This window comes from Staurois parvus, unplaced genomic scaffold (assembly GCF_062004578.1).
Source record: "Staurois parvus isolate SC_StPar_1 unplaced genomic scaffold, SC_StPar_1.0 ptg000108l, whole genome shotgun sequence".
Classification (NCBI taxonomy): Eukaryota; Metazoa; Chordata; class Amphibia; order Anura; family Ranidae; genus Staurois; species Staurois parvus.
Genome location: NW_028317904.1, coordinates 2962664 through 3034752, shown reverse-complemented (window position 1 = coordinate 3034752; position 72089 = coordinate 2962664).

The following is a 72089-nucleotide window of genomic DNA, read 5'->3' as shown; positions in this document are numbered from 1 at the left end:
GTTTGGCGATGGTAGTGGGACAGAGGTCTTGGAATAGCTCGTAAGCGTGACCCTGGAACGTGAGGGATTCTGCGTTATGGGCTGCTTGTAAAAGTTGTTCTTTAGTGCGAAAGAAGTGGAGCTTGGCTATGATATCTCGTGGTGGGCCGTCGGTGCATTTTGGAGCCAGTGCCCTGTGAACCCTATCCATTTCTAGGCGTTCTATGGGAATAGCAGGGGCGAGCTCTTGAAATAACGCCGTGACAGTGGATTGGATATCAATAATCGACTCAGGAAGGCCACGATTTCGTCAAAGTCCTCTGAGCGCATTTGTAGTGTAGCGTTTTCCTCACGCAAAAGGTCGAGTTCATCTGCTTGTGTTTGAAATGAGGCGTCAAGGTCATCCACCCTCTGTTCCAGGTCAGCAGTGTGTTGCCCTAGTTCGCAGATTTCTCTGGACAGCTTGTCTGTGATGTGGTCAGAGGTCTGTTTCAGGGCTTTGTGTAGCATTTTTTCAAAACGTGTGAGAAGGTCAGGAGTAGTAAGATCAGGTGTTGAAGCATGTATGGGGGTCTCTGTCTCAGCATCAGACTCACTCTCAGAAGTGCAGGGATTGCTTGGCTGCTCCGTGTGCAGGGCTATATACTTCAAAGCTGCTGGCTTGCTGCTGTGAGAGGGTGCGGCAGCCATCTTGGAGGAGGCACGAGCAAGGGCCTCTTTGATTGGTTTGCCGGGTGGTGGAGCCTGGTCCCGGGATGCTCCCCTGACCATATTAGCATGTGGCAGGGGGGTCGCTATGGCAACCGGGGCTGTTTATATGATGGCGCGGGCCGGGATCGCTAGTCGGGGTGGTTGTTTTCCCTGCGGTGCGGAGCAGCCTCAGGGAGACATGTCCGTCACCGCTGGCCGCGCCTGCGCACTCCGGGTGATATGTTTCTATATATATACAGAAGTACTGTTTTTTCTTTAGGGCTCTGGGTGTAGATCAAAGAAGCAGGGGGTGAAAGAGATAAGAGAATGAGGTAGGTAGCTATAGAATGTCTATTGTTCTGCTACTTTGCTTAGGCAAGTTATAATATATGAATAGCCAAAATGTTTTTTAGTTTTATGTAGAATACAGTTAAAAGAGAAGTGTGGGATTGCTTTTTTTTAAATCATACTTGCCTAGGCGGGTGCAAAATGCAGCATGATTGCTGAGTTCTCACGTCTGCTGTGAGCAGAGAGCGGTGATTGTCCATCACTGGTGTGTGCTCTGACCCTCACTGGAGCGTTGGGCTGTGGAGGGGGAGGGAGTGGTTGACTCAGGCTCTCAGCGGATTGCTGACAGGCTTAGCCAGTTGCCACTAGAAGCTCTGGGGTGGATCTTTCCCCAATCTTGACCGGCTGGGTAACGTCAGCAGAAGCAGAACGGACTGCACTCCTGTGATCCACAGGAGAAGTACAGCCAAAAAAGATTTGGCTGTACTTCTCCTTTACAGTGGCAAAGTCTGGGTTTCTGTGTAATTAAACGTGCCAGACACGCAACAACGCAGGACAAGAGAACTTCCATTCCTTTTATGGGGCCCATTCACATATGTAAGATGCAGTGCATTGCAGAAAATGCTACAGGTGCTTTTTTGGTGCATTAATACATATTTTTGGCCCCATAGAATTCAATGGCAGCACATAAAAAAAGTGCAAAAACAAAATGCAAATCCAATGATTTTGAACGTAACTTTGAGTGCTTTAATGTAGAAATATGACTATTTGTATGCAAAAAAGTATTTGTTTCTTTTATTCCCCTTAGTATTTAAGACTTTATTCACATGGGTGATGGGGGGGGGGGGCAGAAAGTTAGCTGCATTTGGAGGCGGCTAAACATCACCTTTTGAATGCACCTGCACTCTTTGCTTTGGCAGCACACAAAGTTAGCTGTGGCCAGTTGGTGTACTGCCAGAAACTTCACAGAAACTGTCTGTGTCCATGGTCACTCAGAGGCTCTGTTTGCTTTTAACCACTGAGATGATCAATTACATGGAAAGAGTGGCAATGCAGGCATCTGTGTACATGTATTCTTAAACAGTTTAGTTAGATTTTTCTTGCTAACTTAACGACCTTAAGTATTGTTTTAAACATTGCCCTGTCCATGTGCACCTTTCCTTCTTTGCTACTTTCAAACTGATCAAAGCTTCTTCCATTGTTGTTTTTTACAACAGAAATAACTTTGCTTGGTTTTGAAACAGGAAGAAGGGATATAAAAGTTTCAGTAGGGAGATCTTACCATTGGATTTCTCCAGTGAGGTTTAAGAATGTACTGGGTTATCAAACATCCTCCTAAAACTTATGTACCAATTTTGGGTGGTCTTAAAATCAAACATTCTCTATAAAAAAAACAATTAGCAATTTAGTCATACATATAAACATTTTTACAAGGGCCAGTGGAAACTGCAGTCTCTCTTTTTATCTGGAAAATTGATGTTAATTTGTGTAACGTATTTCACCTTATTGATGCACATTGTTTTTTATTCAGTAATTGCAAGAAATGTATAACTGGTTGTGCACACTTTTTTTCATATGCAAGTTACCATATCGATTGCATAAATGGTTCGTATCATGACTAGTCTACGTGCCCCTCTGAGGACCCAAACACGCCTTTGTGCTTTTTCCCCCATTAATTTTCTGTTGAAATAAATGGAAATGCATCAAAAAGTATATCAATGTGCTTTACATTGCACGACAACACACGTTACAAGGTATTGCAACATGCTGTCCACACCTGATTGAATATGTCATTGTAATAAATGTAACACTCTAACTTATCTGCCCAATAGCAGGTATTAAAGTGCTTGCATGTACCGCTACTAGAGGCTGCACGGCTGAAAAAACATGTTTCATTTCGGATTCATTCTTTAGGTAAATCATTTAATTTTGTCATATTCGTTATGTTAGAATGATTCATTTTGAGAATTTATTTCTTATATTCAGATTGGTTGGTTTTGATATTTGTTGTTCTGAATCGATTTGTATTTTCTGAAGTTATTTCAGGAGATCGGCTATATTCGCTTTAACCACTTGAGCTCTTGAGGATTTACCCCCTCTTAATGACCAGGCCTTTTTTTGCTGTTTGGCGCTGCACTAATTCAAATGATAATTGCGCGGTCATGCAATGCTGTACCCAAACGAAATTTACGTCCTTTTTTTCACACAAATAGAGCTTTCTTTTGATGGTATTTTATCATCTGTGTGCTTTTTATTTTTTGCGCTATAAACAAAAAAAAACACAAACATTTTGAAAAAAAAACAATATTTTCTACTTTCAGCTATAAAAAATATATCATAAACTCAAAGTTAGTCATAAATTTAAGCCAAAATGTATTCTGCTACATGTTTTTGGTAAAAAAAAATCCTGTGCATTAGCGGGCAAACTGGCGCTATATGGGAGGGGAGCTAACACTATCATAAGTCACCAGTAACACTAATACAGTGATCAGTAAAAATCTGTTCACTGTAATCAATGACACTGGTGACAGGGCAGTGAAGGGGTTAAGTGGGGGGGGGGCGATCAAGGGGTTAAATGGGATTACTGGTGTACTGGCGGGCAAACTGGCGCTATCTGGGAGGGGCGCTAACACTATCGGAAATCGCCAGCTACACTGATACAGTGATCAGTAAAAATCGGTTCACTGATCAGTGACACTGGTGACAGGGCAGTGAAGGGGTTAACTCGGGGGGGGGGTGGTCAAGGGGTTAGACGGGATTACTGGTGTATTAGCGGGAAATCTGGCGCTATCTGGGAGGGGTGCTAACACTATCGAAAGTCGCCAGCGACACTGATACAGTGATCAGTAAAAATCGGTTCACTGATCAGTGACACTGGTGACAGGGCAGTGAAGGGTTTAACTGGGGGGGGGAGATTAAGGGGTTAAATGAGATTACTGGTGTACTAGCGGACAAACTGGCGCTATCTGGGAGGGGCGCTAACTCTATCGGAAGTCGCCAGCGACACTAATACAGTGATCAGTAAAAATTGGTTCACTGATCAGTGACACTGGTGACAGGGCAGTGAAGGGGTTAACTGGGGGGGAGGTTAAGGGGTTAAACGGGATTACTTGTGTACTGGCGCGCAATCTGGCGCTATCTGGGAGGGGCGCTAACACTATCGGAAGTCGCCAGCAACAGTGATACAGTGATCAGTAAAAATCGGTTCACTGATCAGTGACACTGGTGACGGGGCAGTGAAGGGGTTAACTGGGGGGGGGGGGGCGATCAGGGGGTTAAATGTGACCTAGGTGTGTTCTAACTGTAAATGTGTAGTGTTTTACTCACGTTTACTGTGTCTTCTTCTCTGTCTGGAATGGAATGTATCCAGGCAGAGAAGAATGACATCATATCCTGTCCTGTGTAAATGTCAACACAGGACAGAATAGGACAGGGTCCGATCATCTGATTTCAGCCAGACATCACTGGCTGAAATCTAATGATTGATCCCTCCGGGATCGAATGGTGTCACCCGCGGGTCGGCGGGAGCGCATGCGCGCCCCATGCCGGCGAAAACGTCAGGAGCGCGGAACCCGTTTTAAAACATGGTTTTGCGCCCCAGTGCCGCCCTGCACACGTATATATACAGTGGCAGGGCGGCAAGTGGTTAATGTGCTATTTTGTTATTCTGGGAAATTACTTATGCACTCTAAGTCATCCCTGCTATTTCATCCCACAAAGAGAAATTAAATGAGCTGATTGGATGATATCGACTGGAGTTGCATGCATCTGAAAGTAATGAATGGACACATTTTGGATTCCTTTGTTATGTTATGTTTCTGAGATTCTGACAGATCCACCTCCATCCAACCCAAATACAATAAGTAGGAATCATCATTTTATTTCACTTTTATACCTTACTGTAGGGGTAGGCAACCTCGGCACTTCAGCTGTTGTAGAACTACAGGTCCCATTAAGGCATTTCAAGGCTGTCAGCATGATGGGATTTGTAATCTCGCCACAGCTGGAGTGCCAAGGTTGCTGGCCCCTATTTATTGGAATATATTTCCATTTCATATGTAGGTTATCTTTTATAACAGGCATCACTAAATGGCGGACCGTAGCCTGGATCCAGACTGAGCCACTGTTTCATCTGGACCCGCAGTCACGCCATTTAGGAACTACTTCTTTCCACCAGCCTCTGCTGTTGGTATTTATAACAGTAAAATGGAGAGCGGGTGATAGGACACTTCTGGACTGGAGTGTGGAAGTCACAGCACAGTCTTGAATGGAGTGTGGGAGTGGGAGCTGCCAGGGTTAACTTTCTAAGTTAATCAGCAGCTGATTGGATGCAGGGCGGTCCCAGCAGCCAACCACCTGCTGGTATTACAAAAAGTCAAAAAGATAACCCCATCAGCTCCTGCTGCTGCACTTCTTTCAATGCTGTGCTGTGACTCCCACACTCGGTCTAGACATGTTTTATTCTGCACTGCGCTCTGTTGGTAGGAGTTTGAAGGGGGGCAGAGGACATTACTCTGGCTGTGGGGGGGGGGGGGATTTATATACAGGATTTGTATTACCCCAATAGTTTTCTCATAGCTTTACAATATAAAGGGAGACAATACATCAACAATACAGTTCAATACAAAAGGGTTAGGAGGGCCTTGCCCTTGGAGATTACAATCTAAGAGGGAGGGGCTGGTGGTACAAAAGGTAATAATTGTGGAGGATGGACAGGTAGGAGGAATAGAAGATTCCGTTATTAGCTGAAGGAAGGATAGGTGTCAGGAATGGACTCAGCACTGGTGGTGGGACTCACCTGCTGTGTGGGCTGCAGTACCAGGGCTGACCAGCGGGTGCTCTCAGCAGCCAGAAGCTCACTCCTGCAATCAGCCAACACCTGGGGCTGATTGCAGGTGGTGTATTTAAGGAATGGCCAGACCTGCAGTCAGTGCCTTGGTGTATGTTTCCCATGAGCCCCTGTACCTGGTATCCTGTGTTCCTGCCTAGTTGCTGACCCTGTTTTGATCCTGACCTCTGCTTACCATCTCTTGTTGAACCCCTGGCTTGCCTGACCATCCTTCTGCCTGATCCTCTGTACCGCGCTGCCCGTGAGTTACTGAACCCGGCTTGTGACCCTGACTATTCTCTACCTGCTCCTCCGGTACCTCACTGCCCGCATGTTGCTGACCTGGCCTGCCTGACTACGGCTGACGCTACCCAGACGATCCATCCATCCCGCACGGATCCAGTCACTACTGTCCAAACCTGCCAGCCCCTTCACATCAGGCTTTCCCCCGGTACATACCCTCGGCGGACCCCTCTACCACAGTTGGGTGCACTCAGGGGCCGCGACCTGGTCTCAGTCCTGCGCCAAGTCCATCCCAACCATCAGGGGCTCTGGTGAAAAGGCATACTGGGGCTTAGACTCTGCGCCCTGGGGAATCCTGTTCTGTGGGTCACTAGAGATCCCGCCGGGCAGTGCCTGACAGTACCTTACGGCCCGCCTGACCATTCCACCTCTCCGGCCCTGACTACGCCTGTGTTCCTGAAGCCTGCTACTTCCCTGTGTCAGTCCACACATTTCTGGTCACACCCCGATCCCTGACAATAGGCTTCCCTGAAAAGAGAGGTTTTCAAAGATCGCCAAAAAGTGGGCAGAGTGGGCGATAGACTGATAGATTGGGGTAGAGAGTTCCAGAGGATGGGGAAGGCTCTAGAGAAGTCCTGGAGATGAGCATGGGAGGAGGAGACAAGGAAGCTAGAGAGCAGGAGGTCGTGGGAGGAGCGGAAAGAATGGTTTTGGTGATTTGGAGACAAGATTGGGGATGTAATTGGGGCCAGAGCTATAAATGGTTTTATATGTTATTGTTAATCTTTACAATTTTATTTGCTGGGCAATGGGAAGCCAGTGGAGGGATTGGCAGAGAGGGATGGCAGATATGGAACGGTTAGTAAGGTACATGAGTCTGGTAGCAGCATTCATGATAGACTGAAGAGGGGATAGCCTGCGATGAGGTAGGCCATTGAGGAGGGAGTTACAATAGTCAAGGTGAGAGATAACCAGGGAGTGAATAAGTTGCTTAGTGGTTTCAGAGGTTAAGAACGGGCATATCTTGGAGATGTTGCAGAGGTGAAGTCTACAAGATTTGGACAGTGATTGGATTTGGGGCTGAAAGGACAGATGGGAGTCTAGGATTACACCTAGTACCCTGGCATGAGGGGAGGGACTGATGGTTGTATTATTGATCTTGATGGAGAAGTTGGGGGAGGGGCACAGGCTGGAGGGAATAGTATGAGCTCAGTTTTTGAAAGATTGAGTTTAAGGAAGTGGAGTGACATCCATGCTGATATGTCACTTAGTAGGTTAGTAATACAAGAGGAGACTGAAGGAGTGAGGTGAGGAGTAGAAAGATAGATTTGTGTGTCATTAGCATAGAGATGGTACTTAAAGCCATGGGAGTTTATCAAGTGACCAAGGGAGGAGGTGTAGATGGAGAAGAGAAGGAGTCTAAGGACAGAGCCTTGAGGGACCCCTACAGAAAGAGGAAGTGGAGAAGAGGAGACAGAGTTATAGGTAACGCTGAAGGAGGACTGCGATAGGTAGGAGGAAAACCAGGCGAGAACAGAGTCTCAGAGGCCAAAAGAGTGGAGTTTTTTTGAGGAGATGGGGATGGTCAACAGTACCAAAAGAGAGGTCAAGTAGTAAGAGTGGGGAGTAGTGGCCATCGGTTTTAGCAGTTAGTAAATCATTAGTGACTTTTAGTATGGCAGTTTCAGTGGAGTGTAGCGAGCGAAAGCCAGACTGTAAAGGGTCAAGAAGGTTGTTGTCAGTGAGGTAGGAGCTCAGGCGATTGTAGACTAAGCATTCTAAGAGTTTAGAGGTAAACGGGAGCAGGGAGATGGGTCTTAAGTTGTTCAGGTTGGTGGGGTCCAGCAAGGGTTTTTTAAGTATGGGAGTGATGTGTGTATGCTTTAGAGGGGTGGGGAAGACACCCTTAGAGAGGGAGAGATTAACGATGTGAGTGAGGGAGCATAGGATAGAAGAAGAGGGTGACCGTAGTAGTTGTGAGGGGACAGGATCCAGGGGGAAGGTGGTGAGACGGGCTTCTGAACAAACTTTAGTGACCTCTTCAGTTGTAGCAAGGTTAAAGAGGAAAGTGTTGAGGGAGGTTTAGTATAAGGTATGCTAAGTGGGATAGATGTCTGTGCAGTGGAGATGCCCCTATGAATTGCATCAATCTTGTTTTTTAAATGATTTTCAATCTCGTAAGCAGTGAGTGAGGTACTGGGTGGAGGTAGAAAAAGTAGAGTTAAAAGTAGAGAAGAGACAATGAGGACTGAGTGTGTGATGTAAAGGGGGTGGGTAGCAGTGCTGTGGGGGCATGTAAAATGTGAAGAGTGGCAGTGCTCTGTGCGTGTGGAGGGGGCAGTGCTGGGGGGGGGGGGTGATGTAGAGAAAAGCAGTGCTGTGGGGAGGGGGGGGGTAAAATGTGAAGAGGGGCAGTGCTGTGTGTGTGTGTGTGTAGGGGGGGGGGGCGATGTAAAGCGGAGGCAGTGCTGGGTGTGTGTGTGTGGGGGGGGGGTGTTGTAAAGAGGGACAATGCTATGGGGGAGATGTGGAGAGGGGTTGATGTGAGGAGGGCAGAGCACACTACTGTGTGTGTGTGTGGGGGGGGGTTGTGATGCGAGAGAGGGCAGTGCTTTGGGGGGGGGGGTGAAGGAGGCAGTGCTGTTGAGTGGGTGTTTGATGTGAAGAGGGCAGAGCACACTACTGTTGGGGAGTTTTATGATGTGAGAGGGGGGTGATGCTGTGGGGGGAGATGTAAAGGAGGGGAGCAGTGCTGTGGGGGAGTATAAAAGGGGGCAGTGTTGTAGGGCAGGATGTGAAGGAGGCACAGATCTGCTGGGGGGTGATGTGAAGGGTCAGAGGACAGTACTGTGGGAGAGGAATGTGAAGTCAGCAGAGGACAGTACTGTGGGGCGGGGGGGGGGGGTGATTTGAAGGGGGGGGGGTTGAGGACTGCTGTGAAAAAACGGGTGTGTGATGTGAAGGGGGCTCAGTACACTATTGTAAATGGGGTGGGGGTGAGGTTGATGTGCAGGGGCCTGCAAATACTAGTGTGAAGGGGAAACTGTTGTGTGGGGGGAACTGAGGACATTGATGTAAGGGATTGTGACATAGGAGAAGGCTAAAAAAACATGCGGTTCGGACCTCTGCTGGATGAAAATGTTACTGGTCGGGCTTCTGTGAATTTTAATTCAATACCCCTGTTTACTTTCAATCATTTTTGTTATTAATAATGAGAAGTACATTCAGAGATAACATTGTAGATATTACATCAGCCAGAGCCCATATGTTCATAGGCAACGAAGAGCTAATAAAAAGAGAAGCTCAGGGGAGCGAAATTAAATATAATCAAGAGCAATCTATGTCTCCCCAAAACAGTGACTAGACAGAACATCAAAGTTCTGGTAGCAAAAGTAACACTAGGTCATAAATGCTAAACCTGCGTGGGTTAGCACCTCCACCTAGCAGCACTAGGGTTGTTGGTTCAAATCCCAACCATGGCACTACCTGCCTGGAGTCTGCATGTTCTAACTGTACCTGCGTGGGTTTCCTCTGGGTACTCCAGTTTCCTGCCACATTTCAAAGACCTGCTGGTGGGTTAATTGGCTCCTGTCTAATCTGGCCCTAATGTGTGCATGTATGAATGTGAATTAGGGACCTTAGATTATACACTCCTTGAGGGTTAGGGGCTGATGTGAAATTGCTGCGTGAATTGATAGCGCTATATATTTATCTGTAAAAATAATAAATAAAACAAATTTCAAACAGAGCTAGTAAAACAACATATTTTTCAGCCTTATTGAGCTACAGGGCTTCTCCCTGGAAACAACAAACAGAAAAACAGAAGGAAGAAAAGAAGAGGAAAAGTGGAGAGAAAAGAAAGGGAAACCCAGGAGCAGGTGCGGACTGACAACTCATGGGGCCCCGGGCAATAGGGGCCCCTGTGTCCTTGCCCAAACTTAAAAAAGCCTATGAAAAAGGTAGCAGGGGCATCTCATGGGGCCCCCTACTGACCCTGGGCCCTCGGGCAGTGCCCGAGTTTCCAAATGGTCAGTCCGCCCCTGCTCAGGGGGGAGAGGAGATTTGGAAAGCCTCCCATGACTCGTGTCTAATGAATACAACACCTGTACAACTCAACATGGATGTAGATGGCCCAGGGTTCCCAAATAGCCTCAAATCATTTGGTTATGTAATTGATCACACTAGTGATTCATTCAATGAGCATAATCCAAGAAACCTTATGCCTATACAAAGACATATATACATATATATACCATAGCCCGGAGTGGGCTATGGTGAGTTTAAGAGCATAAAAAAGATTTGCTTTTGTTTGGGACAAGCTGGGTCCTCTACTGGCAATGCAAGGCTGTTAAGGAACCGGAATCACTGAAACCTTTTGTATCAAGACAAACACCCTGTTCCAGAAGCTCCACAGCTTCGGACATTCCCAATATGTGTCATACAAAGTGCCAAGTAATTGACAGTCCCAAAAACAAAGGGGCAAGGAAGTCGGGAACAGCCTTGATAGACAGGAGGGGACCATGTACCGTCTTGTCATAACCTTTACATTCGCTTCCACTAGAGAAATATTTAGTAAGCCTTTGTATGCTGAGTGGAAGGAAGAATGCCAATGTTCTACATCCTTCTCAGACGCTACGTCGCACGCCCACATACAAGGAAAGTTGTCATCAGAGGCAAGCAGCAACTTGTAGATAACAGATATCCCTCTCCTATGCCCTGCTTCTTGGGTACTCCATGACTCATAAGAGGTGACTTTGGGGTCCTTAGTAACTGCTCAGCATAGAGAAATCAAAATATGGGAAATTTGATTAAACTGAAATGTTTCGGAGGGATGCATTTTCAATTTCAATTGGCAGTGTGCTAAAGTAAAAGGCATTAAAAAATGGCCGATCCTGTATAGGCCTTTATTCAACCAGCGTCAAAATGCCTCTGGGTCTTGACCCGGGGGGGAGTGGGATTGTTGAAAAGATGAGATAATGAGTGAACAGATGAGAATGGCTTACAATTGTTTCGCACTCGATCCCAGACAGCTAGGGAATTGGATAAAGTGGAGGCTAGATTAGCGCCCTTTGACTTGCAGGTTGCAATCGGGACCATACTGGCTGCCCTCCATTCCATAGAAAGCTAATCTAGTTTCTCTGAGCGGTAGTAAACTACTGATAATTGAGTGACCTGAGCGGCTTGGTATTCTCGTGCTTGGTGGCGGATGACTAAACCTCTAGCCATTTCATGAGCGAAAATGACTTGTTTTGAGAATCTTTGACCCTTCCTGCCTCACACAAAATGAAGAATTTTAGACTGAAATTTGGAAAGGTCCGAATGGACAATTGCTATCGGCAGGGAGCAGAAGTAGTACAAAATACAGGAAAGCATTTTGACAGAGAGGATTTTACCCAGCCAGGATAGATAATGGATCACCCACCCCGAAGGTCCTCCTCCAACTTCTTGAATAAAGGAGGATAATTTGCTCTGTATAAGGAGGATAAGCAGGGTGTCAAATAAATCTCAAAATATGAGACAAAGTCCATCCTTCAGGTGAAGGAAAATGCCTCCTGTAGTTGAGATACTGAAGACAAAGGAAGTTTGATGTTCATTGCGACGATTTATGTTTATTCACCTAGAGGCCCGAGACCTGTCCAGAGGTGAGTAAAAGGTTGGTCAGGTTAGGAAGACAAAACAGGAGTGAGGTAAAAAGAAGTAAATCATCTGCAAACAGTGCACATTTTTGGGTCTGGCCTCCACAATCCACTCCATGAATGTTTGGGTCCAACCTGATCGCAATCGCTAATTTTTTAATCGCTACGGTGAATAAAGGGGAGAGAGGGGGAACCCCAGCCTAGTGCCTCGCATCTGGATAGGTTTAGAGTGATATCCTTATAGCTGCACCTTGGCTATTGGCGTTTCCTAAAGCATCTGCAAAAGAGCAAGGAAATGGGTCAATGGGTCCCAAAACCCCATGCTTTTAGAAGATCAAAGCAAGATCAATGGACAGTAACATACCCATCCCACCCTGATTGCATTAAAGAAATAAGGTTAAAAGCACATCTAACTTGGTCAGGACTCTGTCTACCAGGGATGAAATGCACCTGGTCCTTTTGGACATAAATGTTGATGAAGGAGGCTAGTCTATTAGCTAAAATTTCAATAATTTTAGATTGTTGTTAATCAGGGAAATCGGCCTATAGTTTTCAACTTCACCAGGATCCTTACTTAGTTTGGGGATCACTGAAATAAATGCAGTATTTATTTAATTTGCGCCGCTGTTCTAGCAAGGCACTGTTCCAGTAGCTCAGAAAATTTATTTAAAAGCCCTTGGTGTTCCAGATCCACTAAAAGGAAAAGATTAGGGGATATGGGTGCCATGTCTGGGCTGAGAATCCAATGAAGTCATCAAATGTGAGTGCCAACAAGTATTCTGAGGAGGATGTGGACTCCCTTGGGGTAGAGGGCAGTGGCTGGGGGAGAATGCAATATACAGCTGTCCAGGAGGGGAACACTATCGCCATCAGGAGCTGGGCTAGATCCTTCTTGCTTTCCCCCGTGTGCTGCAGCAGTCATGTTGGGCTCAGGCTACAGAGAGAAGCTTGCTGGCCGGGACTGGGCTTGTTGTCCCGCTCCGTCAGCCATAAATGGAGTGGAAGGGTCTCGGGGGCTGTGTAACCCAGCTTGGGAGTGAGGACAGCCCACTGGGTATGCTGAGTCAGGTGGTGTTGGTAGACATGGCATGGAGCTACTCGGCTAGGCAGCCATCTTGCACATGCGCCCACCCCCTGCACATTCTATTAGCTGGATGGCTAAATTTAGCTTATTGACAGGCTCTCTTTAAATTTATCACAATGGCTTAATGGCTAGCATTATTGCCTTGCAGCACTTGCAGGGTCCTTGGTTTAAGTCCTGGCCAGGACATCATCTACATGGAGTTTGCGTGTTCTCAATGTACTTGCTAATGTTTCTTCTAAGTACTCCAGTTTACTCCTACACTTCAGAGATATTTTGGTAGCTAAATTGGCCCAAGCATGATATTTTACCACGTGCACACAAAATGGCTGCCTTGCCATCAACCCCAAGAGCAGACAAAGCACTTTTAAGTCCCCAGGGAAAAACACTATAGAAATATTAATTAATAAAAATAAATCTAACCATAATTGACATTCTTTATATCAGTTATAAAGTTTGCAACTAGTGTCATTATATGACACGGACATAGATATCTCTTAATCCCCCCCCAATCTTTAGCAAATTAGATAGCCTTTATTTAGGAAAATCTGTTTGACAGCCATACAAAGCAGCTATTTATACACCTTCATCTTAGAGGGGAAGACCTATCACTCTTACAAATGACATCTGCTACATCAAAAATTCCAATACATTTCAAATAGTGAACTTCTGCTTTCCAAAAACCCTGGGAATTCAGAGTATTCTACAGAGTGTGGCTCCCGACCAGCTGGTCCATAAGAACCTTCAATTCATTAGATTCTGCTCCCTGTTTTGACAGCAGACGTTAGGCTTTGTATTGATGGTGGAAGCAATTGGAAAAATGAGGGGAAGATACAAGCTGGCCCAGTTTGATGTCCTATTGGTGACAGCTAGAAGAAGGCATGGAATGTAGATCTTTTTGTCTTGGTACTTGCCAGCATTGTTTCATGACCCCTCTTTTGATTCATTGTCCATGAGAGATTCACAGGAGGGGGTTTTCATTAACAAAACCCTCAGGCCTTCCCTATGTCTTTTCATAAGATATGTTATTGCAGAGGAGGGGGGCAGTGCAGAGGGTTGGGATGAATTGCTGCCTAATTGCCCATTTGTAGATGAATAGGAAAACAGATAGATAGCAGAGGGATAGCTTAAGGTACTGTCTGGAGAAGACCTTTTTTTTTTCTATTGAGAGGGCAATACAGGGTTAGTCAGCCTCCTAGGAGTTCAGATTAGCCTCTTAGCAGTTCAGGAATTAATGTTATCTTCTGCTTAGCCCATGCATAGTGAAACTGTTTTACGGAAATGTCAGCCTTCTCTTTATCGCTGCTTACCCTTGCTTTCATGTACTGCTTCATCATTCTTATCACTACTGGGATTAAAGAGAAAAACCCTGTGCAAGCTCCATGTTTATCCGGTTACAATTTAAGCCTAGTACACACGATCAGAAAATCGGAAGAAAAATACTGCTTTCAAAGCAATTGTACAATAATCTGGTCGTTGGTACACAGCTTTCATCTGTAATCACAAACAGGACAAACACAAACATTTTTTAGTATGATACCAGATCATATGATTTTTGCTTACATAATTTGTGTAAAAAAATAAGAAGAGCAAGACCACGCATGCTCAGAAACAAAATAATACATTACAATACAATACATCACTTCTGAAGTTGAATTCTGTCATATGAGAATTTTCATAACTTTAGCAACTTCATTTTTTATATGGGACTAGCATGCAAAAAAAACTGGACGATCATTCATCTGATATTTTCATTGTGTGAACCAGGCTTTAGGCAAAGCCAAGGATCCTCTCATATGATAATGTTGGGGCCTGGTGATTTGAAGCCCCTGGATCCAGGGCTACATTGAGAATAGAAGGAAAGGAGTCACATGATCCCCTGTACTCTGAAGTACCAGATATGTCACTTTGCTCATACAGGCAAGCAGAACAGGGGTAGTGAAGGAAAAGGTGGGTATCTGCAGCATGGGATTGGGAAATTTTATTAAAGTCCATGCGTTTTTGAACTTTCGGATGCTGAAATTTTTAGGTGGATGGCCCCATCTCCTATAGGTCAAGCAAATACTTCTCAGCAGCACCTTTGCTTAGTTATTATTACACAGGTTTGTGACAGGTTCATTTTAAATGAGGTCACTAATATACTGAATTTAAAGTGAATGCATTAAAGTCATTATATTAGTGATCTCCGATAAAGTAAACCTGTCTTAACTCTGGGCAATGATTTAAAAAAAAAAAACATAAGCATAGATCACCTTCACAAAAAAAGCACAGGAGAGAACAAACAGTATCACCAGTGATATACACTCACTAGCAACTTTATTAGGTACACCTTGCTAGTGCCAAGAAGATATCCCCCACACCATTATACCACCACCACCAGCCTGAACCGTTGATACAATGCAGGACAGATCCATGCTTTCATGATGTTTACACCAAATTCTGACCCTACCGTCTGAATGTCGCAGTTAAACTAGTCTGTCCATTGTCCTCTGACATCAGCATGGCATTTTCGTCCACACATCTTCCGCTCACTGGATATTTTCTCTTTTTCGGACCATTCTCTGTAAACCTTAGAGATGGTTGTGCTTGAAAATCCCTGTAGATCAGCAGTTTTTGAAATACTAAGACCAGCCTGTCTGGCACCAACAACTATGCCAAGTCCAAAGTCATTTAAATCTCCTTGCTTCCCCATTATGATGTTTGAACTTCAGCAAGTTGTCTTCATCACGTCTACATGCTTAAATGCATTGAGTTGCTGTCATGTGATTGGCTGATTAGCAATTTGTGTTGTCAAACAATTGAACAGATGTACCTAATAAAGTGGCCGGTACATGTAGATTAGAGGTCACCAAACTGAGGCCTGTGTTCTGGATGTGGCACTTTGCTTGCCCCTGGGGCACTATTCCATCCACTAACACCAATGGTGGTGTACCAATGATGGGGCACTATTCTTCCCTCTGACACAAATGATAGGGAACCATTCCTCCTACAGACACCAATGATGGAGCACTTTTCCTCCCACTGACACCAGTTGCAGGGCACCATTCTTAGCACACTCACCAGTGATGGGACACTAAATCTCCCACTAACACCAACAATGGTCAACTGTGAACATTCTGTCCACTTCTTTTTTAACTTGGAGGAATGTCTGCAGAATGACCAATACCAATTCTAAAATGTAATGTGCTGCATTGGCTACTCTATTAGTGACAAATCTTTATTATGCTGCCTTGATTGTACCAGCTAACTACTACATTCCAAAAATATACAACATTGTGATAACCACACAGTGGATCCTTTAAATTGCATTTAAATTGAATCTCAGTACTGGGATCCTGGATAGCTGTAAACAACTGTAGAAATCTTTTTGGGATGTGCTAATTAGAAAGAAGAGGGAGCCAATGACACAGCAAACCAGGCTAATTAGCTAGGCTAGCTGCACTGACCTGTGAATTCTCCATATACAGTATTAATATTGAGAATTCACTAGAGCAGATGTGATCAGCCTCCTTTATATTGGGGCCTGAGAAAATTTTCAATTTCAACCAGATCTCTTCAAGCTAAATCATTACCTTGCAACTGTCCTGCATGCTGTATTCTGGGTTCATTGATTTCCATTTTACCAACTTAGGGGCCTTTAAAGTGAAGCTGACCTGGCCTAACACATGCTAAAGTTGAATAGAAGTTGAGCCTGGGCTTAAAGAAGAACTTCAGTCCCCCATAACTGGCCTTGCCCCCTCCATGCCATCAGCTTTAAAAATCCTGCATGTGTGCAGACCCCCTGAGACCTGGGACCTCATACTTGTGTCGTCTTATGCTCATGCATAGTAAATCTTCCGCATGTGCCCAGATGTGCTGCAGGCCTCCTGAAACCCTGCAGCATACAGTATTTGCTCATCTGCAAAGTCTGATAGCATTCAAGTCTGGGAAGCCTGAGAAAGAAGGAAGTGCTATGCTGCAGCACACAAAGGGGTTGATTTACTGAGAGTGGAGAGTGCAAAATCTGGTGCAGCTCTGCATAGAAACCAATCAACTTCCATTTTTTTTTATTTTATTTAATTGAACAAGCTGAAGTTAGAAGCTGATTGGCTGCACCACACACAGCTGCACTAGATTTTGCACTCTCTAGTTTTAGTAAATCAACCCCAAGTGTCAGCAACACACATTTTTTCTAACCTAATTTTGGAAGATGGAGGGGGCTTAATCAAATTGGGTGGAGGTATTCTTTAAAATTGTAATTGCTCCTTGCCGACAATGGGATAGGTTAGAAAAAGTGTCTATGCTTTAGCACTGTTCTTACTTAAAAAGTTTTAGGCAAAGTCGGGTTCAGTTTTAAGTTGTTGAGGGATACAGTGCATAGCTAAAAGGATACGTTCACCATTGGAACATGTAACATGTTCCAGTATCTGACTCTTCTCCCCCCAATCCCCCCCTACCTGTGACAGGGGGTGGAGGATATTCTGAATTTACCTCTTTAATACCAGCCGCAGTATATACACTGCGGCAGGGTGGCACCACTGTGCTAGAGCATGTTAAAAAATGGTGTCTAGCAAAACAGGTAGGGGCGTGCCCGCCCTACCCGTCCCGCAGATCGTGACAGCAGGAGTCCATCACCAGATCCCGGCGAGTCATTAGCCGCTGAGTCCCGGCGATTACCGGTAAACACTGACAGATAGCAAGGCTGCAATATTTACATTGCAGCTCTGCTATCTGTCAGTTCAGAGCACGCTGAACCTGAGAGAAGACTTTTTCTCTCGGGATCAGCATGTTCCTGTGAAGTACACAACCCCTGCCCACTAGTAAAACACTCCCCTCACACAGTTAATCCTTTCATTCAATAAAAATTTTAACCCCTTCCTCCCCAGTGCCATTAGTACAGTGTCAGTGTTTTTTTTTTCACTGATCACTGTATTGGTGTCACTGGGGATGTCAGTGACCCCAAGTCAGTTCCCCCCCAGTGTCAAAATGTCCGCCGCAGTCCTGCGTAAGTCGCTAATCACTGTCATAAATCGCTGATCACCGCCATAAGTCGCTGATTGCCGCAATTATTATAAAAAAAAAATCCCAGTATCTTTCCAGCCATTTGTAGATGCTATAACTTTCACGTAAACCAATTAATTTAAACGGATTGGGATTTTTTTTTAGCAAAGACATGTCGCAGAATACATTCTGGCCGAAATTTATGCCAAAATTTGATTTTTAAATTTTTTTTACTGGACATGATTTATAGCAAAAAGTCCAGAATATTGTTTTTTTTTCTCAAAATTGCCAGCTTTTTTTTTTATAGCGCACAAAATTAAAAACACACAGGCGATCAAATACCACCGAAAAAAGCTCAATTTATGTGAAAAAAGGCCGTAAATTTAATTTGGGTGCAGTGTTGCATGACCGTGCAATTGTCAGTTAAAGTAACGCAGCGATGTAACACAAAACCACTTCTGTAACCGCTTCCTGACCACCCTATGGCAGAAATACTACTACAGGGCGGCATGGGTGCGCAAAATCACATATATACAGTATATACGTGATTCTCGCTCCCGTGGTTTTCACGCCCCTCCCAGATGAAATCAGATTTCACGTCAGTACACCAGTCATCACATTTAACCCCTTGATTGCCAGCAACACGCTAATACACAATAAATCTCCATTGCTAGTATAGTGTCTGAACGGATCAATATCTTTGATCAGATCAGCACTATACCAGCGTTCACATTAGTATAGCGTCCTCAAAAACACAGCGTTAACGGGATCAGCCCCGACACCTGCCAGCACCTGCGTTTAGCCCCTACGCTTACAGCCCCTTCTCCCCCAGCAAGTGCAGTGTCAGTAGGTCCCTGTCACTTGATATATTACACACAAAACCGCAGTGTTCGCAGAATCAGGCCTAATCACTGTTAGCACTTGCCAGTAAATTTTGATGACTCTCATATGCAGCCTCTTAGATTGTAAGCTCCCAGGATCAGGCCCTGCTAACCCTCTTGTATTGAACTGTATTGTTGCTGTATTGTCTCCCGTTATATTGTAGCGCTGAGCAAACTGTTGACGCTATATAAATCCTGTATAATAATATTAATAATAATACCAGCACTGCAGTATCACTTGGTGATGTGGCGAGTCCTATAAGTGTAGTACAAGCCGGTGAGGTGGCGAGCACAAGTATTGTTCCGCAGCCACTAAGAATTCGCACACAGGCCCGTAGAGCCCCTAATATCCTTCCGGATGTGCTTGCAAATCCTGATTGGCAGTCCACATATTTTGCAGCACTTGTACTTCCCCGGTTCACTGCCCAACCCGGAATTCAGGTGGAAATATCAAATTTAACTACTCCCCTTGATTTTTGGAGCTGTTTTTCACGGAATATCTGTATGCGTTGATTGTGGATCAAAGCAATTTATATGCACAACAATTTATCGCCGCCAACCCAAATTCAAACCTTGCCAGACCATTCGCATGGAAACCCATTACGGTTTCCGAATTTACTTTTTTTGTGGGCCTAACCCTCAATATGGGCATTACTAAAAGAAATTAATTCCAGTTGTATTGGTCCGCAGACCATTCATCATATACCGTGTTCTCTGCTGCCATGTCCAGGCATAGATATGAGAGTATAATGTGTTTTATGCATTTCAACGACAATACTCTCTGTCATCCTCGGGGTGACCCTGAATTTGACCGGCTACACAAAATTCAGTCCCTTGAAATCACCTTAATCAAAAATTTGCAGATGTCTATACTCCCTAGCAAAAAAACTGCTTTGATGAGTCCCTAATTAATTTTTCTGTCCGCCTTGCATTCAAACAATTTCTCCCCAGCAAGCGTGCCAGATATTGGGTCAAGATGTAGAAGACCTGTGAGAGGACAACAGGCTATACTTATAAGTTTCAGATTTACGAGGGAAAAGATAGTCACGTGGAGCCCCCGAATGCCCAGACTACATGGGGAGCAGTGGCAAGATAGTTTGAGACTTTTTCTTTTTCCATATGGGGTACCACTTATACGTGGACAATTTTTATTCAAGAGTTCCACTATTTAGACATTTGTACAATCTTGGAACTGGCGCTTGTGGCAAAGTGTGACCTAATGTGTGTCCACCATTAGAAGTGCTTGGATGCAGGGCAGTATATTTTAATGGTGGGCATACCACACACTTTTTTTTGGCAGAGATTTCTTCTCTTTTTTTCATTCAGTCCACAGGCTGCATAAAAAAACCCCAGAAAAACGTAGCATATATACCCAACAAGGACCAGCGACGTACTGGTACATCACTGGATTTGAGTGGTTATACCAGGATAATGCCTACAGCTGCAGGCATCATCCTGGTATCATTTTTTTTCAGCTGGCGATCAGCTTTCATGTAAAAGCAATCCTAGTGGCTAATTAACTTCAGGACTGCTTTTACAAGCAGCGAGAGACAATACCCACCTCCCCCGCAGCCTTCCACGGCCTTCTCGCGCAGTCCTGAGTATAGGGGGAACCTGAGAATGCAGCCAGTGTTTCTGCCAGCTGACCATAGAGCTGATTGGAGACCAGAATGGTGCCAATCATCTCTATAGCCTAAGAATTTGGAAACTACGAGCATTTCATCACTTCAGTTTTGCAGGATATAAACAGCACCATTTGTAAATTGGGAAAGCATTTGATCACACCAATTTGGGTTTGATTAGATAATGTAAGGGCAGATGAGAGATCTAGAGTCTGTTAGACCCCAGATTTCTCAAAAAAGAATATATGACAATGCCCATTGAAGTTATAGGGGATATTTGCATTCCCTGTGATAGCATTAAAAGTGATGAAAAAAAAAAAATTAAAAGGACAGTGTAAAAATAATTAAAAAAATCAAAATAACTTAAAAAAAAAGTATCCTCGCCCCCCGCGCATGCACGCACCTGCGTTCATGAGCGTTGACCCTGTGCCAGTATGGAAACAGAAGTTGTACCATGCATGTGAGGTATCGCCACGAACTTCAGATCAAGGGCAGTAATTCTAACACTAGACCTCCTCTGTAAATCTAAAATGGTAACTTGTAAAGGCTTTTAAACATTGCCTATGGATATTAAAAACGTATGCAGTTTGTCGCCATTGTACAGGGCATGCACAGTTTTAAAGCATGTTATGTTTGGTATCTATTTACTCGGCATACTATAATCTTTTATATTTTACCAAATAATTGGGCAATATATTGTGTTTTTGTGCATTAAAAGTAAAAAAAGTGTATTTTTAAAAAAAAATTGCTTTTGAAAAAAATCGAGTACTATGTGCCATAAAAAATTGTAGTACCCATCATTTTATTCACTATGGTGTTTGCTTTAAAAAAAAATATAATGTTTGGGGTTTAAATTAATTTTTTTAGCAAAAAAGACAGATTTTTGTCATGTGAACAAAAAGTGTCAGAAAACGCTTGGTCTTCAGGTGGTTAGAAGAGTGAGTGATGTGTGGCATAAACTTCTAATGCTGGGCATAAAACAACCCCACCCCCCAAAACGACCCCTTTTTAGAAAGTAGACACCCCAAACTATTTGCTGAAAGGCATGTTGAATCAATAGAAGAATTTATTTTTTTACCACAAGTTTTTGGAAAATGACAAACAAAAAAATTGTTTTTTTTTACTCAAAATTGTCACTTGATTTCCTGCTCACACATGCCATGGGCATATGTGGAATTACTCCCCAAAATACATTCTTCTACTTCTCCCGAGTATGGGGGTACCACATGTGAGAGACGTTTTGGCAGTCTAGCCAAGTACAGGACCTCAAAATCCAATAAGCATCTTCGGGCTTTTAAAGGGCTTTATTTCCTCATTACTAGAGATGAGCGAATTTCTCAAAAATTCGATTCGGCTGATTCGGCGAATTCCAGTGTGAAATTCGATTCGATGCGAATTTCTTCGCTACGAAGATGACTTATAAAAAGGGTTTCTAGGCTTCAGAGAGCCTTTAAATTAGTGCAGAACACTGTACCTTTAATTTAAATGCCCTTGGAGATGAGGAAAGAGAAGGAGAAGGAGAAGGATGAGAAGAAGGAGAAGGATGAGAAGAAGGAGAAGGAGAAGGATGAGAAGAAGGAGAAGGAGAAGGATGAGAAGAAGGAGAAGGAGAAGGATGAGAAGAAGGAGAAGGAGAAGAAGGATGAGAAGAAGGAGAAGGAGAAGGATGAGAAGAAGGAGAAGGATGAGAAGAAAGAGAAGGATGAGAAGGAGAAGGATGAGAAGAAGGAGAAGGAGAAGGATGAGAAGAAGGAGAAGGAGAAGGATGAGAAGAAGGATGAGAAGAAGGAGAAGGATGAGAAGAAGGAGAAGGATGAGAAGAAGGATGAGAAGAAGGAGAAGGATGAGAAGAAGGAGAAGGAGAAGGATGAGAAGGAGAAGGATGAGAAGAAGGAGAAGGATGAGAAGAAGGAGAAGGAGAAGGATGAGAAGAAGGAGAAGGATGAGAAGAAGGAGAAGGATGAGAAGAAGGATGAGAAGAAGGAGAAGGATGAGAAGAAGGAGAAGGATGAGAAGAAGGAGAAGGATGAGAAGAAGGATGAGAAGAAGGAGAAGGATGAGAAGAAGGAGAAGGATGAGAAGGAGAAGGATGAGAAGACGGAGAAGGAGAAGGAGAAGCAGAAGGAGAAGGATGAGAAGAAGGAAAAGGAGAAGGATGAGAAGATGGAGAAGGAGAAGGATGAGAAGATGGAGAAGGAGAAGGATGAGAAGAAGGAGAAGGAGAAGGATGAGAAGAAGGAGAAGGATGAGAAGAAGGATGAGAAGAAGGAGAAGGAGAAGGATGAGAAGAAGGAGAAGGAGAAGGATGAGAAGAAGGAGAAGGAGAAGGATGAGGAGAAGGAGAAGGATGAGAAGAAGGAGAAGGATGAGAAGAAGGAGAAGGAGAAGGATGAGGAGAAGGAGAAGGATGAGGAGAAGGAGAAGGATGAGAAGAAGGAGAAGGATGAGAAGAAGGAGAAGGATGAGAAGAAGGAGAAGGAGAAGGATGAGAAGAAGGAGAAGGAGAAGGATGAGAAGATGGAGAAGGAGAAGGATGAGAAGAAGGAGAAGGAGAAGGATGAGAAGAAGGAGAAGGAGAAGGATGAGAAGAAGGAGAAGGATGAGGAGAAGGATGAGAAGAAGGAGAAGGATGAGAAGAAGGAGAAGGATGAGAAGAAGGAGAAGGATGAGAAGAAGGAGAAGGAGAAGGATGAGAAGAAGGAGAAGGATGAGAAGAAGGAGAAGGATGAGAAGAAGGAGAAGGAGAAGGAGAAGCAGAAGGAGAAGGATGAGAAGAAGGAAAAGGAGAAGGATGAGAAGATGGAGAAGGAGAAGGATGAGAAGAAGGAGAAGGAGAAGGATGAGAAGAAGGAGAAGGAGAAGGATGAGAAGATGGAGAAGGAGAAGGATGAGAAGAAGGAGAAGGATGAGAAGAAGGAGAAGGAGAAGGATGAGAAGAAGGAGAAGGAGAAGGATGAGAAGAAGGAGAAGGAGAAGGATGAGAAGAAGGAGAAGGAGAAGGATGAGAAGAAGGAGAAGGATGAGAAGAAGGAGAAGGAGAAGGATGAGAAGAAGGAGAAGGATGAGAAGAAGAAGGATGAGAAGAAGGATGAGAAGAAGGATGAGAAGAAGGATGAGAAGAAGGAGAAGGATGAGAAGAAGGACAGTTCTGTGACAGTTTCTGTCTATTTCTGACAGTTCTGGGACATTCACTCCATACAGCTGTTTCAACCGCTGTATGGAGGGAATGTCATGGAACTGTCAGAAATAGACTATTAATGACAGTTCTGGGACTGTCCTTCCATGCAGCGGTTGAAACATTGTATGTATTTGTTTCCATAAATGGATCCATTTATGGAAACAAATACATACAATGTTTCAACCGCTGTATGGAAGGACAGTCCCAGAACTGTCATTAATAGTCTATTTCTGACAGTTCTATGACATTCCCTCCATACAGCGGTTGAAACAGCTGTATGGAGTGAATGTCCCAGAACTGTCAGAAATAGACTATTTATGACAGTTCTGGGACTGTCCTTCCATACAGCGGTTGAAACATTGTATGTATTTGTTTCCATAAATGGATCCATTTATGGAAACAAATACATACAATGTTTCAACCGCTGTATGGAAGGACAGTCCCAGAACTGTCATAAATAGTCTATTTCTGACAGTTCTGGGACATTCACTCCATACAGCTGTTTCAACCGCTGTATGGAGGGAATGTCATAGAACTGTCAGAAATAGACTATTAATGACAGTTCTGGGACTGTCCTTCCATACAGCGGTTGAAACATTGTATGGAGTGAATGTCAGAAATAGTCTATTTCTGACAGTTCTGGGACATTCACTCCATACAGCTGTTTCAACCGCTGTATGGAGGGAATGTCATGGAACTGTCAGAAATAGACTATTAATGACAGTTCTGGGACTGTCCTTCCATACAGCGGTTGAAACATTGTATGTATTTGTTTCCATAAATGGATCCATTTATGGAAACAAATACATACAATGTTTCAACCGCTGTATGGAAGGACAGTCCCAGAACTGTCATTAATAGTCTATTTCTGACAGTTCTATGACATTCCCTCCATACAGCGGTTGAAACAGCTGTATGGAGTGAATGTCCCAGAACTGTCAGAAATAGACTATTTATGACAGTTCTGGGACTGTCCTTCCATACAGCGGTTGAAACATTGTATCTATTTTTTTCCATAAATGACATTCTGCAAATACACTTAGAGGAGCGCTGCAGATACACTTTTTGCCGGCTTGGAATTAATCTTATTTTCATCCTACTTCTTCTTCTTCATCCTCATCCTCATAAGAAGAAAAAGAAGAAGTAGGATGAAAATAAGAATAATTCCAAGCCGGCAAAAAGTGTATCTGCAGCGCTCCTCTAAGTGTATCTGCAGAATGTCATTTATGGAAAAAAATAGATACAATGTTTCAACCGCTGTATGGAGTGAATGTCCCAGAACTGTCATAAATAGTCTATTTCTGACAGTTCTGGGACATTCACTCCATACAGCTGTTTCAACCGCTGTATGGAGGGAATGTCATAGAACTGTCAGAAATAGACTATTTATGACAGTTCTTGGACTGTCCTTCCATACAGCGGTTGAAACATTGTATGTATTTGTTTCCATAAATGGATCCATTTATGGAAACAAATACATACAATGTTTCAACCGCTGTATGGAAGGACAGTCCCAGAACTGTCATTAATAGTCTATTTCTGACAGTTCCATGACATTCCCTCCATACAGCGGTTGAAACAGCTGTATGGAGTGATTGTCCCAGAACTGTCAGAAATAGTCTATTTCTGACAGTTCTGGGACATTCACTCCATACAGCTGTTTCAACCGCTGTATGGAGGGAATGTCATGGAACTGTCAGAAATAGACTATTAATGACAGTTCTGGGACTGTCCTTCCATACAGCGGTTGAAACATTGTATGTATTTGTTTCCATAAATGGATCCATTTATGGAAACAAATACATACAATGTTTCAACCGCTGTATGGAAGTTCTGGGACTGTCCTTCCATACAGCGGTTGAAACATTGTATGTATTTGTTTCCATAAATGGATCCATTTATGGAAACAAATACATACAATGTTTCAACCGCTGTATGGAAGGACAGTCCCAGAACTGTCATTAATAGTCTATTTCTGACAGTTCTATGACATTCCCTCCATACAGCGGTTGAAACAGCTGTATGGAGTGAATGTCCCAGAACTGTCAGAAATAGACTATTCCATACAGCGGTTGAAACATTGTATCTATTTTTTTCCATAAATGACATTCTGCAAATACACTTAGAGGAGCGCTGCAGATACACTTTTTGCCGCCGGCTTGGAATTAATCTTATTTTCATCCTACTTCTTCTTCTTCATCCTCATCCTCATAAGAAGAAAAAGAAGAAGTAGGATGAAAATAAGAATAATTCCAAGCCGGCAAAAAGTGTATCTGCAGCGCTCCTCTAAGTGTATCTGCAGAATGTCATTTATGGAAAAAAATAGATACAATGTTTCAACCGCTGTATGGAGTGAATGTCCCAGAACTGTCATAAATAGTCTATTTCTGACAGTTCTGGGACATTCACTCCATACAGCTGTTTCAACCGCTGTATGGAGGGAATGTCATAGAACTGTCAGAAATAGACTATTAATGACAGTTCTGGGACTGTCCTTCCATACAGCAGTTGAAACATTGTATCTATTTGTTTCCGAAAATGGATCCATTTATGGAAACAAATAGATACAATGTTTCAACCGCTGTATGGAAGGACAGTCCCAGAACTGTCATTAATAGTCTATTTCTGACAGTTCTATGACATTCCCTCCATACAGCGGTTGAAACAGCTGTATGGAGTGAATGTCCCAGAACTGTCAGAAATAGACTATTTATGACAGTTCTGGGACATTCCCTCCATACAGCGGTTTCCGGCAAAAAGTGTATGTGCAGAGTTCCTCTATTCTGCAGATACACTTAGAGGAGCTCTGCAGATACACTTAGAGGAGCTCTGCACATACACTTTTTGCCGGCTTGGAATTATTCTTATTTTCATCCTACTTCTTCTTCTTCTTCTTCTTCTTCATCCTCATCCTCATCCTCTTCTTCTTCTTCTGAGGATGAGGATGAGGATGAAGAAGAAGAAGAAGAAGAAGTAGGATGAAAATAAGATTAATTCCAAGCCGGCAAAAAGTGTATGTGCAGAGCTCCTCTAAGTGTATCTGCAGAGCTCCTCTAAGTGTATCTGCAGAATAGAGGAACTCTGCACATACACTTTTTGCCGGCTTGCAATTATTCTTATTTTCATCCTACTTCTTCTTCTTCTTCTTCTTCATCCTCTTCTTCTTCTTCTGAGGATGAGGATAAAGAAGAAGAAGAAGAAGAAGAAGTAGGATGAAAATAAGATTAATTCCAAACAGGCAAAAAGTGTATGTGCAGAGCTCCTCTAAGTGTATCTGCAGAATAGAGGAACTCTGCACATACACTTTTTGCCGGCTTGGAATTATTCTTATTTTCATCCTACTGCTTCTTCTTCTTCTTCATCCTCATCCTCATCCTCAGAAGAAGAGGATGAGGATGAAGAAGAAGAAGAAGAAGAAGAAGTAGGATGAAAAGAAGAATAATTCCAAGCCGGCAAAAAGTGTATGTGCAGAGTTCCTCTATTTCTGACAGTTCTCTCACAGCTTCTTCACATGTACAGCGGTTGAAACATCTGTATCCTAAATGGAAACTAATAGATACAATTTGTATCTATTAGTTTCCATTTAGGATACAGATGTTTCAACCGCTGTACATGTGAAGAAGCTGTGAGAGAACTGTCAGAAATAGAGGAACTCTGCACATACACTTTTTGCCGGCTTGGAATTATTCTTCTTTTCATCCTACTTCTTCTTCTTCTTCTTCTTCTTCATCCTCATCCTCATCCTCTTCTTCTGAGGATGAGGATGAGGATGAAGAAGAAGAAGAAGCAGTAGGATGAAAATAAGAATAATTCCAAGCCGGCAAAAAGTGTATCTGCAGCGCTCCTCTAAGTGTATCTGCAGAATGTCATTTATGGAAAAAAATAGATACAATGTTTCAACCGCTGTATGGAGTGAATGTCCCAGAACTGTCATAAATAGTCTATTTCTGACAGTTCTGGGACATTCACTCCATACAGCTGTTTCAACCGCTGTATGGAGGGAATGTCATAGAACTGTCAGAAATAGACTATTTATGACAGTTCTTGGACTGTCCTTCCATACAGCGGTTGAAACATTGTATGTATTTGTTTCCATAAATGGATCCATTTATGGAAACAAATACATACAATGTTTCAACCGCTGTATGGAAGGACAGTCCCAGAACTGTCATTAATAGTCTATTTCTGACAGTTCTATGACATTCCCTCCATACAGCGGTTGAAACAGCTGTATGGAGTGAATGTCCCAGAACTGTCAGAAATAGACTATTTATGACAGTTCTGGGACATTCCCTCCATACAGCGGTTTCCGGCAAAAAGTGTATGTGCAGAGTTCCTCTATTCTGCAGATACACTTAGAGGAGCTCTGCAGATACACTTAGAGGAGCTCTGCACATACACTTTTTGCCGGCTTGGAATTATTCTTATTTTCATCCTACTTCTTCTTCTTCTTCATCCTCATCCTCTTCTTCTTCTTCTGAGGATGAGGATGAGGATGAAGAAGAAGAAGAAGAAGAAGAAGTAGGATGAAAATAAGATTAATTCCAAGCCGGCAAAAAGTGTATGTGCAGAGCTCCTCTAAGTGTATCTGCAGAGCTCCTCTAAGTGTATCTGCAGAATAGAGGAACTCTGCACATACACTTTTTGCCGGCTTGCAATTATTCTTATTTTCATCCTACTTCTTCTTCTTCTTCTTCTTCTTCATCCTCTTCTTCTTCTTCTGAGGATGAGGATAAAGAAGAAGAAGAAGAAGAAGAAGTAGGATGAAAATAAGATTAATTCCAAACAGGCAAAAAGTGTATGTGCAGAGCTCCTCTAAGTGTATCTGCAGAATAGAGGAACTCTGCACATACACTTTTTGCCGGCTTGGAATTATTCTTATTTTCATCCTACTGCTTCTTCTTCTTCTTCATCCTCATCCTCATCCTCAGAAGAAGAGGATGAGGATGAGGATGAAGAAGAAGAAGAAGAAGAAGAAGTAGGATGAAAAGAAGAATAATTCCAAGCCGGCAAAAAGTGTATGTGCAGAGTTCCTCTATTTCTGACAGTTCTCTCACAGCTTCTTCACATGTACAGCGGTTGAAACATCTGTATCCTAAATGGAAACTAATAGATACAAATTGTATCTATTAGTTTCCATTTAGGATACAGATGTTTCAACCGCTGTACATGTGAAGAAGCTGTGAGAGAACTGTCAGAAATAGAGGAACTCTGCACATACACTTTTTGCCGGCTTGGAATTATTCTTCTTTTCATCCTACTTCTTCTTCTTCTTCTTCATCCTCATCCTCTTCTTCTGAGGATGAAGATGAAGAAGAAGAAGAAGTAGGATGAAAAGAAGAATAATTCCAAGCCGGCAAAAAGTGTATGTGCAGAGTTCCTCTATTTCTGACAGTTCTCTCACAGCTTCTTCACATGAACAGTGGTTGAAACATCTGTATCCTAAATGTAAACTAATAGATACAATGTTTCAACCGCTAAACATGTGTTCCTTCTGTCAGAGAACTGTCAGAAATAGCGGAGCTCACTGCAGGGACACTTTTGCCGGCTGATCGGGAAATGTTCGATTCGCGCACCCGAAGTAGGCAAAATTTCGGTTTCGCCGCGAATCGAATATTTCCTGAAATTCGACTCGAATTCCGGTTCGCCTGGTTCGATTCGCTCATCTCTACTCATTACACTTCCTGACTACCTATCACAGTTTCGGGGGCCCTGAAATGCCAGAATAGCACCTAACCCCCCCAAATGACCCCTTTTTGGAAAGTAGGCACCCCAAGGAATTTGATAAGAAGCATGGTAAGTATTTTGCAGATTTCATTTGTTGCCACAAGTTTTTGGAAAATGAAGAAAAAACAAACAAAAACATTTTTTTCTATTCTTTTTTTATATTTCAAAACCTTGTTAGAAAAAAATGAGATCTGCAAAATACTCATCATGCCTCTTTTTAAATTCCTTGGGGTGTCTACTTTCCAGAAAGGGGTCATTTGGGGGGGATTTTGATGCTATTCTGGCATGTTTGGGCCTTCAAATCTTTGATAGGTATTGAGGAAATGAAATGAGGAAGTTACGCACTTTCAGGCTTTCAAAGTGGTCATTGGATTTCAGGCTCCTGTATGTGGCTAGGCTCCCAAAAACTCTCACACGTGTGGTATCCTCATACTCGGTAGAAGTAGCAGAATGTATTTTGGGGTATAATTCCACATATTCCCATAGCTTATGCGAGAAATAAATCATTTAAATGACAACTTTGTGTAAAAAAAAATGTTTTTGTCATTTTCCAGAAACTTGTGGAAAAAAAAAAATCTTCCATGGACACAATATGCCTTTCAGCAGATAGCTTAGGGTGTCTACTTTATGAAAAGGGGTCATTTGAGGGTGTTTGTACTATCCTGGCATTTAGCACCTCATGAAATGTGATGGGCAGTCAGAAAGTAATGCTGTGTAAATTCCATTATCTATACCATAGTTTGTAGATGCTATAATTTTCACACAAAGGAATAAATATACACTTACTGGGATTTTTTTTTAACCAAAAACATGTAGCAGAATACATTTTGGCCTAAATTTATGACGAAATTTTAGTTTTTATGGATATTTTTTATGACTGAAATGTGAAAATATAAAAAAAAAAATGTTTTTCTTCAAAAATTGTTTATTGCATATCATATATAGCATAATTAAATATCTGTATGGTTCCAGATGTGTAAGTATACTCACAATGTGAGAGAATCAAAACATGAATCAGTTTTCAATCATAAAAACTCCAAAGTCATCAGCATCTCCTGACCAGGGCGCCTGTGGGCTACAGGCATCCGAGAGTCCCACCCAGACAGAACACAGGGACCAACCCAGATCACTACAAAAGGGGGATTTACATGGTAACCCATATCTACATGTGTGACTACATAATAGAAGGAAAAAACGGCCATAATATAGTTAGGCAGAGACACCCACCATTATATTTATGGGGGATCTCAGTGTTCTCAAAATGAATATATTGACATCCACATACTGTAGGTGAGTCATAGGTCGAATGTATATGTCTCCACAACTTTATCTCCAAACATACCATATGCCCCTTTTGGAACAACACAAATAAATAAATAAAAATGCCGATAAGTAGGTATCTTTGAGAACTAAATAGGGGGCATACAGATAAGCCCTCCAGCTTCCACAAAGTCACATAAAATTATTATTAAATATAGGAGTCTGTATAATGCTTACCATCGCAAATATTGGCATGTCATCATCATGAGAGGTCCAAGCTGGCACCTCTAGGTCAAGAGCATCGTTTGTGGAGAAGAAAGCCTCCAATATATGGGGCCCAAAATGGGAAGTCCTCAAATGATACCTGCCCCCGAGGAGGGAAGATGGCGCTCAAACGGCAAACTTGTGTCGGCTCCATGAGGGTCATTTTTAGGCTCCGCCCCCAGCTCATTGGTGCACGGCGTCACCACACCACAACATGCGGAGTGACGTCACACATCAGCCGCGGCAGCCAGGATCAGTATTGCAACAAATATACAAAACATAATACAGACTATAGAGCCACAAATTACATAAAACAGCAGTGAAATAGATACTTCACGATAGGGCATAATGAAGTACCGTATAGCATACTGTAGAAACCTACACTCCCAGACCTCCAGATCGATAATATGGGGAGGCCTTTATTTTTCCATCCCTCCGGACACAAACCCCTGTGAAAAGGGCCTAAAGTTGACCGACTCATTCCGGCCGGGGGGGAAGTGGCATGCAGATGGAATATCCATCTGAGTTCAAGCTGCAAAAACAGCTTATTCCAATCTGAGGAGATTGTCTCTATGGCCTGGGTGTACTCGGTCAAGAATAAGAAATTTGATCTTTGGAAATTGACCATTGTGTACCGCAAGGACATGTCGTCCTAATCATAATTCAGGATCACCTGTGCGCATGCTTTTTATGTGTCTATATGCATGTCACCAAAATTCTAACTAAGTCTTTTCCACGTAGAAACAGCCACATTCACATAGAAGTAGATATATCACCCCTACAGTTCGACAGTTGGTAAATGTTTTGGTTTGAAAAGAACCCCATTGGATAGTCTTGGTTGTATCTCTGTATGCACGTACTTGCAATAATTACATGCCCCACAGCAAAAAGTACCCCTTAATTTACAGGGATCTCTAGATCTATCTCCCTTATATTCACTTTGTATAATACGATCCTTGACAGATGTAGCTCTCCTAAATATAATCAGTGGGGTGGGAGGTACAAATCTCCCTATCATGGGGTCTACAGTTAATATATGCCAGTATTTCCAAATAATATTTCTAACTTGATTGTGTTGATTTGAAAATTTCATAATAATTCTGGCTTGATCCTCTGATGTTTTTTAATTGTTATTTTTGGGATTTTTATAAAGGAGGTGACTTCTTGCATTTCTACAGGCACGTTTAAAGGCTTTCTGTAGGCGTGACTTGGTATAGCCTCTCTCTAGTAGTCATTGATTGTTACAGGAAGCTATTGATTTCAGTTATTTTTGCCAAGGGGTGTGCTACCAAATATTAAATTGAGGGTACCAATAATTTTGTCCAGTCCATTTTTGGATTTTTGGGTGGAATGTGTCAGATTTGACTCTTTTTTTCTCAACTTTTTTGTGTCATACCAATACAAACAAAAGAAGTATACATGAGAATGCCTAAACATTTATAATTGCATCCATTTTCTAAGCAAATTGGTGCATTATCTGACAGAAATATACGGATGCCAATATTTTTGGCTGTGATGAGGAAAAACTACAAAAATTAAACTCATTCTCCCTAAAGAGGAGCTTAAGAGGGGAATTGATTGAGATATGCAAATTTTTAAATGCTGACTTAAGCTTTGGCTGAAAACTATATAACCTAAGGAATCTAAAGGAGACAAGTGGTTACAAAATGGAATTAGATGAGAGGTAGTTCAATCTTATGCAGGCCATAGACGGGCCAAATTGTCGGCCAATAAACGAAAAATTGGTCGTTGCCGTTGCTTCCACCAATGTCCACGAAAAACGTCCGTTTTAAAAATGTGTGATTTTCCAGCATGACCGATAAAAATAAATGAGAAGATCCGTGAAAAACGGCCAATGGGCTGGCCCCACTAACAGCGTGAATATCGGCCGATTTTTCGTGCGGACGAAGTTTTGGCCGATAAACGACCCGTCTATGGCCTGCATTAGTCTGCGTAAGGGATTCTTTACTGTTAGAGCAGTAAAGATGTGGAACTCCTGTCCACAGTTGGTGGTTTCAGTGGGGAGTGTAAATAAATGTTATAAACCTTTAGATCTGTTTCCTAGAGAATGCAAAGTTAGGCATGTAGGAAATGGTAATGACATAAACACACACTCACACATTCAAGTTAAACTAGATGGACTGGTGTCTTTATTTACCCTTACCAAGTATGTAACCAAGATGACACTGTACCAATGCCTTTTCACTGTGTATGTGTTTTACACTTAAACACTTGCATAGTCTTTTCAGAAGAACATCAAAGTTTATACAGGCATCACAGATATCATAAAACAATAAAGTTAAAGGGGAAGACATTAATTTAGAATTGGTTAACACCAGAATAATGTTTACATAGCATTGTTCCGAGAAACCATTACACAGATAATATCTCTCCTAAACCAAATTTACTTAGCTTGGCTTAGTTAAAGCTCCATAGAGCACAAATTATTACATAGCAGTTAAAACCTTCAATCTGCGGAACATACGGTTCACCTCCCCACATTCCACCAAGAACATATGTCTGGGAGACCCCGAAACTCCAGAGATGTATGACCTAGTCAACTCCTCGCAGCTGGGCACACTTCAGTGCTCTCATTGTTTGGCCCCCATCTTAATAATTACTAGTATTCATGAGCACCATTTAGTAAAAGGTCCTTTTACTTAAACTGTCATTGTGTCATACTACAGAGAAGGGTAGATGGGTGAAGGCCAGAGAGGTGGGCGGAGAAGTCCACCAGCCATGAATACTGAGCAGTTCAGCCTTGCCTGGACCTTGTGCTGCCCTCTCCCATTCACTCATTATTTCAGCCTAGTGAACTTGAAGTAAGGGGACCCATGGAGAGCTGTCAGTGGGGGCTCACGTTTTCAGCCTTGCCTCAATGCAGATTAATAAAAGAGCAACATGTTTATTTGGTGGAAGGCGGACCATTCCTTACACATTCTTTCTTGTAGTAGCACAGACTGTTAAATTGAAAACAAAAACAAGCCAGCCACTAGCCCTTTCTGTGGTGTCTATGAAGGCTCAGAGTTTGGCGTGCAGCTGCCAGGCATAGGGTGGCACTGTGCAGGATGAGACAGGGATCTCCGAAGTGAACAAGCGGAATATGGACAAATGCAGCAGGTGGTATCATTGTTCATCTCCTGACAATTATCATTTTTCATTGTCAAGTTTTCACTGTTTTGTACTCTTCTTTGACTACTCTCAAGAAGCTCTAATGGGGGAATAAAGACTCTCACATTCAGCACTTGAAAGTAGTTTATGGAGATTGGTCCCCAGATGGCACTTAGCATCGTATTACTTACTTTTCCTGCATTACACCCATTCAGCTATAGAATCACATTCACTTCCAGGATAAGTGTAAGGCAAAAAATTTAAAGCTGTGCCATTCTTTGATACTTGTATTTTTTATTTGGACAAGCAGTAAACTTCAAGGACAAAAGAAGAGTTTCAAAGGGGAAAATTCTTTAGAAAATTGGTGACAACATAGATGTAGTTTTTATATAAATAAAAAAAAAAGTCATAACACTATACTATAGTGCCCAACTTTTACCCAATAATAGGCAATATGACTGACCTAATACAGGAATGGACTTTCCATTAGACAACTGCAGGACTCACAAAATGGTTGGGACCCACAAGAAAAAAAAATATAATCATTTGCAGCTACTTCTACTTATTATTATACAGAATATGGCTAACAGTCTGCACAGTGCTTTTTCTTTGAAAATATTTATTTATCACAGGTATTTCTATAATGCTGACAATTTACACAGCACTTTATGTATCCACTTCTGGGACCAGCAACGTACCTGTGTGTTGCCGGACTTTCGGTGGTTATACCGGAGTAATGCCTGAAGCTGCAGGCATCACCCCAGTACCATTTGTTAGAGCCAGCGGTCTGATCTCTTGTGCAAGCATACAGAGCTTGTATACAGATGATATATTATTATTTTTCTGAAATACCCAACTTTCTTTAACATCTGTCATGCATCATATTAAAGAGCTTGAGAAGTTTTCTAGAATACATATAAATTGGGATAAATCCATGCTCCTACCTTTTAGATCCACTTTCCATTACTTTAGTAAGAAAATAGTATGGATGCCCCAACTCCTTTATTTTTTGCATAATTCCCCAATATGAATGCACCAAAATTCTTTAAAATAATTAATTCTATCTATAGAGATTTGCTTTGGAAAAAGATGTCCCCTGGGACTAAACTTGATTTATTGCAAAACCCTAAGAGTGCAGGAGGCAGCTAAGCCTTAATTGCTGGGTATATTTTATTGCTGCCCAGCTACAACATTTTGTCAGATGGGACTGTGCGGACTGCTCAAATTCATAATTGAGGTTACTTACCTTTTTTGTTTCAAGGTAGGCATGCCCTTCATGCACTTGAGATACTGATTGGCAAAAGGGGTGTCTTCTTTTACAAGGTATACTCCAATTTGGCACAATTGCCTGTTTCTATAAATGTGTAAACTGCAGGGCTTTCAGAGATGGGAAAAAGCTGTCCACAGACAGCTATCCATCTCATGTGGCGATGTTCTAAGCTGAAGAGATATTGGGCTGAGGTTGTAGGTACTTTGAATGGTTCACTGGGGGTCAATATTCCAGCGGAACCTCTTATGTGCCTGTTAGGCCCCAATGATTCCCTGTCTATGGACCGTGATTTGGTGCTTACTACGGTATCTCTAGAGCTTTTTTTATTGCTTATAGGCAAATTGGACTCAAATGGACCTCGCCTCGCCCACCAACTCTTTCTTAGTGAATAACGGATCTAAACAGATATATTTCTTATGAAGAGCAATCTCTTCTTAATTTTTTTACAACCTTGAATTTTAATACGTTGAATATTAAATTAACTTTTAATTACAGTAAGGCTAGTATTAACTTTTTAGACTTGATTCTTATCAATCTAGAAGGTAGGATTATAACAGAAACTTACTTTAAACCTACAGACAGGAATAGCTATATTCCAACCGATAGTTGCCACCACCCCATCTGGTTACGGAATATTCCTAAAGGTCAATTCTCCAGAATTAGACGCAACTACACCACCATGACTGCTTATCAGAAACAAGCGTCAACGATTAAAGTTAAATTTTTAGAAAAGGGATATGAGGAAACAGCATTAGATCAAGTTATTAGCGATATAGGCAGATCCAATAGAGACACTATGCTTGCTAATGACACTATACAAAGAACCAGTCGAGTTTGCCCTTTTGTCACAGGATATTCGATACAACATAAAGCTGTAGTGCGAATTATTAAAAAGAACTGGAAAATATTGAAATTGGATCCTGTGTTAAATCGTTTACTACCTGAGAAACCAGAAATTACCTTTAGAAAGGCCGCTTCATTTAGAAATATTATATCTTCTAATATTATAGACCCTCCTAAAAATATTACACTGTTTTCTGACCTTAAGGGTTTCTTTCCCTGTAAAAAATGCATTATTTGCAGATGTAGCAAGTTTACTAAGAGAAGTCAGTCTTTTAGTTCCACTACAAAAGGGACCACATATTGTATAGATGATTTTATTACATGCTCCTGTAAAAACGTTGTCTACCTCCTTCAATGTCCATGCAAATTACAGTACGTAGGACGCACCATCAGATGTTTAAAAGATAGATTTAGAGAGCATGTATCTAATATAAAAAAGGGGTTTAAGGAACATTCCCTTTCACATCACTTCAAAAAACGACACAATAATGACCCATCTTTACTGAGCTTTATGGGTATTGGAGTTGTTAATACCCATTGGAGGGGATCAAATAATAAGAGAACGGTGTCACAGTTGGAGTCAAAATGGATATATGAACTTGGCTCCCTGCACCCCAATGGGCTCAATGTCGACTTTGACTTGAACTGTTTCATAGAGAATAGTTGATATATTATCTAGTCCAGTTTTAATCTAACTATATAAATATACCTTTGATATATACTATTAGTTTTTAGATCATATTCCAGATTATGTGCCTTTTATTGGTTATAATCTAATATATATATGAACTTTTGACAAACACCCCTTCACATATACTCTTAGTAATTTAACATTATATTGATATACATTGTTATATAACTTTATATTGATATACATTGCTATTTGTTCCGAGAGTTATATCCCTCGGACTTATTGTGTATTTTTACTAGTAACCATTTATGTATCTTAGCCTTGTCTGCCTTTTTTCTTCTATATCACTACTGGCCTCTAATTTACTGTAATCTGCTTTTATTATGCTATCATAAATCCCATTCTATATCTTTTTTCAGGTCATTCGATTTTTATGCCATTTGACCTCATTATGTCATTGCAATTCTTATGCATTTTTATTGTTTATTTTTTATTCATTACACATGTTTACATATTGATATTGTGTATGAGAAATCCTCTGTATTAATTGGATGTCATATGTATTTAATTATGTTTTTATTGATTTTATGTATCTGACCATTTACTATTCAGGATAGTCCTATTGTGATACGATATTTTATCTATATTTTACTAATCGCCTCTATATTTTTTATATACTAATAATGTTTTAATGTGGTTATGCTGAATCCCATTATATATCTTTTTTCAGGTCATTCGATTTTTATGCCATTTGACCTCATTATGTCATTGCAATTCTTATGCATTTTTATTTTTTATTTTTATTGTTTATTTTTTATTCATTACACATGTTCACATATTGATATTGTGTATGAGAAATCCTCTGTATTAATTGGATGTCATATGTATTTAATTATGTTTTTATTGATTTTATGTATCTGACCATTTACTATTCAGGATAGTCCTATTGTGATACAATGTTTTATCTATATTTTACTAATCGCCTCTATATTTTTTATATACTAATAATGTTTTAATGTGGTTATGCCAAGTCCGCTGTAGAGCCTCTTTATCTCAAGAAAGCTTTGAGTTTGGTCTTCCACTAAATATAGGCAGAATCTGTCCTCTTTAGATAATCTTGTTTTATTGATTCACACTGCTTGTCTGCGTCTGAATACTACTAATAAAATGGCGCCGACCTATAGAGGACATCTTTGTAAGCTGCAGTGTAATACACACTGACTTACACTAATTGTTTGCGTCTGAATACTGCCAACAAAATCGCGCTGAGCTACAGAGGACACTATCGTAAGCCGGATATCTTTGACAAAATGGCGCGGACGCACTGCGCATGCGCCGATAGCCGGGAAAATGGCGCCCGCGATAATCGCTGGCGCCTTTCCCACATGAAGTTCACCTATATAAAGCAGCTTTTTGACGTCCCTGCCTGTAAGCCCAGCACCCTTTGATAATGTGCATCGCACGAAATGCGTCAGAGGGGGCTACAGTATCCGGACGTCTGACCACCGCTGGTGGCCATCCTGAACAGTATCTGAGTCCCCACTTGCAGAACCTGTTCAAAAAGGAGACCCCAGATGGTGACACGTTTGAGACACGTTTAGGAATCTTGGAGTACCTACCCCGAGTTGCGATTGGAAGGTGTATGACCCTGACCTTATCTTGGCAGTAGATGACTGCTACCTGATGTAACAGGATAAATCTCACATGCGTATTTTTGACGCACTTCTGGTGAGTGCGCATTTTTTTACCCCAGATTCACCGTGTGGTACACTGGAACCCTGCCCCACGCACTCATTAGGATCTATCGGATCCCCGTGTTGGGCCTTCATTTATCTTGGGACTTTTTATTCACTCAATTTCACCTCAGTGTGATCTGATATTTGCACTTGATTTTATGCTATAATATGATATTTATGTTATTTTAGCGCTGCACCTTATATATATATATATTTCTTATGAAAAATATACTTTTTTTTTGAGAACCTCTATGTATAAATTTAACACTATATGGTCTCAATAAATGGAACATATGTTTCCTGCTTTTTAGGTCATTTTTTTTTCTTTCTTCTCTGATTTAAAGTGGTAGTAAACCACAAAAAAAAAAAGAAAAAAAAAAACACAAAATCTTCTACCTGCATGGTAAGAGCATAATGTGCTAGTATGCATTGCATACTAGCACATTTTGAAAGGCTTACGTGAAAACACCAGGGGTGCACGGTCACCGCTGACAGGACTTTCATCTTCACCCAGTCTTCCTTCTGGGTTCATGGGCTGCAGCCGGCACGCTGTCCATTGAGAGCACAGTGCACATGCGCTGGTGACATCACTGGCACTGCTAAAGTAAATATCTCTTAAACGGTGTATGTTTAGGAGATATTTACTGTACCTACAGGTAAGCCTTTATTATATGCTTACCTGTAGGTATAGATTATTAAAAAGCCATTACTACCACTTTAAATTTTTAAAAATTGTATTGTGTATCACTTTTTTTTTCCTTTTTGTTTTCTATTTGTTTTATGCCCTGCATGGCGGTTTGTCTTTGTTGTGTCAAACTATAAAAATTCTCTTTAAATAAAATCTGATAAACAAAAAAAAAACTAATACAATGTTTTGGAGTGTGGGAGAAACCAGAGTACCCAGAGAAAAAGGTAACTGTGGGGGGATCAATTGATAGGTAAAAGAGTTTTTTGGTTTTACCTAAAGTTGGGCAGTAGCATACAGTAGCTTCACATTCCTGGGCCCTAGTGCAAATTATGGCTGACTGAACTTGAACCCTCTGATATCTCACACTTTACTGCCTTAACTGGTTAAGGGCTTAGTATATACATCTTACATCCTAGGGACCTTCCCAGATGAGCATCCACCCATGTGTACAACTGCTGTTGCTTGCTGTCAGTTACACTTTATAGAATCTGAAAGTGTATGTCCAGCCAAAACAATTTTCCTGGGGCCAACATGGCAGCATACATTTGATAATAGTTCCACCTCTAACTCCCCACAGAACTAGTGATATCTATTAATGGTTCCTTCAGAGAGAGTACCCATTCTCTTTTTGTCCCTACCATGCTATTGGGCTAGGTGTGTTGACCTTTCTCTTACCGCTGTTCAGGTGGTGTCTCGCTGAGTTCAGTCTGTCCTGGTTGCAATCAAAAGGCCACAAATTCTGGACATATATGCCTCATCTTTTTGAATGAATGGATTCCTCCATCCAAATATGCAAGATGGTTGGAGGAATCCTCCACGATATGCCTTTATATTCTGACAGCATGACCCCACCACTGTCAGAATACATTGCTCATTAGATCGATTTCTCTTGAACTGGAACGGCCATAGATTAAAATTTGGCTGGTCCTTGCAGAACCAGCCGAATTTTTATCCATCTACAGGCAACTTTAATGTACTGGAATCCACTTTTGGGTCTTATGGGGCACTACTATTTTCTGGCTTAAAGCATCTAGCCCCATTTGGGTACAGCTCTTGTTTCCCTTTCATCCACCCCCTTTTTCTTATATCCCCACCTATTTGTCAAAAAGTGCCTGTTGTAACCTCTTTCCTAAACTCACTTAGCTTTACACTACCCTAAAACTTCCCATCATCCTCCACTGCTCAGTCTGTCTTAGGATGCATGTGCCAAGGAAAAAGATTGAAATGAAACGCTTAACTAAAGGTAAATGCACTCACAAGAAAAACAGGCATATAATGCTATGTGTATGGCTGTCATCAATCCCGATCCCAGTCCTGGTCCACCATATGGAGAAGGGCTGTGGTCATGTTGTTAGGCCGCTCTGAAGGCTCCTAGGGCTTTCCAACCAGTATGGAACACAGCAGCGGACAGATGTGACGAGCAAAAATGGCGAAGTGTTGTGGAGACATTGTGTTCATCCTCTGAATCTAAACCTCATGGTCTATCCGTCAGATCTTCTGTGTGTAAGTATTTCACTAACAACATACATTATGTTTAAGATTAATAATTTGACATTGTGTTCTGCCTGAGACACTTTGTTCTCCCCACTATGACATATATTATTGTTTTTATTTTACATTCTGTATTTGCATTTTCTAAAGTATAATATATGTATATATTCTTGGTGTTCATTTTTAATTTAAAATTTTTGAATGTGCATATATGCCCAATCATGTTTCATTACTTCTCTACATGCCAGCTTATAGCCCCACAACCAGTAGTATCACTTTTTTATATTTTCCTTAGTTTGATATGTCCTTTCGATATACTGAATATTATTTAAATGTGTATTTTAGTATATAGTTTTTACTGATTTTAATTCCCCATCCTGTTCAAGATGAAAGAGCGGTTGCTGAACTGCATATTTTTTTGTTTGCTGCCTCTTTGCCCATAAATACCATTCTAAACATGGCGTATTCATGGCCTGAAGAAGGAATGCATGCGTCGCCATTTTTGCTCATCACATTGTCGTAACATCACTTCTGCCTGCTGCTGCGTTCCACACTGGTTAAAAAGCCCTGGGAGCCTCCGAAGTGGCCTGTTACAGCAGGACCACAGCCCTTCTCCATCTGTTGGACTGGGACTGGGATTGATGACAGCAAAACACTTAGCATTATATGCCTGTTTTCCACTTCCTTGTGAGTGCATTTATCTTTGGTTGTTAAATGTATCATTTAATACTACACTCAGATGGTGCTTGTCCTTCTTTTCCTTTATTCTTTGTCAAGAGCTGTCTCCTGCTCCATGGATTAAACTGCTATAGAGTGAACTTTTTAACCAGTGACCTATTGGGTCTGTTTGGATTATACCACACAGTGGATATGACACCATTGTGTTCCCCCTTATTGCCCCTATATATTGTGTACCTTATTAGAACGCACATGTGCCTACTCTGTGTCTTTTCTACAGCAAAGCCAGGAGCCAGGGCAGATGGCTTCAAATGTGTGCACATTGCAAATAAAGCTGCCATGTTGGCTGATGAGTGGGCAGAAGGGAAGGAGCAGTGATAACCTTATGAGCATTTAAATTCAATGCTGGCTATGGCTGGGGTTTGTGCTGTTTTTGCATGTACATATCACTATATCATTGCTTACTGTCCTACAGTTCTATCACTGACTAGGTAAGGCCTTTGACTTTATACACTGTAGACCAGTGGTCGGCAAGCCGCGGCTCGCGAGCCACATGCGGCTCTTTACCCACTCTAATGCGGCTCTTCTGTGTGCCGGGCGCCTGCTCCCCTCCCTCCTCTCGGTCGGCCGCTCCCCTGCCTCCTCTCGGTTGGCAGCCCCAAAAGTCCGCGCGGACCTTTTAATCCGGCCCGCGGATGTGGCTGTCAGGATGTGTGTAGGCGGGGCAGCGTGCCGAACGTGAGGGGAGGGGAGCTAGGCTCCTCTCACAGTCCGCCCTGAAGACCCGAACGGCGCGGGAAGACAGCGAGAGGAACGCAAAAGGTAAGTGAATTGACACGGGGGACTTGGCTTACTAGAAGGGGGGGGGGATAGTACTGTGGGGGATGAAATACTATATGAGGGATGAATTACTTTATGAGGGATGAATTACTATATGGGGGGATGAAATACTATATGAGGGATGAAATACTATATGAGGGATGAATTACTATATGAGGGATGAAATACTATATGGGGGGATGAAATACTATATGAGGGATGAATTACTTTATGAGGGATGAATTACTTTATGAGGGATGAATTACTATATGGGGGATGAAATACTATATGGGGGGATGAAATACTATATGGGGGGATGAAATACTATATGGGGGGATGAAATACTATATGAGGGATGAATTACTATATGAGGGATGAATTACTATATGGGGGATGAATTACTATATGAGGGATGAATTACTATATGAGGGATGAAATACTATATGAGGGATGAATTACTATATGGGGGGATGAAATACTATATGAGGGATGAAATACTATATGAGGGATGAATTACTATATGAGGGATGAAATACTATATGAGGGATGAAATACTATATGAGGGATGAATTACTATATGAGGGATGAAATACTATATGAGGGATGAATTACTATATGAGGGATGAAATACTATATGAGGGATGAAATACTATATAGGGGGATGAAATACTATATGAGGGATGAAATACTATATGAGGGATGAATTACTATATGAGGGATGAAATACTATATGGGGGGATGAAATACTATATGGGGGGATGAAATACTATATGAGGGATGAAATACTATATGAGGGATGAAATACTATATGAGGGATGAATTACTATATGGGGGATGAAATACTATATGAGGGATGAAATACTATATGAGGGATGAAATACTATACGGGGGATGAAATACTATACGAGGGATGAAATACTATACGGGGGATGAATTGCTATGGGGGATGAATTACTATATGGGGGATGAATTACTATGGGGGATGAATTACTATATGGGGGATGAATTACTATGGGGGATGAATTACTATATGGGGGATGAATTACTATGGGGGATGAATTACTATATGGAGGATGAATTACTATATGGGGGATGAATTACTATGGGGGATGAATTACGATGGGGGATGAATTACTATATGGGGGATGAATTACTATGGGGGATGAATTACACTATGGGGGGTGAATTACTATATGGGGGATGAATTACTATGGGGGATGAATTACTATATGGGAGATGTATTTTCAGTTTTAAAAATGTGGCTCTCAAAATAAATTTCAATCATGGTTTTGGCGAGATTTGGCTCAGTTGAAAAAAAAGGTTGCCCACCACTGCTGTAGACCAATTACTCTTTGCTGGTCCTGTCTTTTCTTTCTTCTTGCAACTGCCATGGAGTCCCTGCATAGCAAAGACAATTGCACTTTCCTTAGGCAAAAGACTGGCCAGTCAGGGAATTATATCCTTTAAACTCTAAAAAAGTGCCATCTAACATTTTGTCTGTCTGCAGTCCTGCTTGCAAGTCATCAAGCAGCAGAAGCCATAGTCACTTATCCTTGAAATCATATAAGTCTCACCATCACTTCCAGGCTTCATCTAAAAGATTCTCCCACTTCTGCTAGAGGATTTGCATGCCCTAGGTCTAGAAAGTGCTGGTCTAGTGGTGCTGGCCCCCTGTTGGACAAATTAGTATGTGCCACTTGCTTCACTATTACAAGTGTCAAGTGTTTTAGGAATCAATGACAAGCTTGTAAGGGGACTTCTGATTGGCTAGCTGTTGGCGCCAAGCTGTAATAGTCCCCGCCCCGCTTCTTCTTGGATAGGATAACAATCCACCTGCTGGTAGCTGGATGCCTTCACCATATTTTGCCATATTGTACAAACAACTGGCCCATAGGCCTGCTCACAAAGTCCCTTAATATTTAAAAATAAAGGAATGTCCACACAAGGAATATGTTTTCTGAAGTTTACTGTAGCTTACAAAGATAGCTGTTACATCTAACATCACACTAACATACTGACAGAACTCTTTGGCACAAAATGCCATACACAGGAACAGAATAGACATTCTGTAACAGTGATGTGGGTGCAAAATGCAAGCACGTAATAATTAATCCATCTTCCCTTGCACTTGCTCACTTCTTGGGAACACCACAGGGTTGGGACAACTTCTCCATGTATATTAGCTCCCCAGCATTTAGTCTCTGTTATTAAATCTATCCAAGGTGCTTTTCTTTAGTATACCAGTCTCTCTCTCCATAATCCAGTCAGGGTTGCCAGCCATCCGTAAATTTATGGACAGCCCATTAATGTCAACTAATTTATGGGCTGTTCATTAATATGGCTGTGGGTCGACATTGGAACCATGCATGTGCAGTTCCAAAGCCAACTGGGCTTGGGCAAGCTTGTACATGCTCAACCATTTTTGGGCGAGTGGGCGCATGCGCAATTAGTCTGTGATGTCAATTTTGAATGGATGGCATTCGGCACTTGGCAGCACATAAGCGGGCAAGCCTCCCGCCCCAGAGTCTGGACCCTGACCCGCACCATAGCTGTAGCCTGTGGGGACTCCCACCACCATGCCACTGAAAACATGGCCACATGGAGTCCAGGAGACTGGACCCCTGCACCATCTATCCATGGCTGCTATGTGATTACCACTCTTGAGGACTGAGGAGGCACAGCAGTTACCAGACAAAAGTGGCCGTGCCTGGTGAGATTTGAATCACTGATGTCCACAGTCTCTGGCCATCTCCTGTATTCTGTCAGTAGCCTCTAACCATCTTCTGTACCATGTCCACAGCCTCTAACCATCTCCTGTTCCATGTTCACAGCCTCTAACCATCTTTTGTATCCTAGCCACAATCTCTAACCATCCCCTGTATCATGTGCGCAGCCTCGAACCATCCCCTGTATCATGTACTCAGCCTCGAACCATCTCCTGTATTATGCAAGCCTTGAAACATCTCCTGTATCATGTCGCAGCCTCGAACCATCTCCTGTATCATGTCCACAGCCTCAAACCATCTCCTGTATCCTGTCCGCAGCCCTTAAACATCTCTTGTATCATATCTGTAATCTCTGACTATCTTCTTGTATCACGTCCACAGCCTCTAACCATCTCCTGTATCATGTTCACAATGTCTGACCATCTTTTGTCTTGTACCATGTCTGCAGTCTCTGAGGGGGAGCTTAGGGAGGAGTCAAGAGTGGGAGAACCACCAGGACAGGGGTCACAGGAGGAGTCAGACATGTGTGGACTATAGAGAGGAGAATATAGGATGAAACCAGAGCCACCAAGCTGGAGCCCAGAGAGGACCGTCTGACTGAGCCCTGCATGGTGCACCTGAGAGGAGGTCAGTGACAGTGCCGCAATACCAGTCTGAGTGAATACAATAATGTAAGGGGGGCACTGATATAAAGATTCCCTTTTATATCAGTAACGCTTCCTTACATTTGTGTATTAACTCTGCGAAAGGGAGTCTGTGGTTACCAGAGCCCCCCACCACATCATAGTTCCCAATGTTCCCCTTTACATCAAAGTCTGTAGGATTCCCCCTTACAGTGCTTACTTTGATATAAGGTGGTTTCTGATCACCAGACCCCCCTCCCCTCACATCAAAGTTTCCCTTTACATCAAAGTCTGCAGGATTCCCCCTTACATCATGATTTGCATTGTTCCCCTTTACATCAGAGTTCCCCTTTACTGTAAGGTGGAATCCTGCAGACTCTGATGTAAGCAGGAAATCTATTTTGGCTGGGTTACTGTATATTAACCTGACCTTCATATAAATGGAGAAACATGTTTTTTGACTTTTGTTATAACTTAACCATTTCAATACCGGGCAATTTTACACCTCCCTGCCCAGGCCATTTTTCACGTTTCAGCGCTCTCACACTTTGAATGACAATTGCGCGGTCATACAACATTGTACCCAAACTAAAATTTTATCATTTTCTTCACACAACTACAGCTTTCTTTTGGTGGTATTTAATCACTGCTGGGGTTTTTATTTTTTGCTAAATTAACAAAAAACAACCAAAAATTTTGAAAAAAACCCACGTTTTTCTTTGTTTCTGTTATAAAAGTTTACAAATAAATAATTGTTCTTCATAAATTTAGGCCAAGATGTATTCTGCTACATGTCTTTGGTGAAAATAACCCAAATTAGGATGTATTACTTAGTTTGTAGGAAAGTTATAGAGTTCACAAACTATGGTATAGATCTGAAAATTGATCAATCCTGAAGTACTGACAGCCAATCTAATTTCTTGAGGTCCAAGAATGTCAGAACAGTACAGATATCCCCCAAATGACCCCTTTTTGCAGAGTAGACAGTCCGACGTACTTCATAAGAGGAATGGCGAGTTTTTTTAAGTTGTATTTTTTTTGTCATAATTTTTCGGAAAATGAAAAAATTAACAAAATTATTTGCTATTTTTTTGTTTTTTACATACTGTCACCAGTGCAGTACAGTGTTATCATATAACTGGCATGGTGGTGAACAGGGGCACTGACTGGTGACAGTATGAAAAAAAAATATATATATATATATTTTTTTATTATTTTTAATTTTTTATTACTTTTTTTTTATTTTTTTAAGATTTTTTTTTCATATTTTACTATGACCAAAGTAGTGCAATGTTACCATAGTAACATTGTACTACTTTGGGGAAGTGATCAGTATTTTTTTTTTTTTACACAATTTGTTTATAGCAAAGAATTACTTTGCTATAAGCAAGCATTTACCTGAATGACCGATTCATTCAGGGTTTTTTTTTTTTTTTTTTTGTGCTTAGCTGTGATTTGGCCTCAGCTAATCACATGACATGTGCATGTGACCTGCTGTGACCATTCACAGCTAGACACTAGTATACAATGGATGGCATGAATGAAGCCATCCATTGTATACAACTGTCATGTGACCTGCTGTGATTGGTCACAGCAGGTCACATGGTACCGGCAACGGGGGCCGGTACTCAGATCTGTCATCGGCCGTGTCCGTGGAACACGGCCGGTGACAGATCGCGCCGCTGCGCGGCTCTGCAACCGCGCGAACTGTGCATGTGCAGGAGGACGCCAAATGGCGTACACCCCGGAAAGCTAAAGCATTTTTGCGGCCGCCAAACGGCTATAGGCCGGGCAGCTAATGGTTAAACACATTGTCAATAGTACTAGCTACGTGTTTGTATCTTAAATGTTGATATTTGCTCTCTTTTGCACCTAAAATGGCCACTTTATGTATTTTTTTGACGTGTCAGAAAGAATGTGGCTCTGTCAGTAAATTTCATGATTTTTGTACAACACAATTGGTGCTGTTTGTAAATTTTGGGAGTCCTGTCAGTAAATTTAATATCGAGTGGTTAGCAACACTGATTCCAGTCTATAGCTCTGCCCAGCCAGGCACACTCCCAGGTGTACTAGTACTCATGTCAGAAAACACTTGGCCTAAAAGGCCGTTTGCATCCCGCTCACAGCCCACAGCAAACCGTAACAAGAATCAGGGTGAGCTGGTTCTTTTGGGTGTTAAAATACCTCACCCAGAGTTTCACCGCTGTGAAGGGCCCTTGCAGTAGCAGTCTACATCCACATTACTTTGGTGTGTTTGACTGTCATGCCCCCTCTCTAGTCCCCCCAACCTGGCACTTATATGGGTACTAGCTCCACCCATTACATCTCTACAGGAAGACTTTCTCTATAAAAAGGGACCTAACACACAATTATATCACTCCTTATTACCATACTATTTTGGGAAAGGGCACCTACTGACAGAGTAGCTAACCACACCTGCTAACAAACTTGGCTGTGCAGCTTTTGCAACTCATGCTGCCATTTATACTCCAATCTAGAAGCCAGGCATTGGTTTTGTACCCTCCACATATTCTTTGGTTCAAAAGCATAACAAGACCTGACTCCATCAATCTTTGATTTTGCCTCGGTGGTGCCATACATATCAGCTATTAAAGAAACCATATAGTGTTATGATCCCTAAAGTACTAAACAGTAAGTAAACCACTATTACCTTTTTCTAACCAAGTGATCAGTGACATTTTACATTCATGGCTGAGATTAAGGGCCCAGTCACAATTGTGTGTTGTGGTAACACAACAGCTAAAAGGTATGCTGTAATGTGTGTTATCACAACGCATTGCAAAGCACCTGCTCTGTGTGGTGGTATTCATTGTGGGAGCCCAACACACAATACACCACAACTGTGCATCATGATGGACTGTGTTATTAAAAACAATTATGTGCTTTTCCATCCATTGTGGTGCATTTGTTGCCCATTCAAAAGGAATGGGCTGCCTAAACCCAACAATAATGAGTGTGCATAAACACACTGCAACAGAATTCCTATAAAGTGAATGGGCCCAAAAAGAATCCTTTTACAAGGAGGAGTTGAAAAAAACTGAATAGAAAACATCCATTCTCTACAGACTGTCAAAGTTTTTACACTCCAGCAGTCGGAATCTGCCTCTCTGGACTCTCCACCTGTAGTGAAAGCCCCAGCAAAGTGATTAGCCTGAAATGCCACGCTCTCCATGAAGGACTCAGTGACAATGGCAATAGCACTTGTCAAACTCAATTAACCAAGTGAACCATCACAGTCCTGTCTTAAGCACTAAAAAGTACAGAACTCTTCTTCAGACTCTTACTTATGGCCTCCTGCATGCCACCTGCAACTCACTATTGGTTAGTGAGACTGTTCAATACATTGAGTGACCAGTTGTAATCCATATATAATGTAATTATTTGTAAACTCCTCTTCCTTCGGTATTCCAATATACCATAATATGGTTTGCTCTTTCACCTTCTGTATCCTGTCAATGCCCTTTGAAAATATTCAGTATAATGAATCAATATATAGTCTATATTTATATGTGGCTTCCAGAGGTGACGTCACCATCTGGTACAGGTGAGCTGTCGGCATTAGCAGTGACTGGAGTTCACCTGTGTATATATATATTGTGGGAACTCGCTTCAGAGTGGTAGAGCTTTTTTAAAGCACACAGCAGCGTGCTTCTTCTTAAGGGCCTTTTTGCCCAATTTTATTTGAAAGAAAATGTCCTGTCACATAAATCCTCCCACGCAGGGGTATCCACCTCAAACAAATTCCAACAAAGATATTCAGCCTTCTGGCTGGTACACCGATTTCCGTCTGTCTCCTGCAGACTCTATCCAAAAATGGCTTTACCGCACACAGCTAGCCAATCGCACACAGCTTGTCTGGCTTCCACCTCTACTAGGTGAAGCCCACCTGACTCCAAGGCAGAGACCTCCTGTCTGCCGGGGTGGAGCCCTCCTGACTCCTGTCTGCTGGGGTGGAGCTCAGAATCATGGCCTGGCCTCCACAAAAAGGCCTGCACACACCTGTGCAATCATCGTGCTGGCCGCTCTCAAAATATGGGCCCAGGATTGGAGATTTCATCCCTCCCAAATCTCTTAGAAATCTCCAGGTTACAGGTCCCAAAACAGGCTTTACAAACCAAAGAGGAAACTTATAAACCAGTTTCCTCTGCATTATGAGAACTGCCTGGAGCCCCTCAACCTGTATGGTTGAGAATCCTGGGTCACCACTGTGATTTCCACCATGGCAGGATACCACACTGCCACATATCCCCCCACTTTGTTTTGATCCCGTAGGGGGCAGAACACACAAGCCCAAACTCTTTAATTTGGCACCTCTGTGCCAGCTTTCCCTCATATGAGCCCATTCCTGACTGACATTGCTTTCAAAGGGAAACTTTCCTTCCTGTCTTATGAGGCGACTTTCCCTGTGTTCTCCTACTACACGGACTTGGGCTCTATAAAGACACTGTGCCTTTTTACGGGTACGCTTCCAAAAGCGTTGGCTCTCTATTTTCCTTGGGGCCACCCAAGTCACCTTCCCATTAAGGAACTTCCAAAACTTAGTACCTTTCTGAGGATGAGGTTGACGCCTGAGCTTTAGGTGTCTGATAATATTAAAGCTACGCTGCACTTTCAACAGCCGGTTTCCCTTTACCTTTGAAGGGGTCACGCTTTTACACACAAAAAGTGTGGGCTCTTTTATTGGGGTTACCTTAGTCCCTCTCTGCATTCTATGTACAGGCATCTTCTTACTGACAAAACCTAGCTCTGTTTGTTTCCCCCCGTACACTGCATGCTTCCTTTTGTCACTGACATTCTCAGACGACAGCAATGTCCTACTCTCCTTCTGAAGGACAGACCGATTTTCTTGCCCTTCAGATGTTTTTATGTCAGAGGACCTCTTTAAATAATCCACGTCCTTAAAGTTTTCCTTCAGGGCAGATATGCCATTTAAAGTTTCTCTTCTCAGACTACCCTCCTGAACCTGTAGGGGGCCTAATTCTACTGCAGCTTTTATCTCAGATGTGTCTACCACATCCTTACCCACCACATCACATGTTTCAGGGTTATCAGCACGCATGTCCTCATGACCTTCAGGTGCATCATTAGGCTTGTGGTCACCCACAGAAACTAACTGATCGACATTTACCAGTGCCTCGCACTTTTCCAAATCATCATATTTACCATTTACCAGTGCATTGCACTTTTCCTCATCATCATCATAAATAACATTTACAAGGGCCTTGCATTTTTCCTCATGGTCAGAAACATCCACACCTTTGTCAGAACTCATTTCAATGTTTGGCAGGGCAGTGTCTGGAGACCAAGTGCACAGCGTGGAGTGGTTGTCTCCCCTGGCAATGTTACTATCCACCAGCTCCACTGGCACATGAACCTCTTCCAGCAACTGTCCTGACACCTGACCGTCATAACATAATTCCACATTTGGTTTACTGACCCCAATCACTTGATTTGTACCATCTGACACTTCCACCAACTCCAGCTCATTTGGTATCACACTATTCATTACCACACCATTGGATCCTTTGTGGGTTGTGGGCACGATCTCAGCTATGTGCTCAATTTCACTTGGCCCGTCCATATTGGGAGGGAGACCATCTGCAGCAACAGCAAGTGTGCCCTTGTCTATAAGCTGCTCTGCAGTCCCTCCATTTAGCACAGCAGAAGTCGTGTCCACTCCACTGTTAGAAACAGAGGTCCCTTTCAACAAAGCCAACAGGTTTTCAGCCCATCTGTCCCAGTCTACTTTCTCTGCGCTCCAATCAGAGGTACTACGCAGTACCGCACCAACTGCCGGAGGAGACACAGGACAGAGTGGCTCAGCAGACACATCACATATATCACTTTTGTTCGAACTAAACTGTGGCACTAAATTTTTAACCTCAACAGGTTGCAATACCACACCCTCACCACCATACTCTGATGGCGCTTCATTCAACTCATGAACATTTACATACATTCTATGGTCAGTACTGACAGACTCCATTAACCCATTATCACCATGAGCATTTTCAAATATTTCAGGTTTAGCATTTAAATCATCATTTGGTTCAAGTAATCTCTTGTCCAGAGCAGCACCATAGTTGTCCCAGGCAACCTCTGGCTCCAACACACAGAGCTCCCAGGAAGTTTCCATGGACACCTTTGCAGCCCTGGATATGGTTGCCAAGGGCAACAACATATCTTTACTCATTTTCACATCAACACTGTTATCTTTAGTGAGTTGTGCTAGCCCATCACCAACCATAACATTACATTTACCAACAGTAACACTTTTGTCGGCATGACCATCAGCATTCTCATTGCATATAGACATGACTGTGGTTTTTGCGGGTAATCCCTGGCTATTAACCAGCTGAGCAGCCTGTGAGCCATGCTTCACAGCACTCTCTCTCTTTAAAGGGGCACAATTTTCAGTTTTAGCAGCTCCATAGTTGACCTGGGAAATCCTCTGCTCCGTTACTGCGGTCTCCTGGGAGGTTTCCCTGGGCATCTCTGCAGCACCTGTCACTAGGGAACACAGTGCCATGACAGTTTTGGTCACCCCTAGTCTAACTTCCCCAGCCTTCTGCTGGATTATAGCAGGCACCTGCAGAGTCCCCATGTCCTTTTCCAGATTTAGTCCTGCTAATCGTTGGGCTGTTCCCTGTGCCTCCCCACTACTCAGGGTAGCACACAGCAGCCAGTCCATGCCCATCTGTATCGTGGAACTCCCTGAAGGACACACTCTTACTTCCTTGGACTCAGTCTCACAAACCGAAACAGTCTTACCATTTCCTGTAGCAGGTGTCATAGCCTTCACTTGAGTGCGTAGTCTCTCCTCTGTGGTGTCCCCAAAGGCTGACTTCCCCATGTGGTCACGGGGCAACACTGCAGCCATTCCGGACCCACTTACACCCCCTGCAGGTAACACCAGATCCCTGTTGCTAGGGGTAACAGTAGACTTGCTCTCAAAAGGCAATTGGCTATAATTAATTGCACATAACATGTAAACATTCACAGTGCAGGGAGGAAAAAGTATGTGAAGCCTTAGCTTAATGACTGCTCCCAGAGCTAATTGGAGCCAGGAGTGAACCAACCTTGACTCCAATCAGTGTGATGATATTGGATGTGTTGCTGACAGCTGTCCTGCCCTTAAAAAACACACACCTGTTTTGGGTTTACTGGTTTCAAGAAGCACTGTCTGATGTGAACCATACCTCGCAGAAAAGAGCTCTCAGAAGACCTACGATGAAGAATTGTTGACTTGCATGAAGCTGGAAAGGGTTACAAAAGTATCTCCAAAAGCCTTGATGTTCATGTGTCCACGGTAAGACAGACTGTCTACAAATGGAGAAAGTTTAGCACTGTTGCTACTCTCCCTAGGCGCGGTCGACCTGTAAAAATGACTGCAAGAGCACAGCGCAGAATGCTGCATGAGGTAAAGAAGAATCCCAGAGTGTCAGCTAAAGACCTACAGAAATCTCTGGCACATGCTAACATTTTTGTTGACACATCTACAATAAGGAAAACATTAAACAAGAATGGAGTACATGGGAGATGTCAGGAATCTAGGAATGACCAGAAAGGCGTGGACTGACACAGGGAAACGCAGGTTTCAGGTACAGTATAATACAGTTTATTATTAGCCACCCAGATATATATATATATATATAAACGCACAGTGAGCAAACCAACCTTCCAGATATATATATATATAAATGCACAGTGAGCAAACCAACCTTCCACTAATCTTAGGAGGTGCAGGAACACAGGCGTAGTCAGGGCTGGAGAGGTGGAACAGTCAGGCCGGCCGTAGGGTTCTGTAATGACCGTTTGGTGGTACCTCTAGTGGTCCCCAGGACAGGATTCCCCAGGGCACGGAGTCTAAGTCCCAGTCTGCTATTCACCAGGGCCCCTGATGGTGGGGATGGACTTGGAGCAGACAGGAATCAGGTCGCGGCCCCTGAGTACACCTGATAGTGGTAGAGGGATCCGCCAGAGGTATGTGCAGGTACGGCTGGATCCGTGCATGATGGATGGATGGCAGAGTAGTTAGCGTGGTCAGACGGGCCAAGTCAGCAACGTGCGGGCAGCAAGGTATCAAAGGAGCAGGCAGAGAATGGTCAAGGTCACAAGCCGGGTTCAGTAACTCACGGGCAGCGCGGTACAGGGGATCAGGCAGAAGGATTGTCAGGCAAGCCAGGGGTTCAGCAGGAGACGGTCAGCAGAGGTCAGAATCAAGCCGGGTCAGCAACAAAGCAGGAACACAAGATACCAGGTACAGAGGCTCATGGGAAACCATACACCAAGGCCCAGAGCACAGGCCTGGTCATGCCTTATATACACCTTTCTGCAATCAGCCCCAGGTTTGGCTGATTGTGAGCTTCTGGCTGCTAAGAGCACCCGCTGGTCAGCTCTGGTACTGCAGCCCACACGGCAGGTGAGTCCCACCACCAGTGCTGAGAGCACCCGCTGGTCAGCTCTGGTACTGCAGCCCACACGGCAGGTGAGTCCCACCACCAGTGCTGAGAGCACCCGCTGGTCAGCTCTGGTACTGCAGCCCACACGGCAGGCGAGTCCCACCACCAGTGCTGAGTCCATTCCTGACAGGAGGACACCACGGAGGAAGCCATTGCTGTCCAAAAAGAATATTGCAGCACGTTTGAAGATTGCAAAAGAGCACCTGGATGTTCTACAGCACCACTGGCAAAATATACTGTGGACAGATGAAACCAAGATTGAGTTGTTTGGGAAGAACACACAACACTATGTGTGGAGAAAAAAAGGCACAGCACACCAACATCAAAACCTCATCCCCACTGTAAAACATGGCGGAGGGAGCATCATGGTTTGGGGCTGCTTTGCTGCCTCAGGGCCTGGACGGATTGTTGTCATTGATGGGAAAATGAATTTCAGAGTTTATCAAGACATTTTGCAGGAAAACATACAACCATCTGTCCGCCAACTAAAGCTCCGCAGAGGATGGGTGATGCAACAGGACAATGACCCAAAGCATACAAGTAATTCAACAAAACAATGGCTGCAACAGCACAGAATACGCCTTCTGGAGTGGCCCAGTCAGAGTCCTGACCTCAACCCTATTGAAATGCTGTGGCATGACCTTAAGAGAGAGATTCATACCAGACATCCCAAGAATATTGCTACACTGAAACAGTTTTGTGAAGAGGAGTGGTCCAAAATTACTCCAGATCGTTGTGCAGGTCTGATCTGCAACTACAGGAAACGTTTGGTTGAGGTTATTGCTGCCAAAGGAGGGTCAACCAGTTATTAAGTCCAAAGGTTCACATACTTTTTCTTCCCTGCACTGTGAATGTTTACATGTTTGTGTAGTATTATGTTCAGTAGACTGTGTTCTTCTATTGTTGTGACTTAGATGACATTCAGAGCACATTTTATGCCCAATTCATGCAAAACTCCACGGAATCCCAAGGGGTTCACATACTTTTTCTTGCAACTGTATATATATATATATATATATATATATATATATATATATACAGTTGTGTTCAAAATAATAGCAGTCAGACATCACTAACCTGATCAATCACTGTTTTTGGTAGAAATGATATTTCTACATGGCAAATATTTTACTAGCAGGTGTAGTAGAGTAATAGAAATCCAACAGACCCAACAGTCATGACACGCATGCTGCTGATTCTGTGTAATTGAATCACTAATTGAAAGGGACATGTTCAAAATAATAGCAGTGTGGAGTTCTATTAGTGAGGTCATTCATTCTTTGAAAAACAGGTGGCAATTATTGCCCTTATTTAAGGAAGGAAGGTAGCAAATGTTGTACATGCTGGTTACATTGCATTTCTCTCTGAAATTCTGAGGAAAATAGGTCATTCCAGACATTGTTCAGAAGAACAGCGTACCTTGATTAAAAAGTTGATTGGAGAGGGGAAAACATATAAAGAAGTGAAGAAAATGATAGGCTGCTCAGCTAAAATGATCGCAAATGCTTTAAAATGGCAACCAAAACCTGAAAGACGTGGAAGAAAGCGAAAAACTACCATTCGAATGGATAGAAGAATAGCCAAAATGGCAAGGACTCAGCCAACAATCAGCTCCAGGAAGATCAAAGAAGGTCTAAAGTTACCTGTGAGTACTGTTACAATTAGAAGACGTCTATGTGAAGCCAAGCTATCTGCAAGAAGCCCCCGCAAAGTCCCACTGTTGAAAAAAACATGTGCTGAAGAGGTTACAATTTGCCAAAGAGCACATTGACTGGCCTAAAGAGAAATGGCACATTTTGTGGACTGATGAAAGTAAGATTGTTCTTTTTGGGTCTAGTGGCCGGAGACAGTTTGTCAGACGACCCCCAAACACTGAATTCAAGCCACAGTACACTGTGAAGACAGTGAAGCATGGTTGCGCAAGCATCATGATACGGGGATGTTTCTCATACTACAATGTTGGGCCTATTTATCGCATACCAGGGATCATGGATCAGTTTGAATACATCAGAATACTTGAAGAGGTCATGCTGCCTTATGCTGAAAAGGAAATGCCCTTGAAATGGGTGTTCCAACAAGACAACGACCCCAAACACACCAGTAAACGTGCAACATCTTGGTTCCAGACCAACAAGATTGACGTTATGGAGTGGCCAGCCCAATCCCCGGATCTTAATCCAATAGAAAACTTGTGGGGTGACATCAAAAATGCAGTTTCTGAGGCAAAACCAAGAAATAGAGAAGAACTGTGGAATGTATTCCAATCATCCTGGGCTGGAATACCTGTTCACAGGTGCCAGAAGTTGGTTGACTCCATGCAACACAGATGTACAGCAGTTCTCAGAAACAGTGCTTATACAACTAAATATTAATTAAGTGATTCAAAGGAAAGCAAAATCTTCAAACATTTTTCAGTTTGTATAGTGAATGTTTGTTTGAGTTTGTAAAAAAGAATACAAACACTGCTATTTTTTTAAACAGTCTAATATTCACTTTTCTTCAATTTTTTTAGAGGAACAACACAAATTTGATATATTTTTCTTCATGTTTTGATTTGGAATAGAATGTGTAGTGTTCCCAATGCATTTGTGTGTATGGAAATAAAAGCTATTAGAAGGATTTTGAGCTTTATTCACTTTTTTCACCACACTGCTATTATTTTGAACACAACTGTATATATGCGGATTATACTAGTGTCGGTGATGACACTGTACAATGTGAGTGTGATTTGGATCTTTTAAATAGAATAAAGCATTTTAATGGTTTTACACTATGGAGTTCCCTCTTCCTTTCCTTCCATATGGTTCCATGCAGGGGCGGACTGACCATTTGGAAACTCGGGCACTGCCCGAGGGCCCGGGGTCAGTAGGGGGCCCCATGAGATTGCCCTGGTACCTTTTTCATAGGCTTTTTTGAGTTTGAGCAAGGACACAGGGGCCCCATGACCCCTATTGCCCGGGGGCCTCATGAGTTGTCAGTCCTCCCCTGGTTTCATGTATATAAATAAGGATTGTCCAGCTAAGAAGTTGTAGGAGTCATTTACATCTCTGTAGATCGTTGCTCCCAAAGCCACTGTGCAGTAGCTGGTCTATAATTTGACCAGCAGGGAGCTCTTGTGAGTTTATTCAATTCGTTTGGTGGTGGATAAGCACGGTGTGATGGTGTTTCAGGAATATTTATATATAAATTGAAGGACTTTTTTTCTTTTATTGTAACATTATGGACTATTAAGATATAGATATATTGGTTTGGTGCACATATAATTATTGTTATATATATTTATTTTATTAAGTAGCACATTTATGTTCATGTTTCAAGATGGGATGTGCTCTATAATTGTTAGATATATTAGAATATGGTAATATTGGTTGGAGATAGAGATATATATATATATATATATATATATATATATATATAAAACAGTACTTTTTTCGTTTTGCACTTTTTGCACTTTAGCAATTTTTGCATTTGAATACTGTGATGGTCTGTAAATCTATGGTATAAGCATATTAATAGGGTGTTGGAGAGCGCTGCTTTAAATAATTTTTTATTAAATATACAGTATTTAAGCAGAGAGTGAGAGGCCAAGGGTCTTTGAAACAGAACATCCAAGGCTAAGATTTGTCCTTTGGTGCTCAAATCGAAAAGCTGGTGCTGATCCAGACCAGAATGGAGGAAAGATAGAATATGTCCTACAAAAATCTCTTGAATCTCTGTAAGACTCCAAATGGCAGGATAGTAACAATCGAAAAGACAGAAAATTATATGGTGTGGTATATAAATATTCCAAAATTGTGCTCAGAATCCAGTAAATGGTGCTTACATTTTACTCATATATCACTTGTATGTACTCTTAACTTCCTCTACACAAAATAGAGCCTTCTAAAAAAAACCCCACTGATTTCTTTAACCTTCACTCATCATATCCACTTTCAAACATACTCCTCTTTCCTTCAACGTAAGTGCCAAGAGCACCCAGGAAAAATAAACTAAATAGTGTTATACCGTAACAAAAATCACTCTGTCTATGAAATTACCACTCACATTTAAGTGAGCACACTTAGCCACAGTAACCTGAGAATGACCACAGTCAACACTGTCCAACTGAGGATCCTGAGTCCAGCCCCGCATCACAAACATACTTTAACCACTTGCACTCCTGAGGATTTACCCCCCTTCCTGACTCTTTTTGCTACTTGGAGCTGCACTAATTCAACTGATAATTGCGCGGTCATGCAATGCTGCACCCAAACGAAATTTACGTACTTTTTTTCACACAAATAGAGTTTTCTTTCGGTGGTATTTGATCACCTGTGCGCTTTTTATTTTTCACTCTAGAAACAAAAAAAGACCAAAAATTATGAGAAAAAAACAATATTTTTTACTTTCAGCTATAAAAAATATATAGTAAACTCAATGTTAGTTATAAATGTAGGACAAAATGTATTCTGCTACATGTTTTTGGTTAAAAAAAGCCCAATAAGTGTATATTTATTGTTTTGTGTGAAAGTTATAGCGTCTACAAACTATGGTATAGATAATGGAGTTTACACAGCTTTTACTTTCTGACTGCTCATCACATTTCTTGAGGTGCTAAATACCAAGATAGTACAAACACCCTCAAATGACCCCTTTTTGGAAAGTAGACACCCTAAGCTATCTGCTAAGAGGCATATTGAGTCCATGTAAGATTTATTTTTTTTCCACAAGTTTCTGGAAAATGACAAAAACATTTTTTTTTATACAAAGCTGTCATTTAAATGATTTATTTCTCGCACAAGCCATGGGTATATGTGGAATTACACCCCAAAATACATTCTGCTACTTCTACCGAGTATGGGGATACCACATGTGTGAGAGTTTTTGGGAGCCTAGCCACATACAGGAGCCTGAAATCCAATGACCATTTTGAAAGCCTGAAGGTGCGGTGCGTAACTTCCCCATTTCACTTCCTCAATACCTATCACAGTTTCGAAGGCCCTGACATGTCAGGATAGCACCAACCCCCCCCCCCCCCCCCGAAATGACCCCTTTCTGGAAATAGACACCCCAAGGAATTTAAAAAGAGGCATGGTGAGTATTTTGCAGATCTCATTTTTTCTCACAAGATTTTGAAATATAAAAAAAAATAGAAAAAATGTTTTTGTTTTTTTTCTTCATTTTCCAAAAACTTGTGTCAACAAATGAGATCTGCAAAATACTTACCATGCTTCTTATCAAATTCCTTGGGGTGTCTACTTTCCAAAAAGGGGTCATTTGGGGGGGGTTAGGTGCTATCCTGGCATTTCAGGGTCTCCGAAACTGTGATAGGTAGTCTGGAAGTGTAATGAGGAAATAAAGCCCTTTAAAAGCCTGTGGTACCCCCATACTCGGGAGAAGTAGCAGAATGTATTTTGGGGAGTATTTCCACATATACCCATGGCATGTGTGAGCAGTAAATCATTTAAGTGACAATTTTGTGTTAAAAAAAAAAAAATAATAATTTTTTGTCATTTTCCAAAAACTTGTGGTAAAAAAATAAATTCTTCTATCTATTTATTATAGGTACTTATATAGCACCGTCAATTTACAAAGCGCTTTACATATATAATGTCCATTCACATCAGTATACTTCAAGGGGTGTACAATCTAAAGTCCCTAACTTACATTCATACATACACATACTAGGGCCAATTTAGACAGGAGCCAATTAACCTACCAGCATGTCTTTGGATTGTGGGAGGAAACCGTAGTACCCTGAGGAAACCCACGCAGGCACAGGGAGAACATGCAAACTCCAGGCATGTGGTGCCATGGTTGGGATTCAAACCAATGACCTTAGTAGGTGGAAGTGCTAACCATTTAGCCACTGTGCTGCCCATTGCTATTGATTCAACATGCCTCTCAGCTAATAGTTTGGGGTGTCTACTTTCCAAAAAGGGGACGTTTTGGGGAATGGGGGCGTTTTATGCCTAGCATTAGAAGTTTGTGCCACACATCACTCACTCTGACACTTTTTGTTCACATGAAAAAAATCAGTATTTTTTTGCTAGGAAATTAATTTAAACCCCCAAACATTATATTTTTTTTAAAACAGACACCCTAGTGAATAAAATGGTGGATACAACAATTTTTTATGGCACATAGTACTCGCACAGCGATTTTTCAAAAGCAATTTTTTTTAAAAAATACACTTTTTTTACTTTTAATGCACAAAAACACAATTATTTGGTAAGATATAAAAGATGGTATGCTGAGTAAATAGATACCAAACATGACATGCTTTAAAGCTGCACATGCCCCGTGCAATGGCGACAAACTGCATATATTTTTAATATGCATAGGCAACGCTTTAAAAGCTACCATTTCAGATTTACAGAGGAGGTAGTGTTAGAATTACTGGCCTTGATCTGACGTTCAGGGCGATACCTCACATGTATTACATACCAGCACAGGTTCACACACATTATTTTTACACTGTACCTTTCATTTTTTTTTAATCACTTTTAATGCTATCACAGGGAATGCAAATATCCCCTATAACTTCAATAGGCATTGTCATATATTCTTTTTTGAGAAATCTGGGGTCTATCAGACTCTGGATATCGCCTCTGCCCTTACATTATCTAATCAAACCAAGATCGGTGTGATCAGATGCTTTCCCAATTTACAAATGGCGCTGTTTATATCCTGCGAAACTGAAGTGATGAAATGCTCGTAGATTCAGAATTCTTAGACTATAGAGATACTTGGCACCACTCTGGTCTCCAATCAGCTCTATGGTCAGCTGGCAGAAACACCGGCTGCGTTCTCAGGTTCCCCCGATGGCACGGGACTGCCCGAGAAGGCTGTGGAAGGCAGCGGGGGAGCGGGGCATCATATCCCGCTGCTTGTAAAAGCAATCCTGCAGCTAATTAGCCACTAGGATTGCTTTTACATGAAAGTCGATCGCCAGCTGAAATACCAGGATGATGCCTGCAGCTGTAGGCATCATCCTGGTATAACCATTCAAAATCCAGTATGTCACTGGTCCTTGTTGGGTATATATGCTATGTTCTTTTTTTTTTTTTTTATATGCAGCCTGTGGAGTGAATGAAAAAAAGAGAAGAGATCTCTGCCAGAAAAATTGTGTGGTATGCCCACCATTAGAATATACCGCTCTGCATCCACCCACTTCTAATGGTGGGGACTAGAGATGAGCGAATCGAAGTATCCGAAGTGGAATTCGAGTCGAATATCGGAAAAATTTCGATTCGTGCCGAATCCGAAAAACAGCCTAATTCGGACGCGCGAATCGAAATTTTTCCGAAAATGGCGGCTGACATGTGCGGCGACGGAGCGGGGATGTCGGGGAAGGCGCGCAGACAAGGCGCGCTGCCCCATAATGCATTCCTCAACGACATGTGATCGCATCAGCCAATCAGCAGCCAGCCAGCCAGCACTGTGTAATGGTCGAGGTATATATAGCGGCCATTTTGGAAATCTTCATTTGCCTGCAGTCATTGAACAGAGGCAGACCGCTCTGTACTAGGGACAGGGACAGAGTTAGGGCCACAGAAACGAGAATTGGGGACAGAGAGAAGTTACTTAGGGACAGAGAACCATTACTCAGGGACACAGACTTGTTAATGAGGGCCACAGAATCGTTATTTAGGGACAAAGAAACGCTAGTTAGGGCCACAGAATTCATACTCAGGGACAGACAGAATTGTTACTCAGTGCCAGAGAATTGTTACTTAGGGCCACAGAAACGTTATTAGGGCCACAGAATTTTTACTCAGGGACAGACAGAATTGTTACTGAGTGCCAGAGAATTGTTACTCAGGGACAGACAGAATTGTTACTGAGTGCCAGAGAATTCTTACTCAGGGCCACAGAATTCATTCTCAGGGACAGACAGAATTGTTACTCAGGGACAGACAGAATTGTTACTGAGTGCCAGAGAATTGTTACTCAGGGACAGACAGAATTGTTACTGAGTGCCAGAGAATTGTTACTCAGGGACAGACAGAATTGTTACTGAGTGCCAGAGAATTGTTACTCAGGGACAGACAGAATTGTTACTGAGTGCCAGAGAATTGTTACTCTCACAGACACAAAATTGTTACTTGCACAGACACAGAATTGTTACTTGCACAGACACACAATTGTTACTCAGGGCCACAGAATTCATACTCAGGGACAGACAGAATTGTTACTGAGTGCCAGAGAATTCTTACTCAGGGCCACAGAATTCATACTCAGGGACAGACAGAATTGTTACTCAGGGACAGACAGAATTGTTACTGAGTGCCAGAGAATTGTTACTCAGGGACAGACAGAATTGTTACTGAGTGCCAGAGAATTCTTACTCAGGGACAGACAGAATTGTTACTGAGTGCCAGAGAATTGTTACTCTCACAGACACAAAATTGTTACTTGCACAGACACAGAATTGTTACTCGCACAGAGACAGAATTGTTACTCGCACAGAGACAGAATTGTTACTCAGGGCCACAGAATTCATACTCAGGGACAGACAGAATTGTTACTGAGTGCCAGAGAATTGTTACTCAGGGACAGACAGAATTGTTACTGAGTGCCAGAGAATTGTTACTCTCACAGACACAAAATTGTTACTTGCACAGACACAGAATTGTTACTTGCACAGACACACAATTGTTACTCAGGGCCACAGAATTCATACTCAGGGACAGACAGAATTGTTACTGAGTGCCAGAGAATTCTTACTCAGGGCCACAGAATTCATACTCAGGGACAGACAGAATTGTTACTCAGGGACAGACAGAATTGTTACTGAGTGCCAGAGAATTGTTACTCAGGGACAGACAGAATTGTTACTGAGTGCCAGAGAATTGTTACTCTCACAGACACAAAATTGTTACTTGCACAGACACAGAATTGTTACTTGCACAGACACACAATTGTTACTCAGGGCCACAGAATTCATACTCAGGGACAGACAGAATTGTTACTGAGTGCCAGAGAATTGTTACTCAGGGACAGACAGAATTGTTACTGAGTGCCAGAGAATTGTTACTCTCACAGACACAAAATTGTTACTTGCACAGACACAGAATTGTTACTCGCACAGAGACAGAATTGTTACTCAGGGCCACAGAATTCATACTCAGGGACAGACAGAATTGTTACTGAGTGCCAGAGAATTGTTACTCAGGGAAGACAGAATTGTTACTGAGTGCCAGAGAATTGTTACTCAGGGACAGACAGAATTGTTACTGAGTGCCAGGGAATTGTTACTCTCACAGACACAAAATTGTTACTTGCACAGACACAGAATTGTTACTCGCACAGAGACAGAATTGTTACTCAGGGCCACAGAATTCATACTCAGGGACAGACAGAATTGTTACTGAGTGCCAGAGAATTGTTACTCAGGGACAGACAGAATTGTTACTGAGTGCCAGAGAATTGTTACTCTCACAGACACAAAATTGTTACTTGCACAGACACAGAATTGTTACTTGCACAGACACACAATTGTTACTGAGTGCCAGAGAATTGTTACTCAGGGACAGACAGAATTGTTACTGAGTGCCAGAGAATTGTTACTCAGGGACAGTCAGAATTGTTACTGAGTGCCAGAGAATTGTTACTCAGGGACAGACAGAATTGTTACTGAGTGCCAGAGAATTGTTACTCGCACAGACACAAAATTGTTACTTGCACAGACACAAAATTGTTACTTGCACAGACACAGAATTGTTACTCGCGCAGACACAGAATTGTTACTCAGGGCCACAGAATTCATACTCAGGGACAGACAGAATTGTTACTGAGTGCCAGAGAATTGTTACTCAGGGACAGACAGAATTGTTACTGAGTGCCAGAGAATTGTTACTCAGGGACAGACAGAATTGTTACTGAGTGCCAGAGAATTGTTACTCAGGGACAGACAGAATTGTTACTGAGTGCCAGAGAATTGTTACTCGCACAGACACAAAATTGTTACTTGCACAGACACAGAATTGTTACTCGCACAGACACAGAATTGTTACTCGCACAGACACAGAATTGTTACTCAGGGCCACAGAATTCATACTCAGGGACAGACAGAATTGTTACTGAGTGCCAGAGAATTGTTACTCAGGGACACCTAATCGTTGAATTAAATAGTATGTCAGACAACATGCAGAGGAGTGGCAGAGGAGGCAATGTTTTAGGAGCGAGCAGACGTGGCAGCAGAGGAAGGGGTCGAGGCAGCAGTATTCGCAGCCAGAGGCCAGTGCTCCCGGTGTCATCCAGCGGTCGTGTCTCCACCGACAACCCTGCCGTCATTGATTGGTTGGCTCGGTCGTCTTCCTCTTCCCAGGTCACCTCTGACACCTACAGCCAACGGTCGGTGGGTACGTCAGACACAACCGTTAGTTGGCATGGCCCGGGACCAAGCCCACTGAAATCACGTGTCCTCTACCTGCCCCTGTCCTTTGCTGTTCCCTCACCAAGCGAAGTATCGCATGCTGTGGGCTCAGCCCCACTGTACAGTGAGGAAGAGCTAACAGAGGGCGGTCAGGAACGGGGGGAGACATCGGCCTTTTCAGCAGCCAAGCGAACAAGTACTGGCGAGGAGAGTGGCTCGGTAGCCGGTCTAGAGACAGGTCTGTCTCCTGACCCAGACGCAGCCGAGGGGGCTAGTAGTGAGGCGGAGACCCTACTTGATGATGAGGAGGTTGATCGCACTTGGCAGCCTCGTCGTCATCAGGCAATTTCTTCCGCATCATCAGGAGAAGAGGGTGGCAGCTTGGCAGCGAGCAAAACAGTCGGTGGGTTGCCCAGGAGACAGCAGCAGGGTCGCATCAGTGTCAGTGGAGCCAAACGTCCACGGAGTAGAGCACCAGCTCCACTGCAGCCTACCACCACGGCCAGTAGTGGTGCCGGTGCGCACGGAGGAAGTAGCAGTCAGCCAGTGAAGAGTAGCGGGGGCAAAGTTTCCTACTCGGTGGTGTGGCAATTTTTCCTCAAGCCGCCCGAGGAAGTAAACGTAGCCGTATGTCGACTATGTGGCCAGAAATGCAAGCGTGGCCAGGGGGCCCATGTTGGGACTACAGCGTTGCGTCAGCATATGCAGCGTCACCATTCGGTGGCCTGGGAAAACCGTGATAAACATACGGCGGTTCTGCCTGCCCCAGCCCCCGCTCCATCACCCGCTCCGTTACTTGCTCCGTCACCCGACGTCGTCAATCGCCCTCTATCAGCCAGTCAAGGCTCCAACACCTCTGCTGAGGGGAGTTGTCGCTCGTTGGCATCTTCCGCTCGTTCAGATGCTCCTTCTCCTGCTACTCCTCTTCTCGGATTCCGTCAACAGTCTTTCTTGGAATCCGTATCCAAGAGACAACAGTTTGCGAGCACGCACCCGACGGTGCAAAAGCTGAACGTCCTCCTGTCCAAGTTGCTGGTGCTGCAGTCCCTCCCTTTCCAACTGGTGGACTCAGCACCTTTCCGAGAAATGATGGCTTGTGCCGCGCCGCGGTGGAGAGTGCCAAGCCGTCATTTCTTTGCCCAAAAGGCAGTGCCAGCCCTGCATTCACATGTAGAAGAGATGGTGGGCCAGTCTTTGAGCATGTCGGTCTCTGCCAAAGTGCACGGCAGCGCCGACGTGTGGAGCTGTAACTACGGTCAGGGACAGTACATGTCATTTACGGCCCACTGGGTGAACGTGGTGCCGGCACAGCCGCACCAGCAACTTGGACAGGTCACGACGCTTTTGCCTCCACGTTTGCACGTCCTTGGTCCAGCAAGCATGTCCGCCTCTACCACCTCTTTTTCCGCCGTGTCCTCAGCCGCCACCCCCGTGCCAAGTCCCATTACCCGACCGGCATATCACATGTGCAGGGCGCAACGGTGTCACGCTGTGCTGCACCTGGTATGCCTTGGCGAACGTAGTCACACAGGGGAGGAACTGCTGAGTGTAATGAACAGAGAAATCGACAGATGGCTGTCTCCGCGCAAACTAAAAATCGGAACCATGTTGACTGACAACGGAAAGAACATGGTGTCTGCTCTGCGTCAAGGAAGGTTGTGCCATGCGCCATGCATGGCTCACGTGTTCAATCTGGTTGTCAAGCGGTTCCTAAAATCCACCATCCCACTGCAAGACATCCTTAAAATGTCACGTAAACTGTGCATGCATTTCAGCCATTCCTACACCGCAAAGAACACCCTCATTGAGCTGCAGCGGCAGAACGGAATTCCACAGCATCGCCTGATCTGCGACGTTGCAACAAGGTGGAATTCAACCCTACACATGTTAGACCGCCTTTACGAGCAGCGAAAGGCCATCACCGATTTCCTGATGTTACAAGCGGATAAAGGTACTCCCCTGTGTAACTTAGATGTCAGCCATTGGCAGCTCATGCGTGACACCTGCCGCTTGCTCAGGCCCTTTGAGGAGGCCACGCTATTCGTGAGTCGGCAGGACTATGGGATGAACGACGTCATTCCTCTGTTGCACGTCCTGGAACAAATGCTGTTAACAATGGCTGGTCAGGGTGCGGTAGACGTGGCGCACAGATCTCAACGCCACATGACCCCTGTGGGGGCAGGACAGGAAGAAGAGGAGGAGGTAGAGGAGGACATTTGTGCTCAGGAATTATTGAGTGAAATGGGTGGTTTTTCCACTCAGCGGACAGGAGTGGAGGAGCAGGAGCATCTGGTAGAGGAGGAGGAGGAGGAGACAGAGGACCCAGACGCACCGTGGCAGTATGCTGTGGAGATGGAGGCAGGGAGTCCCTCGCATTCCTTGGCACAAATGGCCCATAGCATGCTCGGTTGCTTGCGTAGCGACAGCCGAATAATAACCATCAGACAGAGGGATGACTTTTGGCTGTCCACCTTGTTGGACCCTCGCTACCGGTCCAAAATGGTGGCCTTTTTCACACCTGCTGAGAGGGAGGCCAAAATTACGTACTATAAAAACCACCTATGTAGTCAGTTGGTCTCTGCCTTTGTGCGCCAACGTCCATCCTCAGACACTGTGGGCCCTGTGCGCTCGCGTTCCGCTGGCATGGCAGCAGGGGAGGGGTGGGGTGGTAGGAGCAGTGGCAGCTCCACCAGCAGTGGCTGCCTCAGTCTGCAGTCGATGATGAGTAGCTTTCTTCACCAGCGCAGTGAGGAAACTACTAACCAGCCGCAGCAGCAGCAGCAGCATCAGGTGGACCTGGAGCAGGAGCTCAAACAACAGGCTTGGGCCTACTTGGACAGCACCCTGCCAACCGAGGTAGACAATCCCCTTGACTACTGGGCAACGAAACTTGACCTTTGGCCCCAACTAGCTGAATTTGCCCTTGAAAGGCTGTCATGCCCGGCCAGTAGCGTGGCATCGGAGCGCGTGTTTAGTGCGGCAGGAGGTATTGTAACTCCGCGGAGGACACGACTGTCCACCCAAAGTGTGGAGAGACTCACGTTTGTGAAAATGAATCAGGCGTGGATTAGTCTGGATTTCAAACCACCAGTTCCTGACACAACTGACTAAATCCGCCATGAATCATGCCTCAAACATGTGCCACTTTCAGGTCTCCTCACACTGCTGGTGTGTTTAATTTTTTGACATAGGGTGCTGGCAGATTACGGGCCTCCTATAGCTGCTGCCAGGCCCCTAATCTGCCATAGGCCCCTATATACCGCCTCCTCATGCTGCTGCCAAGTCCAGAGTCTCTCATGGGTCCCTGTACGGCCTCCCATTGCTGCTGTCTCCATCGCCACACTCTGCTGCCATGTGCCACTTTCAGGTCTCTTCACACTGCTGGTGTGTTAAATTTTTTGACATAGGGTGCAGGCAGATTACGGGCCTCACATAGCTGCTGCCAGGCCCCTAATCTGCCATGGGCCCCTATATACCGCCTCCTCATGCTGCTGCCAAGTCTAGAGTCTCTCATGGGTCCCTGTACGGCCTCCCATTGCTGCTGTCTCCATCGCCACACTCTGCTGCCATGTGCCACTTTCAGGTCTCTTCACACTGCTGGTGTGTTAAATTTTTTGACATAGGGTGCAGGCAGATTACGGGCCTCACATAGCTGCTGCCAGGCCCCTAATCTGCCATGGGCCCCTATAAACCGCCTCCTCATGCTGCTGCCAAGTCTAGAGTCTCTCATGGGTCCCTGTACGGCCTCCCATTGCTGCTGTCTCCATCGCCACACTCTGCTGCCATGTGCCACTTTCAGGTCTCTTCACACTGCTGGTGTGTTTAATTTTTTGACATAGGGTGCTGCAAGATAACGGGCCTCACATAGCTGCTGCCAGGCCCCTAATCTGCCATGGGCCCCTATATACCGCCTCCTCATGCTGCTGCCAAGTCCAGAGTCTCTCATGGGTCCCTGTACGGCCTCCCATTGCTGCTGTCTCCATCGCCACACTCTGCTGCCATGTGCCACTTTCAGGTCTCTTCACACTGCTGGTGTGTTAAATTTTTTGACATAGGGTGCAGGCAGATTACGGGCCTCACATAGCTGCTGCCAGGCCCCTAATCTGCCATGGGCCCCTATATACCGCCTCCTCATGCTGCTGCCAAGTCTAGAGTCTCTCATGGGTCCCTGTACGGCCTCCCATTGCTGCTGTCTCCATCGCCACACTCTGCTGCCATGTGCCACTTTCAGGTCTCTTCACACTGCTGGTGTGTTAAATTTTTTGACATAGGGTGCAGGCAGATTACGGGCCTCACATAGCTGCTGCCAGGCCCCTAATCTGCCATGGGCCCCTATAAACCGCCTCCTCATGCTGCTGCCAAGTCTAGAGTCTCTCATGGGTCCCTGTACGGCCTCCCATTGCTGCTGTCTCCATCGCCACACTCTGCTGCCATGTGCCACTTTCAGGTCTCTTCACACTGCTGGTGTGTTTAATTTTTTGACATAGGGTGCTGCAAGATAACGGGCCTCACATAGCTGCTGCCAGGCCCCTAATCTGCCATGGGCCCCTATATACCGCCTCCTCATGCTGCTGCCAAGTCCAGAGTCTCTCATGGGTCCCTGTACGGCCTCCCATTGCTGCTGTCTCCATCGCCACACTCTGCTGCCATGTGCCACTTTCAGGTCTCTTCACACTGCTGGTGTGTTTAATTTTTTGACATAGGGTGCTGCAAGATAACGGGCCTCACATAGCTGCTGCCAGGCCCCTAATCTGCCATGGGCCCCTATATACCGCCTCCTCATGCTGCTGCCAAGTCCAGAGTCTGTCATGGTCCCTGTACGGCCTCCCATTGCTGCTGTCTCCATCGCCACACTCTGCTGCCATGTGCCACTTTCAGGTCTCTTCACACTGCTGGTGTGTTAAATTTTTTGACATAGGGTGCAGGCAGATTACGGGCCTCACATAGCTGCTGCCAGGCCCCTAATCTGCCATGGGCCCCTATATACCGCCTCCTCATGCTGCTGCCAAGTCCAGAGTCTGTCATGGTCCCTGTACGGCCTCCCATTGCTGCTGTCTCCATCGCCACACTCTGCTGCCATGTGCCACTTTCAGGTCTCTTCACACTGCTGGTGTGTTAAATTTTTTGACATAGGGTGCAGGCAGATTACGGGCCTCACATAGCTGCTGCCAGGCCCCTAATCTGCCATGGGCCCCTATATACCACCTCCTCCTGCTGCTGCCAGGTCCAGAGTCTCTCATGGGTCCCTGTACGGCCTCCCATTGCTGCTGTCTCCATCGCCACACTCTGCTGCCATGTGCCACTTTCAGGTCTCTTCACACTGCTGGTGTGTTAAATTTTTTGACATAGGGTGCTGCAAGATAACGGGCCTCACATAGCTGCTGCCAGGCCCCTAATCAGCCATGGGCCCCTATACCGCCTCCTCCTGCTGCTGCCAGGTCCAGAGTCTCTCATGCCATGTGCCACTTTCAGGTCTCTTCACACTGCTGGTGTGTTTAATTTTTTGACATAGGGTGCAGGCAGATTACGGGCCTCACATAGCTGCTGCCAGGCCCCTAATCTGCCATGGGCCCCTATATACCGCCTCCTCATGCTGCTGCCAAGTCCAGAGTCTGTCATGGTCCCTGTACGGCCTCCCATTGCTGCTGTCTCCATCGCCACACTCTGCTGCCATGTGCCACTTTCAGGTCTCTTCACACTGCTGGTGTGTTAAATTTTTTGACATAGGGTGCAGGCAGATTACGGGCCTCACATAGCTGCTGCCAGGCCCCTAATCTGCCATAGGCCCCTATATACCGCCTCCTCATGCTGCTGCCAAGTCCAGAGTCTGTCATGGTCCCTGTACGGCCTCCCATTGCTGCTGTCTCCATCGCCACACTCTGCTGCCATGTGCCACTTTCAGGTCTCTTCACACTGCTGGTGTGTTAAATTTTTTGACATAGGGTGCAGGCAGATTACGGGCCTCACATAGCTGCTGCCAGGCCCCTAATCTGCCATGGGCCCCTATATACCACCTCCTCCTGCTGCTGCCAGGTCCAGAGTCTCTCATGGGTCCCTGTACGGCCTCCCATTGCTGCTGTCTCCATCGCCACACTCTGCTGCCATGTGCCACTTTCAGGTATCTTCACACTGCTGGTGTGTTAAATTTTTTGACATAGGGTGCTGCAAGATAACGGGCCTCACATAGCTGCTGCCAGGCCCCTAATCAGCCATGGGCCCCTATACCGCCTCCTCCTGCTGCTGCCAGGTCCAGAGTCTCTCATGCCATGTGCCACTTTCAGGTCTCTTCACACTGCTGGTGTGTTTAATTTTTTGACATAGGGTGCAGGCAGATTACGGGCCTCACATAGCTGCTGCCAGGCCCCTAATCTGCCATGGGCCCCTATATACCGCCTCCTCATGCTGCTGCCAGGTCCAGAGTCTCTCATGGGTCCCTGTACGGCCTCCCATTGCTGCTTTCTCCATCGCCACACTCTGCCATGTGCCACTTTCAGGTCTCCTCACACACTGCTGGTGTGTTGAATTTTTTGACATAGGGTGCTGGCAGATTACGGGCCTCCCATAGCTGCTGCCAGGCCCCTAATCTGCCATGGGCCCCTATATACCGCCTCCTCATGCTGCTGCCAAGTCCAGAGTCTGTCATGGGTCCCTGTACGGCCTCCCATTGCTGCTGTCTCCATCGCCACACTCTGCCATGTGCCACTTTCAGGTCTCCTCACACACTGCTGGTGTGTAGAATTTTTTGACATAGGGTGCTGGCAGATTACGGGCCTCCCATAGCTGCTGCCAGGCCCCTAATCTGCCATGGGCCCCTATATACCGCCTCCTCATGCTGCTGCCAAGTCCAGAGTCTGTCATGGGTCCCTGTACGGCCTCCCATTGCTGCTGTCTCCATCGCCACACTCTGCCATGTGCCACTTTCAGGTCTCCTCACACTGCTGGTGTGTTGAATTTTTTGACATAGGGTGCTGGCAGATTACGGGCCTCCTATAGCTGCTGCCAGGCCCCTAATCTGCCATGGGCCCCTATATACCGCCTCCTCATGCTGCTGCCAAGTTCAGAGTCTGTCATGGGTCCCTGTACGGCCTCCCATTGCTGCTGTCTCCATCGCCACACTCTGCCATGTGCCACTTTCAGGTCTCCTCACACTGCTGGTGTGTTGAATTTTTTGACATAGGGTGCTGGCAGATTACGGGCCTCCTATAGCTGCTGCCAGGCCCCTAATCTGCCATAAGCCCCTATATACCGCCTCCTCATGCTGCTGCCAAGTCCAGAGTCTGTCATGGGTCCCTGTACGGCCTCCCATTGCTGCTGTCTCCATCGCCACACTCTGCCATGTGCCACTTTCAGGTCTCCTCACACACTGCTGGTGTGTTGAATTTTTTGACATAGGGTGCTGGCAGATTACGGGCCTCCTATAGCTGCTGCCAGGCCCCTAATCTGCCGTAGGCCCCTATATACCGCCTCCTCATGCTGCTGCCAGGTCCAGAGTCTCTCATGGGTCCCTGTACGGCCTCCCATTGCTGCTGTCTCCATCGCCACACTCTGCCATGTGCCACTTTCAGGTCTCCTCACACTGCTGGTGTGTTCCATTTTTTGTCATAGGGTGCTGGCAGATTATGGGCCTCCCATAACTGCTGCCAGGCCCCTAATCTGCCATGGGCCCCTATACCGACTCCTCATGCTGTGACGTTGCAACAAGGTGGAATTCAACCCTACATATGTTAGACCGCCTTTACGAACAGCAAAAGGCCATCACAGATTTCCTGATGTTAAAAGCAGATAAAGGTACTCCCTGTGTAACTTAGATGTCAGCCATTGGCAGCTCATGCGTGACACCTGCGCTTGCTCAGGCCCTTTGAGGAGGCCACGCTATTCGTGAGTCGGCAGGACTATGGGATGAACGACGTCATTCCTCTGTTGCACGTCCTGGAACAAATGCTGTTAACAATGGCTGGTCAGGGTGCGGTAGA